Here is a 60,943-nt window from a genome sequence, read left to right as displayed (position 1 = left end):
ATGTTCAGAGGTTCCCATCACATATCTGCATGAGTTGAAGTAAATGTGGACTCCCAAAAAAGATCGAATAGCTCTGTCATGCATAATATTACAACAAACCCTAGACATCAGAAGCATAGTCACAAGACGCATGATTTATAGAGTGTGTAAGTATGGAGAATCCCAGATCACCAGATTGAGGTACTTTGTTCTAAAGATCCAAGCACTACATGCTGACTGAACTAGAACACTGACGACATCTTTAAATGTGCCTGTAAACTCTCTCCACAGATTTTTGTCAAAAATGTACTATTTGTGTTTGGTCCTGGTTTCCAGCACTATTCCACCACAATGTTCAGCATGGTCTGCTTTTTTTCATTGTCAGAAAAGAAAAACACATCATGCCCAAAATCTGATCATCAAATGTAACTGCATCAAATTACTGTGAAAACCATCCTGTTATGTATTCATTAGTGAGTGGCAAGGTACTTGATTGATATTAATGGCATAATAAAACTTCACTTTCACTTCCCTTTAAATCCAGTCATGTGTCTTTTAAATAAATGTCTTGTGGGCTAAGAGTTGACATCTCACGGTCTGTTCACCTGACTGCGCAACCCTCTGCAGGGCTAGGTAGGTGCCATTGGTGCCGTTCCACAACAAGGCAGAGGTACTGCATGTCAGGATGTTCTCCATGGTGCAGGTATGGAAAGTCCTTCTTGCTCCTGAAGTCAGAATTAGAGACAGGCTTTCTTCATCAAAGCATCAACATGAGAATACCATTATAAATCCTCTGTGATGCAGGTATCTCAAGCTGTCTGCCTTTTCCACCAGGTAAGGAAATAAAAAAAGATTGAATTGAACAGAATTCAGTCAATGTGGATTGTGATGTGAACTGTGATTTTTTTGGAATTAGGTCTCCCGCAGTCATTTGTTTTAAAAAACAAGCTGTGCAAAGCTGTGCAACAGGGTATGGTGCTTGAAAAATTCCCGATGACCTTTTGGGGTTAACAGTGATTTGACCTTGGCGTTGACCAGGTGGTCCAGCAGGTTCCTGTTTTATTTTAAAGCTACAATGACCATAGGGTCTCAGTTCCTCCTATAACATTCAGAAAATTGTTTTTGGTCACTCCGACTAGTTTTACAGCTGAGGGAGACGGCCTATGTAGTGACAAAGGATAATATGACTGATAATAGTTAAGGGCCAGATGTTGCAATGTTTTGAAGGACTTACTAAGGAAGAACCTAGAGTACCCTCTAGTGGTTGAGGGCAAAAACATAATCTTACTGGCCTGTTTGAAGTCTTCTTTTCGACTACATATTTTGTGAAATCTTAGTATCTGCGCTTCACCTTTCCCTTTCAGATGCAAAGAAGAAACTCCAGTGGCCACAAGACGCGTATAATATATGCTATATTTGGAGCCAGTGTTTGGTTTATCTGTATATAAAAATGTCTCATTCTAAGGTAACAAAAACACAACAATTCTTATTTTCAGGTGATTATACACTAATGAAAACATACGTATGAATATTATATTCTATTTCTGACAATAGATCCTCAACAATGTTATACAGTTGACCTTGTCCTCCTTTGTCATAACATAAGGCTTCACATGACAAATCTGAAAGTTTATGTCAAAGTAATTGTCTACAGGGCACTGATATCAGATTATCACATGAAATCAGATAAAGTAATTATTGTGGGTGATTTTAATATTCATGTGGATGTTAACAATGACAGCCTTAGTAATGCATTTATATCATTAATAGACTCAATTGGCTTCTGTCAGAGTGTAAATAAACCAACTCATTGTTTTAATCACACTCTTGACCTTGTTCTATCATATGGCATTGATATTGAACATTTAATAGTCTTCCCACATAATCCTTTCCTATCTGACCATTATTTAATAACTTTTGAATTCATACTATTAGATTATAAGCCTTTGTTGTATATTAGGTAGCGATGATGTGAAGATGTGTTGAAGAGAAGTCCGCTGACACCATCTTGATTGTATATAAAGGTTTATTACAAAAAGGTACAGCATCATTTCAAGCCCCGGGAGCTTGGAGAGCATCCTGCCAAATGAACAACTCTGTCTATATGGGTCAAACATAGGCTTTATATAGGTCTATTGTTTATTCAAGAAAATAGTAAAGAAGCATCTGGTTCTAATACAGATATGTGAGGTAAAACGGGGAGATGGGGGATTTATTAAGATAAAGGTCAGAGGCCATTGAGAGGCCCCTAGCCTAAACATTTCATAGTAAGAATTACGACATTGAACCTCATGTCTTACTAACACTGCATATGTTGACAAAAATATCACTTGAACTTATAACAAACTGTAACTTAAATTTATAGGCCTTCGGATACCACATATTTCCCCCCTTCGAGACTACGCAGAGTCTCAAAAAACAAAAGAGTAAAACATACATGTTTAAAATTATGACAAAAAATAACAATTCCTCCTATACATGCTTCTTGCAGCATAACCTTAACAATACAGCAACTTTATGGAGTGCGAGAGTGAAAAACCTATCCGGCAGCTTTCTTTCCAAAGTATCCATCAAACAATCTAGACAGGAAAATTCTCTCACGGCCCCTCTGCCTCAGGCGACCACACATAGTACTCCAGATCAATTAAAAAGAACAATCTTAACAATTTATTTAGATATATGGTTTAAGCAAATACATGTGAAAACCTCAGGAAATAAAATCAAAACAATGTCCAAAGTCAGGCTGGTCGACCCATCGTACCTTCCAATGGAACTGTCCCTGCCTAGACCCCAATATCCCTAAGCATCAACACAAAAAGAAAAACATCTGAGGTCCCCATATATTTACCTGATAACAGAAAACATCATTCTCCAAACAGTTAATACAAAAATAATATGATACAAATTAAGTTTTACTCATGGAAATATGTATATATCAGAGAAGACATAAGAATGTATCACACTGCAGCTCCTCAGCAGTGTCGACTTTCAGTGTAGTGTCGATGATGTGTCGAATCTGAACATTTTATCACCATATCCTTGTTCAGAATTCGCCAGTCCATTCTTATTGTCCATATTTGAGTATCTGAATCCCTTCTGCACATTCCCCCATATGCTCTGGAAGAAAAGAAAACACCAACCAGTATCTTTTGCAAAAACAAAACATCAAAATTAAAACATCAAATACAAATTAATATGAATCACAAATTAATATTCCATTATGAATCACATTCCATTTGTGATTCATATTCTATTCTTTGGTGAATAAGAAACCACTAAATACCAAAACAATAGCAAAATAAATGTGAAGATTATAACACAATTAGATATTCAAAATGGATATTTCTCCATCAATTCACCTTCTAGCATTACTTCTTCATTTCCGTCTACATCAGTCATATTTAACAAAGGCATCTGAGTGTGATCTCCAGGCATCACAACTCCAACCTATCTCAATATCATAGCCTTCGCAAAAGTCAACAGCAGTGTACAGAAACAAAACATCACACACAGTGATAAAAGAACCGCTAATAAAATCTGAACCAATACTGCTCCAAATGGTCCTAATTTATGCTGCAACCAAGCATTTGCAGACCATCCAGCTCCTTCTGACCGACCAAACGCATCCCTTTTATTCCTCAATGCATCTATAACACTAGTGATATTATCAGAACTATCAGGAATCAAAGTATAACAAGCATCCCCGGTCAAGTTCAAAGCCACACATAGGCCACCTTGTTTGGCTAAAATATAGTCAAGAGCCATGTCATGTTTCAACAACGTCAGTCTGTGACTCCTCTGATTATTTGACAAATATTCAAACCCTCGTATAGTTTCATTCGCAAAACCCTGCAAAGTGTAGGTAATGTTATCAATGTGATCTGCCAAAAATGTCACACCAAACCATGGGAATAATCCTATACCCCACGTCTCTCCTAGTCTTATCCTCCAATGGTAGGACTCCAAGTTGTGAAATTGTGCCATTTCCCTTTTCACCCTATTTCCAGACAAAAGCAAGCTTCTGCTCGTACAGTTTTCACTTCCACTGAACCAGGGACTGCCATAATCTTTTCTCTTTGATCAGTTAAGTCTATATTTGGCAGATCCATTATCCAAGCGCACTCTCTCTTAGGTTTATACAAATGCACTGATACAGCCATCCAAGTGTCCAGCACTGATTCTTGCTGATACATGATACCATAATAAAGCAGTACATTGGCATTTGGCAAATAATTGTTCAGGTATTGTCTCTAGAATTGACGGCCCTGTGCTAGGTGATGGAATCCTAACCATACACGGGCACCTCCCATGATTAGCCGATCTCACAGAATGAGTTAACTGTTGGAACCACATATTTCTGCTTGTCCATCGGCCTGTAATCTGTAGCACTGAAGCATCAAATCCATATGCCTTCCATCTAGCATCTCTCTTTCGTAATGCATGCAAGTTTCCAGTCCTCTCAGTTTGTGTCCAACTGTCATCAAAAGTATCATGGTCAGTGGTCATGCTATCAGTCTGAGTCTTAATAAATGAATCCTTGGTAGTCCTCACACTTAGTGGTTCTTCAGTAGATGAGATCATAGTATTCTCAAATGTCTTACTGCTATGTTCTCTATTTCTATAATGGATTTCAATTACATTTGCAAATTCTATGGGCTTCAGAGATATTGTAGCTAAATTCTGGATTATATCTATAGTTTCTCTAAATATCTCAGATGTTATCATTGTTCTATCAGTGACCCTTTCCATGTTATCTCGCACTGTCCATCTTTCCTCCACAGCCTCATTTATAGGATTCCTAGCAGTTGTAAATTTAGAAATTATCCATATGGTCATTATAGATTTTAAACCAACTGAAGTCATAGCAGAAGTTGATGCACTCATGCTATCAGTCACTCACAAAACTAGAAGAGTGGATGCTATCTTTTCAATCTCCACTCGAGGGGTTGTTGCTATGGCGATTCGCTCTTGAGCAGCCGCCTGTATTTGCACATCATTCAAATCTGTCTCCACAAATGTTATTTTGCGTGTTACATGCCCTTCCATACAGTAATTGTGCTCTGGCATGTACTGAAAAGATGAATCAAAATAACTACATATATATTCCCCTAAATCTTCTTGGCTAACATTATGCATAAAAAGTGAACAGTCTTCTAGAACATTTATCCACTTTCTTTCATTAAATAAAAAATACTTCCTCTGATCGAAAGACACATCATCTACCTCAAGTCCTTTTGTGGCTATTTTCTACCCTGACTGTCTTTCCACACAGGACGACTACTATCCCCATTATTCCACCCAGTACTTTGACATGGAAGCAGAACCCACACTCCTAACTTTGCTTTAACTATAGTCTCCAAATCGCTTGAATCTGTTCTTCTTTCGGACTGGTCTTGGACTTCTTGGTCTACGTGAACCTCTAGGTTCTCTTGGAAGAACATCACATTTCTTTTAGAACCTCTGACAGAACAATTTCCAGAAGTGTCATTACACTCCTCCTGACATTATTCTACAGATTGTACATCTTACTATGACATAATCAATTTGCTCAAGCAAATAGGATGCCCAAAGCCATACTCTTTTGTGATTTTCCTTTTAAAACTCCCCCCTTGCAACATGAACTAACCCATGTGCTTCCTGAATCATCAGACCTAACAGATCTGGGGGTGCTATTTTTTAATCTCTCATGGTTTCTCCACAAGCCTATGGAATGCTGACTAGCACCTCTGTCCACCCACAGCTATGTATCTATGGCATGCTGTTAGGTCTTCCTTCTTAGTCTTATAAATCCTTCACTAAACCTCCACTATCTGGAAGTTGAATTTCCTTTATTTAAATCTAAGATCTAAGAATCCTAACCAAAGGAAGCTAAATTCTCAACTCTCTCACTCTTTTTATTTATTTATTTATTTATTTTCTTTCGTTCTACAAGTCATTAAAGGCTGTTGTTGCCTCAGGAGTCAAAGTCAAAAAGTCAGTCTTGCCAAAAGTCATCTCCATGAATGATGTCATACAGGGTTGGGAGATTTCCACAAATTCACGATATTATTAAGTTTCAATACGCATTTTCTAGATTATCTAAAATTGTCTGGATATGGTCTTGACCTAATTTTAAAACCTCCAGATTATATGGCCCTAGTGCACTAATTGCAAAATGAGTTGCTTCTTCATCATTTTCTATCTAAAACAAAACAAAGACAGTGTCGGTTTGACAATTCCTTTTCATAAGAGAGCAGACTAAAAATTATCAACCTACTGAACAAATGTACCATACCATGGTGGCTACCAATGTACAAGGCCTTCAGCTACAGTCACAGCTGCAGAATGAAACCGGAGAGAAACCCTGTGCCATCCGTGTCCACTTATACCCCTTACAAGTAAAACAAACAAGAACTGTGAGTTAGGATTCACTAAATCAATTCCCTACAACACCACCAGGATCTTACTGAAACCTATGACATTAATGTTGTAACATTTAGTCCAGTTTCTTACTTTATCCCCCTAAAGTCTTCAAATATCTCCACTCCGTATGTGATCTCTTTACAAGCATCATTGGGTAATTACATAGTGAATGATTACCTTCAACAATGACTCTTTCATCTATAAGAGGTAAAAACAATATCTTCAACTGCTGCAAGACTGAGGTGATATATTCTTTTACAAAGTCTAATGTAGAGTTGCACTCTATATTCTCCCCAAATCAGAACTCCACAAGAAGTCCTCAAACAACAATCAAAAACTATTAAAAGCAATGCATTGACTATGGAGATATCTACTCCTAAGTCTACAAAGAATCTCACTATATCACTTACTATATTTAGGATTAACCTAAAATTGTCTTTGCATCTAGTGTTAACTGTAAATATCATTTATCTGTAACTACTGGCTCATCATTGTCATCATTTATCTTCTCCTTGTGTGTCTGTATCTATGTCAATGTACTATTCAGTACTCTGATCTGCACCCCACTGTCTCCTATGGTTGTTCCTGTGGTCCTTTGTTGGTGCCTCTGACCAAAACTCATTTGGATCTTCTCCTTCTCACCAGATCGGACAAGGGATGAAGGTCAAGAAATCTTTCAGCCATCTCTCTCTCTTGTTCTCTTTGTTTCTTTAAACGTACAAGATGTGTATCTAAACAGTCACCAATCCCCAGCCTGTGATTGTAGGTATTTACTAGTGACAAAAAAGACTTCCTGGGAGAAGCAAAGTTAGTTTTCTCTGCCCTTTTCCAGTCACTGTTGTAGGATTCAGAGAGCGAGACCGAACAGGTCAGGCACAGTTGGTCTTCCTGAAGTTGTTTATCTTAGAGGGGTCCTTGTAGCAGGAGACAGCATATGGGGAGGTTCAGCCCCTGCTCTGGCTCTATACACTCCTCTCCATCTTTCTGTTTTCTACTGTCTCACTCTTTTCTATAATTCACCCTCTCTCCTTCCCCCCCCAAATTGAAAGGCCCCCCCTTTTTATTTTCTCCCCCCCCTCTTTTCCCCTTTATTCTTTAAACAATCTGTTCTATATGTACCTATGATAGACAACACTAATTATATGATGCCATATTTCAATATCCTCATTCAACATTGTTTCTCCCTTTTTCTGAAATTTCAGTAAGGCCTTTAAGAGAGTAAAGTAAGGAATTTAATTTCCCCAATTTTATCCCCATTTCTACCATAAACTCACTTGAACTGGTTTGCTTTTAACTTTAATGGGCTTATCATTCACACATCATTCTCAATCCCACTGATCTTACATACCATGTATGGTCTGATCTTATCATACACACAAACCTCTAGACAATTCAGATCAGCCAGGTGGCTTTAATGACACCTATGCTCCCAGCAGCACACCCTTGAAGTACACACAGACACTGGCTGAGTAAACACAAAGTTTATAGTTTTTTACTTTCTTCACTCATATGCCCTCATAGTCATTAGTGGGAATTTTATTTCTCTTTCCCCAAATTCTCACCAAAAGAAACTTTCTCTATCATGGTGTATTATCCACTAGGCATCACAGTAATTTCCATTCTTGTCTTAGTTACTTCTCTTATATTTAGTCCCCATTTCTGGTTATCCTCTTTATTTGTATTTTTCCTATTTTAATCGTTTAGTTGTTTTTCTATTTTATTCTTCTTCTTATCTCTTCTTTTGCTTTAATGGTTTCAGCAAAACCTGAAACCACGTTTCATCACCTCATTTGGCTTTACATCAACATAGTTTTGGAAACTCCCATCACCTCTTATAGGATTCATTATGCGACTACACCAGTTCCTACTCAGGAACTACACAGACCCAGTAGTGGTTATGACTGGTCTTTTTCACTCTTGATTTGATTCAAAACACTGTACTCACTTTTCCAATGGATGGAGTGGACACTGTCCACCACCTAAGTCTGACATCAGGCGGGATCCTGCCCTCCGTTTGTCGGAGCGGAACTTTCCCTGCCGGCATTTACCTTCAGTCTTGACCCAGGCGCTGATCAGCCGCACTTCCATCCCCCCTCGTCACCAAACATAGGGGTAATTCTTCCTTCTAGTTCTTTAAAGAATTACAAACCCAGTGTGATAAATCAAATTCCTTTACTCATACAGCATAGAGGGAAGACCACAGCCTCAGAATGCATTCCCTTATTAACTATACAGGTGTTAACTTTGAGTAATCACAATGTATATTTTCCTATCTTTTTAGACATACCTGTGTTTACATTCAAGCTAAGGATAACTCAGTAACACTTTTAATCGCCGAAATAACATTTTCTTTTCTTTTTTTTTTAATCTGTCAACATAATTTTCATTTATAAATGTAATGGATCTCAATCAAATAGTTTTGTAATCAAGCAACAGCCACTAACAAACAGAATATTTTATTGGGCTTCTATCTACCCCTCCTCCTTGAAGCTCAGGGTCTGCAAGCTACAACACCTCTGTGCAGGCAGGGGAGTGACTATATGTCTGTGTAATCCTAAATTCCTAAAATTCCACACATGCGCAGTTCATTTGTCAGTGTGATTTCAAGGTAAACAGAGCTGCAGTTAGCAGCACCCAAGCGGAGCGGTTACAGCACCCCCCTTTCACTCCTCACAAATCTCTCCACTTCTCTACAAAATCATAACGTCCTTCCAGACGCTCATGAGTTTTAACAAGTTTCAAAACGTTCTCTCAATGGAGACTCATAGATTTAACAAATTGAAAAGTTCTCTCGAAATAGACACGATTTTAAACAACCACAAAAAAATGTCCTCCCAAAGCTCATAAATCTTTAACAATAATGAACAGAATATCTTTCCTTAAAAATGACTAAATCTCCTGTTCTCTACCAAAGCATATATATATATCTAATATAAAATCTTATCATGACATGAGTCACGTATATCAACCTCTGCACAGCCTTTCACACACAGCTGGAACACAGCAGAGACAGCGCTCTCTCCACACACACACACACACACACACACACACAAGCTCTGTCTCTCATACACACACAAAAACTAGTTATCCAGCAGCAAACATGCATAGCAAAGTCACAAAACACACAGCAAATTCAACACCATCCCAAAAACACAAACAGCATTCAACTCTAAATCCTCTAAATCAATTCATTCATACTATTCCTAAAGCATGCTTCCGCCGCTCCTTTTTTCCTTTATATTTTTCCTTTCTAAATATTTGCTACCTTGAGGTGTAGATATTCAATGAGAGGCTGCTTCAGACACCGTTCGTCAACAAATGTATTGAGTGGGAACTTACAATTTAATTTTTATTCTACACCTTCCAGTTCCTTGAACTGACCTGAAATTCACCTAGTGACTTTCCAGGATTTGCGGCCCATCTAAAATCGCCTCCTTGAGGGCTTTTGTCCAAATCAGCGGCGTCCTAATCCTTTTCCTTATTCCTTATTTTATTCAAGCCAAATTTCCCTGGGCCCAGGGTTGTCACTCTCTTTTTCCTTTAATCCAATTCGACTATTCCTTAAAGCCTACTTTCACGCAGTGTCTAATTTACACGTCTTACCGTTAAGGAGTTAAGGGCCCAGTCTCCATTAATCTTGCATAGTTCTTTAGCTCACCTTCTCGTTACTAATTAGGCTATTCTACATCTATTCCTTATCCTTTACCTTATTTTCCTATTTTCTATCTTCGTTTATTATTACACTCACACTCCCCCCTGTTGCGTTGTCTACAACGCAACACAATTTATTAATTTATTCACAATTCTCTCCTGTACTAGCTTCTCTGCACTGGCTCCCTGTAAAATGTAGAATAGAAAAAGCTCTTCATGGTCAGGCCCCTTCATATCTTAAAGAGCTCATAGTACCCTATTACCCCTCTAGAACACTACGTTCTCTGAATGCTGGGCTACTTGTGGTTCCTATAGTCTCTAAAAGTAGAACAGGAGCCAGAGCCTTCAGTTACCAAGCTCCTCTCCTGTGGAACCAGCTTCCAGTTGTGGTTCGGGAGGCAGACACCCTCACCACATTCAAGAGTAGGCTTAAGACATTCCTCTTTGATAAAGCTTATAGTTAGGGCTGGATCAGGTGAGTCCTGAACCATCCCTTAGTTATGCTGCTATAGGCCTAGACTATCGGGGGATTTCCCATGGTGCACTGAGCTACTCTCTTCCTCTCTCTTTCTGCACTCATTCATGTCCCATTAATGCATGTTACTAACTTCACTTCTTCCCCGGAGTTCTTGTGCTTTCTCATCTTGCAGGTTCTTATCGATCCTGGTGGAGCCTCCTGCCATGGTCCTGCTAGATTGCCATTGCCAATACTGTTGTTGCGTTGCACCTGTCTGTCTGTCTGTCGGTCTGTCTCTCTCTCTCTCTCTGTGTGTCTCTCTCTGTCTCTGTCTCTCTCTTTCACCCCAACTGGTCGAGGCAGACGACCACCCACCTAGAGCCGAAGGATCTGTCCTAGGTTTCTGCCTTTTAACAGGCAGTTTTTCCTTGCCCTTGTCGCCAAGTGCTTGCTCATGGTGGTACTGTTGGGTCTCTGTAAATAATGTTATAAAGAGTTCGGTCTAGACCTGCTCTATTTGAAAAGTGTCCTGAGATAACTTCTGTTATGAATTGGCGCTATACAAATAAAATTGAATTGTATTTAACTAATTCAGTTCAATATGTAGCCCATTTCATAATGAAAATCCCCTGTTTGAGTAATTGTTTGGTATGCATTGTCAAAACCTTCTAAGTGCAGCACGGTCCAGCCACATAGTATAATTTTTCAATTCAATTCAATTTTATTTGTATAGCGCCAATTCATAACAGAAGTTATCTTAGGACACTTTTCAAATAGAGCAGGTCTAGACCGAACTCGTTATAACATTTACAGAGACCCAACAGTACCACCATGAGCAAGCACTTGGCGACGGGGGCAAGGAAAAACTGCCTGTTAAAAGGCAGAAACCTAGGACAGACCCTTCAGCTCTAGGTGGGAGGTCGTCTGCCTCGACCAGTTGGGGTGAGAGAGAGAGAGAGAGAGAGAGAGAGAGACAGACAGACAGACAGATAGGTGCACAGCAACAACAGTAGCAACAACTACACTAATAGTAATGGTAAATGGTAAATAGACCTGTACTTGTATAGCGCCTTTCTAGTCTTCCGACCACTCAAAGCGCTTTTACACTACGTGCCACATTCACCCTTTCACACACATTCACTCAGTGATGGCAAAGCCCATCGAACAGAAACTAACATTCATACACATTCACACACCGATGCACGGCATCAGTATCTTGCTCAACTTCGACATGTGGCACCAGGAGCCGGGGATCAAACCCACAGCCTTCCGATTAAGGAATGACCCGCTCTGCCTCTGAGCCACAGCCCCCTAGTAGTGACTGATGATGATGAACATGAAGAAGAAGATGATGACGACCACGGGGGATGATGGGGGACAATAAGCAGTGACAATAGTAATAATAGTAACTGTAGTAATAACAATATTATTAATAATAATAACAACAATATCAGTGATATTATATGGTCAAGCAGGACCATGGCAGGAGACTCCACCAGGATCCATGAGAACCTGCAAGACGAGAAAGCACAAGAAGAAGTGAAGTTAGTAACATGCATTAATGGAACATGAATGAGTGCAGAAAGAGAGAGGAAGACAGGAGCTCAGTGCACCATGGGAAATCCCCCTATAGTCTAGGCCTATAACAGCATAACTAAGGGATGGTTCAGGACTCACCTGATCCAGCCCTAACTATAAGCTTTATCAAAGAGGAATGTCTTAAGCCTACTCTTGAATGTGGAGAGGGTGTCTGCCTCCTGAACCACAACTGGAAGCTGGTTCCACAGGAGAGGAGCTTGGTAACTGAAGGCTCTGGCTCCTGTTCTACTTTTAGAGACTATAGGAACCACAAGTAGCCCAGCATTCAGAGAACGCATTGTTCTAGAGGGGTAATAGGGTGCTATGAGCTCTTTAAGATATGTACTTATTTAAACTACTTTTGATTTTAATTTTAGAGTGAATTTCAATTGCTATGCTAGGACCTGAAGATAAGTTGTTACACCAGATAAGGAGAAATGAAATAATAAGAATAAGAAAAACTGGGAGAGTGCAGGGTCTTCACACCCAAATATTAATGTTATGACCAACTTGTTTCAGTCAGCTGAAACTATAGGCCTCACACACACGTCCCCGGAACAGAGGCAACAAACAAACCAGGTTGACTTTTTTTCTCTCAGTTTTATTAAACGAGTTACAATGTACTTTTACATGTCAAGAGGAAAAATCATTAGAATAAAAGCACAAGTGACACAATCAAACAAATGTATAGCCACAATATTTCTGCCAATTAAGTAAACTACATGCTAATGCTAAACACTACCAAATAACTTATCTAGAGGTTTTCAAACAATCAATTTTACATTTGAAGTCAAAAATCAACACAAATCAGAAGCAACAAAAACAGGAATGCCTTTGTTGTGTATGTGCTCGGGAGTGTAAACACACAACTGCTAGAGCTCTATCACATGACAGCAGTTAATACCACACACACAGAGACACACACTCACTGCTATGCAGCACTGCTCATGCCTGGTGATGGTACTAGTTAGTCAACAACAATGAGTTGCTCTACTGCTCTCAGTGCCACAGCTGGAGTCCTGCTCACACACAACCCAACAGCACCATCACAGCAGCTTCTCCTTTATTCTACATGTAACAGAATTACCATATGTAATACTACAGTCAACTGATGTTGCCCACAGGGGGCAAGATCAAAAAAATCATCATCCTCACAAAAGCTTCAGATACAGCTACTGTTAATGTCACATCAAGTTTTAAAAGAAAAGCATGCAGCTCTGTCTTTATAGGAAGAAAAGAAAAACATCCACTAAGAATACACAGGATATTTACTATGGCAACAGCATGGGGAACCACTACAACAGGCTGCTGAGGATTCACAATGACAGTACACCAGAGGAGACGAGGCTGCAGTCAGAGCTGGGACAGGACACATTTTAACAGCCATGTTGGCTCTCTATTCATGGATTACACAGACAAGCCAAAGTCACCAAACAAAACAGTCCTGAAACATTCCAGTCAGTCTGAGCACAGCCTTAGCCCCTCCAGGATGGACATCTACCTACTGCTTTACCGACTTTGCTGAAACAGAACACAGGTGAGGCAGAGCATGAATGTGTGTATGAGCTGAGGGATGACATGCATTTTCAGTCAAAGTCTCTGTTGACCAGGACCAGCGGAGCCACCAGTGTCCACACATAGAGGGCGATACAGATCCAGCTGGAGGAGATCTTCACCCACACAGATGGCCACTTGCTGGTCATGGCCTCATAGTTGGAGTCAGGGCTGCAGAGAAAGCATATAGCGGAGAAACGCATCAGCTGACAGATTTATACTCTGCTGCTATCAGTCTGGACAAGTGCAATACTGTAAAAATGTATTAAAAACAGAAAGATAAAAGCTCACTAAAGTAGAAATATGAATGACAGTAGATTATATAAACATGAGTCTCAAGCCCATCTGCATATAAGTGGCCATATATTTTAATTTCAGTTCATGTCAGGCTTTCAGCCAGAAATTGAACTAAAATCTTTGGCAATCATTAATAAGTGTGTTCAGCCACCAGATAGCATTAAAGCCATTCTCTGAACTCTTTGTACAATTTTAATAATTGTCCAGAGGAAAGGTTGATTGAAAATGCCCTTCGACAGTGTAATTTACCCCAAATGACTTAATATATATATATTTTTTTCTCTTGGTAAGATATCCATCTCCACCATGGAGTAAAATGGAATTTAATTTGTTCCACTTACAACATTGAAAAAATACATGGAAAAAGATCAACAGGAAAACACACACATACATACCCTGAATAATTTACACTGGAAATACTTTCTACTACATAAATGCTCATTACTGTTCTGTGCAGTCTCCAATAATCAGTATACAGCTTTTCTTTTAGTCCAGACGATATTTTAAAATAATAAAACTCACTGTATACGCTGCAAATGTATTTTGCATCATATCTCCTAATCTAAATATGATAACACAGAACAGGTGATGTCTACCACTATGCGGTCAAGTGATTAGACTTCTGATTTATTTCAGAAAAAATGTAAATCTAAAATGTGCACATTGTGGCATTTGTTGTGGCTCAAAAACATCCATATCATCCATAGAAAAGAGTTTATCTTGCACCAGAGCATCTACAGATTAATGTCACACCCATATGTTATTAAGTGAATGAATCCTGTTTGTGTTATCTTCAGCGCCACCTTGACTGTTCTTGGTTGTTCTGAGTCCCACATTTACAAATGACGCAACAAATTATGATTGGCTGTACGCTGCGTATATGTGTATAGATTACCTCCACATACCAGGCAGAAATCTGCACTCTGCTGAGTACACTCTTCTGGTTTGCATTTGCAATACTGCCACAACTTAGGGCCAATTCAGACCAAATAAGGCAGTGCATTTAGGGGTGTCCATATATCACAAGTCCAAAGGGACAGACATCCAAAGCAACCAACAAACCCTTATATGAGGACCTCACATCCCTACTGGTATCACTCGATAAAGTGTGGCAGTACTGTGATGGAACCACTCTCTGCAGTGTGATGCCTACCTGTACCAGTTGGTGAGTGTCATCATGATATAGAGTGACGCCAAGAACAGCATGAAGTGGAAGAAAGAGTAGGAGTAGGTGACGCCATCCTTCTCATTGTCCACAGCTCTGTTGTGACCGCTGCCCTCCTCAAAGCCATCGCTCTGAGGCCCGTCCTCAATCAAAGCTGACTCATCGCTGGTTAGAGTCAGCTTGTTCACCTGGGCGTTGGACGAATTACGAATACTGGTGGACAGAAAGGAAGAGAGAGAACACAGAACAAGGTTTCTTATCAGACTCAGAAGAGTCACTTCAGGCTTCGGGTTGGTCATTCAATGATTTACAATTGTGAGTTTCTAACTGCACAGATCATTACAGGGTTTCCTCACCTGGAGTAGAGAACACACATGAGGAAAAGGACCAATCCCACAATCCCCTGGGCATCCCACCACTGAACCACATGGTCCTGACCAGCAGGACTGGTGCTGTTCAGCCCGATGATACCCAGAAGGCTTGGGTTACATTTCCTGTCTGGGGGACATGGGAAAAGAGAGCTGGTTTCAGTTCATGATTCAATTTTCAATTAAATTTTATTTGTATAGCGCCAATTCATAACAGAAGTTATCTCAGGACACTTTTCAAATAGAGCAGGTCTAGACCGAACTCCTTATAACATTTACAGAGACCCAACAGTACCACCATGAGCAAGACCTTGGCGCAAGGAAAGGAAAAACTGCCTGTTAAAAGGCAGAAACCTAGGACAGATCCTTCGGCTCTAGGTGGGTGGTCGTCTGTCTCGACCAGTTGGGGTGAGAGAGAGAGAGAGAGAGAGAGAGAGAGAGAGAGAGAGAGAGAGAGAGAGAGAGAGAGGGAGAGAGAGAGAGACACAGACAGACAGACAGACAGACAGTTGCACAGTATATATAATATAAAACAATAACAATAATATCAGTGATATTAGCAATGGCAGTCAAGCAGGACCATGGCAGGAGGCTCAACCAGGATCCATGAGAACCTGCGAGACGAGAAAGCAAAAGAACTCCGGGGAGGAAGTGAAGTTAGTAACATGCATTAATGGAACATGAATGAGTGCAGAAAGAGAGAGAGCGGAAGAGAGGAGCTCAGAGCACCATGGAAAATCCCCCGATAGTCTAGGCCTATAGCAGCATAACTAAGGGATGGTTCAGGACTCACCTGATCCAGCCCTAACTATAAGCTTTATCAAAGAGGAACGTCTTAAGCCTACTCTTGAATGTGGTCTGCCTCCCGAACCACAAATGGAAGCTGGTTCCACAGGAGAGGAGCTTGGTAACTGAAGGCTCTGGCTCCTGTTCTACTTTTAGAGACTATAGGAACCACAAGTAGCCCAGCATTCAGAGAACGTAGTGTTCTAGTGGGGTAATAGGGTACTATGAGCTCTTTAAGATATGAAGGGGTCCCACCATGAAGAGCTTTATAGGTGAGGAGGAGGATTTTAAATTCTATTCTACATTTTACAGGGAGCCAATGCAGAGAAGCTAGTACAGGAGAGATGTGATCTCTTTTTCTAGTTCCTGTCAGTACTCGTGCTGCAGCGTTCTGAATTAATTGGAGCGTTTTAATGGACTTATTGGGGCAACCTGATAATAAAGAGTTGCAGTAATCCAGCCTTGAAGTAACAAATGCATGGATTAGTTTTTCTGCATCTGTCTGTGATAGGATGTGTCTAATTTTTGTAATATTACGTAAATGAAAGAAGGCAGTCCTAGAGGTCTGCTTCATGTGGGAATTAAATGACAAATCCTGATCACTGATCACACTGATGTGTGTGCTGTATCCAACACAGAAGATTTGATCTTCTCCTGTGGCACAAAGAGCTCATGAGGAATAGGTGGGTATGAGCATCTAATATCATTTCCAGTTGAGTGCTTCGTTTTATGTTTGCTGCTCTAGCTCAACCCAGTTAAATATGTTTATATATTCAATACAGCGGATAATTACACACTACATATTTAAACATACACTAAATGGACTATACTTGTATAGCACCTTCCTAGTCTTTCGACCACTCAAAGCGGTGTACACTACATGCCACATTCACCCATTTAAACCCATCAAAACAATGAAGGCAAACACTCATCACAAACAAAAACTAACTCACTCGTCTGCATTCATACGAGCAATTTTGGGCTCAGGACACTTTTGACATATGGCACGAGGAGCCGGGGATCAAACCTCCAACCTTTGTGGACGACCGCTTAACCTTCTGAGCTATAGCCACCCCCCGAGTTCTGCTCAAGCACTCATAGCCCTCTCCTTTTAGTAACATTGTCCTTAATCCCAGAGTTGTTCCCAGAGCAGGTCGTCCACTAATCGGAAGGTTGTTGGTTCGATCCCCGGCTCCTGGTGCCACATGTCGAAGTATTCTTGAGCAAAATACTGAACCCCGAATTGCTCCCGATGCTGTGCATCAGTGTGTGAATGTGTATGAATGTTAGTTTCTGTTCGATGGACTTTGCCATCACTGAGTGAATGTGTGTGAAAGGGTGAATGTGGCATGTAGTGTAAAAGAGCTTTGAGTGGTCGGAAGACTAGAAAGGCGCTATACAAGTACAGGTCCATTTAGCATTTACGTTATTGAGTTCTGCTAGCTACAGTACTTAAGCTTAGCAGTTAGCCTGACCTGCAATTTTCTGATGTTAAACTCAGAAAAAACCGAAATTCTTGTTCTTGGCCCCAAAAACCTTAGAGACTCATTGTCTAAAGATATAGTCACTCTAGATGGCATTAACTTGGCCTCTAGCACCACTGTCAGGAATCTTGGAGTTATCTTTGATCAGGATTTGTCATTTAACTCCCACATAAAGCAGACCTCTAGGACTGCCTTCTTTCATTTACGTAATATTAGAAAAATTAGACACATCCTATCACAGACAGATGCAGAAAAACTAATCCATGCATTTGTTACTTCAAGGCTGGATTACTGCAACTCTTTATTATCAGGTTGCCCCAATAAGTCCATTAAAATGCTCCAATTAATTCAGAACGCTGCAGCACGAGTACTGACAGGAACTAGAAAAAGAGATCACATCTCTCCTGTACTAGCTTCTCTGCACTGGCTCCCTGTAAAATGTAGAATAGAATTTAAAATCCTCCTCCTCACCTATAAAGCTCTTCATGGTCAGGCCCCTTCATATCTTAAAGAGCTCATAGTACCCTATTACCCCACTAGAACACTACGTTCTCTGAATGCTGGGCTACTTGTGGTTCCTATAGTCTCTAAAAGTAGAACAGGAGCCAGAGCCTTCAGTTACCAAGCTCCTCTCCTGTGGAACCAGCTTCCAGTTGTGGTTCGGGAGGCAGACACCCTCACCACATTCAAGAGTAGGCTTAAGACATTCCTCTTTGATAAAGCTTATAGTTAGGGCTGGATCAGGTGAGTCCTGAACCATCCCTTAGTTATGCTGCTATAGGCCTAGACTATCGGGGGATTTCCCATGGTGCACTGAGCTACTCTCTTCCTCTCTCTTTCTGCACTCATTCATGTCCCTTTCATGCATGTTACTAACTCCACTTCTTCCCCGGAGTTCTTGTGCTTTCTCGTCTCGCAGGTTCTCATGGATCCTGGTGGAGCCTCCTGCCATGGTCCTGCTTGACTGCCATTGCCAATACTGTCTGTCTGTCTGTCTGTCTGTCTGTCTGTCTGTCTGTCTGTCTGTCTGTCTGTCTGTCTCTCTCTCTCTCTCTCTCTCTCTCTCTCTCTCTCTCTCTCTCTCTCTCTCTCTCTCTCTCTCTCTCTCTCTCTCTCACCCCAACTGGTCGAGACAGACGACCACCCACCTAGAGCCGGAGGATCTGTCCTAGGTTTCTGCCTTTTAACAGGCAGTTTTTCCTTGCCCTTGTCGCCAAGGTCTTGCTCATGGTGGTACTGTTGGGTCTCTGTAATTAATGTTAAAGAGTTCGGTCTAGACCTGCTCTATTTGAAAAGTGTCCTGAGATAACTTCTGTTATGAATTGGCGCTATACAAATAAAATTGAATTGAATTGAATTGAATTAGCCATGACTTTTCTCCCTCCCTCTGTTGCTTACCTCGGTGTCCAGTGTTTAGCTATTCCTCTGCCTCCTTTAGTGATAATGGTACATGTAATAAATAGAGTTTTTTTTCTCTGTACTGGATGCAGGCTTTTTTGATTGTTCGGTGTGCATATCCCTCTCTTTACAGCCAACTTGTGAACTTTCTGTCATCATCACCACCACGTGGTTGTAGTTAAAAGCTTGTTCCAACTCGCCCTACATTTATTTTTCAATCAATGAAAGTTACGTTGTGTCATTCCTGTCAGTCATGCAGTGACCCAGGCCCATGCGAGAACTCGCAAGACAGACTCAGTCTTTTTCCACAACCAATTAATAATTTTCCTTATCAACTTTAGAATATCCGTTGACAGCCCTAGTTGGCAGCAATTCAGTTCAATTCAATTTTATTTGTATAGCGCCAATTCATAACAGAAGTTATCTCAGGACACTTTACAAATAGAGCAGGTCTAGACCGAACTCCTTGTAACAGCATCAGGGCTCCGTTCATTCCTATGAAAGCTGCTCAGGGGAGCACTAAACCAAAAAATGGTTCAAAGACTACCACAATCTTCTGCATATGCTTTTGCATTGTGCAGCCCATACAGCAAGTGCATTAGCGAGATTTCCGCTGGCCAAGCCACAAACTTCTGGTTTAGCCCTCTGCTAACTTGAAGGAGGATAAAATTATGTAATCATGCTGACAATTCTGGACTTTCTCAATGATATTGGACTGAATGGATCAAATTCTGCCATTTCGTGAGGGTTCTGACACTGTATGTATCCACTGTTTTACAACAATGTAAGCTTATTGGAAAAAGTATTCTTGGGCCTCTGTGAGCCACACTCATTACACAGTTCGGCCTGTATGTGACATTGGCTTCCAAGACCGGCGTGCTTCCTGGGTGCTAGCGTCAGCCCTCCCACACACACCCACACACACCCACACACACCCACACACACACACACACACACACACACACACACACACACACACACACACACACACACACACACACACACACTTTCTTTACAGTAAGCAGGTTACTAAAGTGCATGTGCAACACCTTGTTTGATTCCCTGAGTAACCTGGTTTCTTGAGTGCATGTAACCTTAAACTTAATGTTTCAGAAGAAATAACAACTCACAGTACCAACAGAGTAACCAATAAACTGAACAGACTGCTGATGTAAAAGTTCTATTTATAGTATGAATGTTATCTTACCAGGCTCATTGGTCATGGCAGACCAGGTCAGGTACATGGTGTACAGGGTAACCAGTGAGGACTGCAATAGGCCAGACCTGGGCTGGGACTCCTTCACACAGAGAACAGCAGGTATTAGCAGGAGAATAAATCTAAGAACAAATCTTTCCCCAGCACTCCTCAATGACGATCCCATATTTTTTCCTCACACCTTTGTCATACACTCTATACACTCTTATCAGCAGACGAGTTTGCGTTCTGTCAATCTTGCAACAGCAGTACTGCACAACATAATTTCTAAAGTACCTTGTTGGGCCATGAAAGTACTAGACTAACACTGCAAGCTCAATGTGTACAAAAGTAACAGTCTACACCTTCAGGCCTTAAGACTGAAATATAAAAAAGTGGAAAGTCTCTTGGGTTTCTGTTAAGTACAATCCATAAATCAACATCAACTGAAAATCAGGAGAAATCCGGTGAGGAAATGCCTTGGCTTATTTCTCAAGCTCAGTCAGAGACAGCCCTGCTCAAACATGAATGTAAAAGGAGAACTGGTGTGAACCTGGATCTGAGGAAGAATGGATATGACGGAGGCCCCAATGCAGAGGAGCATGTTGATGCTGATGAAGACCTTGTTCTCAGTGCAACCATCAGAGTGGGTGTAGTAGACGTAGAACATAACCAGAGACACCAGAGACAACAAGTAGTTGAGCGTGGTGACTGACAGCAGAGCTGTGAACACACAACACAGCTTCATTACATATATAGTATCTTACAAAAGTGAGTACCCCCCCTCACATTTCTGCAAATATTTCATTATATCTTATCATGGGGCAACACTGAAGAAATGACACTTTGATACAATGTAAAGTAGTCAGTGTACAGCTTGTATAATAGTGTAAATTTACTGTCCCCTCAAAATAATTCAACACACAGCCATTAATGTCTAAACTGCTGGCAACAAAAGTGAGTACACCCCTAAGTGAAAATGTCCAAATTGTGCCCAATTAGCCATTTTCCCTCCCCGGTGTCATGTGACTCATTAGTGTTTCAAGGTCTCAGGTGTGAATGGGGAGAAGGTGTGTTAAATTTGGCGTTATCGCTCTCACTCTCTCTCATACTGTTCACTGGAAGTTCAACATGGCACCTCATGGCAAAGAACTCTCTGAGGATCTGAAAAAAAGAATTGTTGCTCTACATAAACATGGCCTAGGCTATAAGAAGATTGCCAACACCCTGAAACTGAGCTGCAGCACGGTGGCCAAGACCACACAGCGGTTTAACAGGACAGGTTCCACTCAGAACATCCCTTGGCATGGTCGACCAAAGAAGTTGAGTGCTTGTGCTCAGCGTCATATCCAGAGGTTGGCTTTGGAAAATAGACGTATGAGTGCTGCCAGCATTGCTGCAGAGGCTGAAGGGGTGTCAGTGCTCAGACCATACGCCACACACTGCATCAAATTGGTCTGCATGGCTGTCGTCCCAGAAGGAAACCTCTTCTAAAGATGATGCACAAGAAAGCCCGCAAACAGTCTGCTGAAGACAGTTAGTCTAAGGACATGGATTACTGGAACCATGTCCTTGGGTCTGATGAGACCAAGATAAACTTATTTGGTTCAGATGGTGTCAAGCAACCAGGTGAGGAGTACAAAGACAAGTGTGTCTTGCCTACAGTCAAGCATGGTGGTGGGAGTATTATTATATTATACATATTATATTTGCAGAAATGTGAGGGGGGTACTCACTTTTGTGAGATACTGTATATACAGGTTTATAGTATTTTTTTTACATTTTTTTATACTGGCTTACTAACTAAACACTATTAAACAGGCTGTGTATGGGTAGCATTTTACCTGAAAGCAGACATTCTGATTAGATATTTTATGTGTATGCATGAATGTATTATAGTGTTTTTAATTTCATTATCATCTTATCTACACACACACACACACACATACACACACACACACACAAAATAGCCTGTGATTCTTCATTACACATTTTCATTTACAGTGCTGATCAAAGTTAAAGAATTGTTTTATTGTTAATGGAATGGCCTCAAAACACACGTTGTAAATAACAGTGCTTTTAAAGTTGTTATTAATCAAGTTTTCATCCAATAACACTGTCACATACCTGCATACCAGCAGCGAGAATTTCCCTCTTCCATCTTCTCCACCCAGGATTCATTCCAGGAGTGGGCAAAGTCAATGAGTAACACGAGCTGGATGAGGATGAAGCAGAAGGCTCCAGCCATGCCAACATAGAACCACACTGTGGAACACATGGAGAGAGGTTCCTTTACTACATTATCTGCAGGTTTTTCTACAACTAGAAGAAATGGTAAACTGAATTAACTAAAGGACCAAATACAATTAGCTAATAAATATAAATTTATTAAAATTTAATTATAAATTATACATTTATAATAAAGCTAATAAAACCCTTTAAGAAGCCCTCTTTTAAAATGTCTCAAAACTCAAGGCTGTTTTTCTTTGTTGATGACATTTTGAGCAGCAATGATATATACATTCCATATGTTGTTTCCTTTTTAAAATGTAAACTTATAATTTCATTATAAAATCAGTGATAGTTTTTTTTTTTAATACAGACTAATCCCTGTAAGTATCCACAGTCTCAATCTACTGTCAGAGAGATACAGACACTTGCCAGCTAAGTTTTAGAGGAAAAAGACAACAATGGCCAAGAATAGTTACCAGTGGTGAAGGGACCGTCGGAGATGAAAAATGATCCAATAGTGATGGCAGCAGCTGCAGCAAACTTAAAGAACCAAAACCTGCAAGAGACAAAGAATGTAAAAACAGGGCTCCAGAGGGCTTTTAGAGAGAGACTGCCAAGATGGCAACAGCCATAGCCAACCACACTGGCTCTTTGGAAACTTATGGGTGATGTCATAGAGAGTAGGCCATTTTTAATTAGGCAGACTGAACCAACCCTAGTGATAAGTCCAGTAAAGTGTCAATAAAGCTTGAATTTATGTCTTGGCAGACAGAAGGTTGTGGATTGGCGGATGGACGCTAACTCACCCGTTGTGCAGTGCAGCTCGAGGGTCCTGGCTGCTTTTGACTTTGATCATGAGCAGAGAGAAAAGCAGGAAGAACATGGCCATGCCAAAGCAAACGCGGTAAACAGCCTTGTAGCCGACCAGAACGTCACAGTTCACGTGACCCTCCACACCAGGAAGAGACGTACCCATCCCTCCTTCACAGAAACCAGGAATCTACAGCAGCACACACAACAGAAGTTATGATGCTAGTTAACTAGCTAAATTCTTTCAAAACCCCAGAGTAAGTGTCTTGCTGATGATGAGTTTCGAATGCTTCAATGATAGACTACATCATTTCTAAAAACAAAAATAAATAAATACTGATACACAAATTTACGTGTAACATCTGCACCACCTCACACATTCTTCACAGCAAAAATGATTACCACCACATTTAGCAATAAAATAGTTAATAATTAAACCTACAGGATTCCAGCACTAAGGGTTCTTGGACACAACAGCAGTCACAATAATAATTCAGTAATTTGTTATACTGCATGTATACCAAATGGTGGTATACATTATGTGGTGCAGAGGTAGAGCAGGTCGTCCCCTCGTCGAAAGGTTGTTGGTTCGATCTCCCACCACATGTCAAAATATCCTTGAACAAGATACTGAATCCCGAATTGCTCCTGATGCTGTGCATTGGTGTGAGAATGTGTATGAATGAGTTAGTTTCTGTTCGATGGACTTTGCCATCACTGAGTGAATGTGTATGAAAAGGTGAATTTGGCACGTAGTGTAAAAGCACTTTGAGTGGTCGGAAGACTAGAAAGGTGCTATATAAGTACAGGTCCATTTACCATGTAAATGGACCTGTACTTATATAGCGATCACTCAATGCGCTGTACACTACATGCCACACTCAACCCATAAACACACATTCATACACTGATGCCAGTGGCTGCCATGCAAGCTGCCAACTGCTCACCAAAACTAAGCATTCATTAAACACACACAGTCATAGAGCAAATCGGGGATCGAACCACCAACCTCACTATTAGTAGATAACCCACTCTACCTCTGAGCCACAGCCGCCACTGCACCAATGTACAGTATGTTATGTGAGGTACCCAGCATACCTTCTTAAGCTGCCCCTCCATGCCAGGCATCAGCATAATACAGGCAACACCCACTCCCAGCAGCAGGAAGAAGGCATAGATGAGTCGGGTCACTGTGGAGTTGTTTCCACTAGGGCAGCATCGACACAGCAGACAGGGGGCGCTGCCGCACAGGCATGGGATCTGCATACACAAATGACTTAGTCATCACTCTTATTAGACAGATACTATGGGTAAATAGATGTGGTAAAAATACTAGTGCCGATAATTAATTGAAATATGATCAAAATCGCAATATGGCCAAGTGCAATATCCAAATTGCAGAAGCTGCATTATTTGAGGTAAAATGTGTGACATACAGCATTATAATGAAGTACTGCAGTGCTGTAGAGATGCCCCGACATACATGACTTGTTCTCCAAACCTGTTTGGTACAGATCCCAACAAATTTCATATCATGATTTTTTTTCTGTGAAAATTAAATGCAAAAATTACTATTCCCACTAACATCTGTCCAAATAATCACAATATGTTTCATCATATTGTGCAGCCCTAGTTACAATAAAAAGTCCTGCATTCAGAATGTTACGTAACAGAACCTAAATCGAATCAGAAAAATTTGGCTTAAAGCATTAAAAGTAAAAGTACTCAAAGCCGTAAAATGTCCCATGTGACTGTTATATGACTCATGCATTAATGTAACAGCAGGATCTTATTTATTTATGTTTTCCACATTAATAGATTAATCATCAAGTAACAAAAAATGTGTACTAACGTGCAGTACTTCAGTTGTTGTTGTTGTTGTTGTTGTTTTTAGCTGTATGTCTATTTCTATCTCGCTGTTAATTGTTCAAGGAACTGCAGGCTAATTCCTCGAATGTGATCATTAAAGCTGATTCTATTTATGAGCTCCGGAAGGAACCTGTGTCTGTCTGTCTGTCTGCACATGTCGCAATAGAACGCTGCCTGCTGACTGTCGCTCGTCTCTGTTTACATTTCTGCGGTGTCGCAACAGCAAACCTTACACCGGCCTGCTCTGATGACATCATCCACAACTGTGTGTTTATAATGTCTACAAACATATTAGCTCGTTGAAATGCTCTATCAGTTCCCGTTAATGCACCGTTAACGCTGATCTGCGCCATCAACAACAGGACCGAGCCTCTCGACATGTTAGCTCGCTAGCTAGTTATTTGGGTCAGCTAGCAGCTTCAAAACTAAGGCAGATATCACATTATAGTTCTACACTTTCCACAAGAGAATTCCAATTTTAACTACGATATTTTAATTGAGATTATAATAAGATAAACAGTGAATGTTAACTAGCAAGCTAACGTTATATTGTGTTTACACCACCGTGGCCTGCGGCTTTGTGTTATTGCGCAGTCATGAGCAATTGTGAAGTGGAAGCAGCTAATAACACAAACAACGCACACAATGTGTTCACTGTCCATATATAGTGTGTTACTTACCCAGCTCGCCATGGAGCACAACCCCAGAACAGCTCCCATGATGGCTGATGTTTATTCGTCTCTATTGTACCCTTTGATCAGATGGCTGTCGGTCTTCCAGAAGATGGATGATGCACTGTACTGACTTCTTCCTCTAATACAAGATCGGGGAGGGTAGATGAAGATACGCGTTATGCTGCCCTCCAGAGGATTGCTGCAGTATGCTCCTCCCACTCGCTCTTTCGCAAAGCTGCAGCTGGTAACTCCTATAAAAATTACTTTTTGTCATAATTGCTGAAGATGACATGAGACGGATCTTCTGTGGTCGCTCATCAGTGTTGGGCAGTTAGACATTACTCTTAATAATATTACAGTAATATTACTTTCCCCAGTAAGTAGTAATTACCATTAATTTTCAGTAATAATACTACAGTTATCCCCCCAAAAAGAACAGCCTTACCTTTGTTGTCACCCCCTACTGATTTTAAATCCAAAAATCAAATCACATCCTTGAATTCATTTCTGTAATAGTGGATGCAACTAGTTTGGAAGATGGAAACGCTTGCATTCAGCAGCTAGAAATGTTCCATTACTTTGATTTTACCTGTATTCGAAAACTGGATTCAAATGGTTCTAAATCAGATTTTTGGGGATAAGGGACACAATAACCAATTGTGTGGGGAGTAGCAAAAAGTAAGATTATTAATTGTGTGACAAATTACTGTTGATCCACTCCACCCTGTCTTCCTGTTCCTGTTTGTGTGGCTGTTTCTTTGTGCAAGTACTTTAAGTGGGCGTGGCAGAGGGTCTTCAGTCAATTGGCCACACCTGGAGGGGTAGCGTGAAGTATGTGTCTTAGCTTTCCAGTCATTCCCAGTTGATGCAATTCCAGTACTGTTTACCGACCCCAGTATGCAGAAATATTTAAATAATGTAGGTGAAAATAACACTTTTATACCACATGCAAAAAACAGGCCCAAAACTGCATGGAACATTTTAATTCAACACTGGTCACAGACCAGGGTCTTGTGACAAAGACACTTTATTTTACGATAGGTAACATCATTGTAAGTACATTGTTGACAGCAACTCCAATGCACTACATCAAACAGGATACAAAAGCCAAGGAAAAGAGGAGAATAATGAAAGTCCTATAATATAGGACTTACGTAAATATATCAGGCAGGTAATTATATACAGTCGTAAAGTGAACAAAGAACCACACCAAACCAACTATACAACTTTATCTTCAGTCCACTCTGGGTTTTTTTTTCTCTTGTAAATCAAAGTGCAACAGGAAAATATTGCTTGCAACATTATGTTTTAACAGTGTTTCAATTAGGACTAAAATAGTAAGCCAAATAATGCTCTCTGCCTGGAGCGCACTAAATGACACACAGCCTTTCTCATCTTATTAGTGCACTTGTGTGCACACTGAGCAGGAAAAACCAGACACACACTTATTCAGCACTCTCATCTCATGAAAACAAACACTAAGGCAATGTAATGTAAATGCATCTAAAAACAATTAACATGGAAACATGGTTCATGGTTCAGATTGTGTTGGAATTTGAATTTTCACTGTGAAATGCAAAACAATTACAAAATGACTTCTCTCCTGTTCCTTTTGTGTCTTACATACAGCAAGTTATTACACCTCCACTCTGTCACTTCCTAATCACTGACTGCATTTCTTTATAGCCAGGGTAAGGGTTACATCCTCTTAAATGTTACACACTAGACCTTTTGACAGCATGGGACTCTCCCAGATAATGTAACAATAGTAAGTTTATGTTATGTCCACTAGAAGTATTTAAATTTTGTTTCTGAGAAATCCAGGTCATTTGAGCATAGCAACTGGGTTTAAATACCCATGAGCCCTGTTCATTTTCACAGGGAGGGGAGGCAGACAGAGGTGTGAAACAGAGTGGCAGGGAATTATAAACACTATCTCTACTGCTGAGAACAAAAAACAGTGCCATAGTGAACCAGAAAGTGAATTGATTTTAACTGTTGTCAGTTTTATCAAGTCTTTATCTTTTACCTCCTGTTAGTGGGGAATATAACAGAATTTTAGGTTCAGTGATTAGATGTTTTTGACGAAAGGCACCTTGGGAATTATTCTACCTGTTGTACACAAGCTTTTACTTTCAACCTTTTATCAAAGTTGCAGATATTTTCTAATGCGGTTATGAATCTTTTTAGCTGATGATTTCCACATACAGTAAGTTTGCACTCTGCTGTAGAGTAAAACCTAATAAAATGAGTGTACAATGTTGTTAATGACTATTAAATATAATTCATCCTGACCATTGAAATAAATGCAAAACCCATGAATGTATGAGTATTTATTGTTCTATTAGACCGTTTAGTTTACTTTCTTCACAGAAGTGAACAAAATGCTGAGTTTTATGTCAACGGTGTATATTTTTTCAATTATCTTACATACCTTAATATCAAGAAGGCCTTGGGACCCCCCATGAAGCTTTGGCACCCTATTGGGGGTCCTCACCCCCAGTTTGGGAGCCACTGCTATAAGACAACAGAACAATGTAACCAAAAGAAAATGGAAGCGGACAAAATGGAAAAATTTTAGCATCAACAATGTGTCTCTGCTCTTGTATTTTTAAATAAGTGAACTGATGTATTTTAAAATTGTAATCATGCTAAATAATCCCCATTTTTATTAAATGTAACTGTAATCTGATTGTCTTTTTTTGCAACTGTAATGGATTACCGTTATCTTTATTTTTTGTTGGGCAAAATTGCAATTGCAAAATTGTTGCAAAATTCTGAAAGATCTGAAGAAGTGGGGAATTTTTGATTCGGAGCAATTAGACAAGGGACTTAAAAGTAATGTGAACATGATGTGATTATAGCAAGTATAACATTTTCTTAGCCTGGGAAGGATCAAATCTAAAACTAAACTTGGGTGTAAGTCTTGTCTCACAACATACAGTGTGCCCCCGGACTTGATTCTATTTTCACCAATATTCCTTTACAGAAGAACTAATACAAGATTGTAGCAAAAAGTCCAAGTCCTCCAAATGTAAATTCTATTTCTCAAGACAAAGGACTAAATGCTGTTTTTAAAGCTGCAGTAGGAAACTTTTATAAACTTTTGTGACGTATTTGATGAAACTTTCACTATATCCTGACAGTAGTACACAAGACAATCTGTGAAAAAAATCTGGTTCCTCTGGCTTCTCCCAGTGCTTCTGATGGCAATTGCAAGAATCCACCGGCCTGAACGAAAACATCCAATCAGAGCCTCAACAATCAGCTATCTTCAAGCCCCCCTTCAAGCGTTTTTACATCTTTCTTGGATCTGATTGGTTGTTTTTGTTCGGGATTTTTCAGATTATTTGTCTCATGTACTACTGCCAGGATTTACTGAAAGTTTCAGTAAATATGAACAAAGAGTTTATTAAAGTTACTGACTGCAGCTTTCAGCTTTATTCACACTGTCAGAATGACATTCTGGAGGGTAAATACTATAAACTTTTTTATGTCAAAATGAAAAATATCAAGTTAAATATATTTGTACCAGCCTATAAAATACCTACCATGTGAAAAAGGACAAACCTTCAGTAGCTTCAATTGGCAGCTGGCCCTGATGCAATATTTACATACCAGCGTAGTATTAATTCAATAAATTGAGGGTAGACTTATATTCCCCACTTCTCCCACTACAATGTCAGTACTATCTGATTCCAGTCTGTGTAATACTTAATAAGCCTTCCACTGAATTTAGGCAGGTGGATTTAGAAACATTGTTCATTTCATTCAGATAATAAGTAATGAAATAAATACAACTTTAGCAGATACACAGATTATGCACAAACATTCTTGACACATAAAAAGAAAGCAGATTAATTCAAATTACAATACTATCTTTTTACATGAATGATAATTGTCTGTCACTACTGTCTACTCACGGTCTTTGATCACAGTGAATTCAACATTTTTAATCACTTTGCTATTTGATTTAATTACATTCTGCTCATAGCATTCGTTTTTCAGGTACATATTTAGGTACATGAATTTGGTCACTGGAGACTCTGTCCCTCAATACAGGCCATAAAATGAAAACCTAGACCTACCTGGGTGATCACCCAGCTGAACTGCTCAGCAGACTGAGTATAGCCAGCACTATTTCTCTGTATACAACTGTGGACAGGCCTAACGGCTGCAGTGGACTCACTGGTCCACCAGGCTGACAGACTTAACTACCTTTCAAATCATCTTAGGCTACACGTACAGGAAGCTCATCCCCTGCCTCAGGGCTTAGGCTGGTGTAGGTGACGGAGGGCTCCAGGACTCCAGGACTGAGCGGGGGCTGGTCGGTGACTGGCTGGCTGCCTGTGTTCCTGAACTGCTTGTAGACTCGTGGGTCCTGGGCCACATAGGTAGATGAGGAGGAGTAGAGGACTAGGCCCAAGATAATAATGAAGAATGACAACAGATAGAGGCCCGAGAACTGCAACAAAGAGATAGACAGACTTAAGCTTTATTTCTACACTGCTTCTTTATGCTGGTTCAAATCTTATCTTGTAAATATATATAATATATAATATCCGTGTAAGCCATGTCCCAGGCTTAATGGTAATGTCAGTGTTGCCATCACGGCACCAGGTTGACCTCCATCATCAGGGCAGGTGCAAGGCTAACAGACCGGTAGCCCTTCTAAGCTACCTTGTCTCCTCAATGCACTGTTGGTTCCTGCTGCTGTAATGCTGTGGACTACTCTTGGGGTGCATGTCTGTTCTTCTTCCCCATGACACCTTGTGCTTTTGGTCACAAGTCAACGCAACCTCTGTGCTAGCACTCTCCAAACAAGCTAACGCTAACCTGCCCACTCCACCTCCCCACCTCCCCACCTAACTCCCCTCCCCTTACCACTCACCCCCTTTGTCAGTTTCCCCCTGTTTCCCCCATGGAGCTGTCAAATTTCATGTCGGGTGGCCATTTCCTTCACATCAAAAAGGAGGACACTTTGCATACACAGGGTTGTTTGGTATGATCCGGTTTTAAATTGTAATGTTTTTCCACCAGATTACATAAAGGTGCATACACATACCACATAGCTAATAATAAATATACAAGATACAGCTCATGACAACGTGCCCTTCCAATTCAGATTACACAGGTCTAATAAACATCATACAGAAACTGTTCTTAATGTTTTTATCTGGATAGATAAAGGGTAAAAAATACAGCACCTTCTGTTTCAGATGTATAGGCTTTACCTATCTATATATGAGTATGAGCATTTTCAGAATTTCAGTCCAACAACCGATGTTACCTTATGTTCTCTGTCACTGAGAGCTTGATTGACAGCCTGGTGGTAACCTAGCAACTGCTGTGATAGCATGGGGAATCAACACATGGCTCATTTGAATATTAAAATGAGCCATGTGTTGATAGGTCACAACACGAAAATGTAACCATTGAAATTACTTATTTTGACACACATTTTTAGCCAATAAGTATTAAACTAACGAGGTAATGTGTCAAAAGGCGACCTTTTTAGTTATTTTCTCAAAAGGAGGAAAAATGAGTGTCCGGCTGCAGGCGCAGCCTTCAGCCTTCAGCCCGGACAGGGCATTTACAAGCCGGACTGTCCGGCCTAAAGCCGGACGAATGGCCACCCTAATGTCATGGTAAGAATGAAGAGCTCCACTTGCACTCTGGATCCCATCCCATCCAATCTGTTCTGTCCCCCAAACTCAAAAACCTGGTCTTAACCCCAACACCATGAGCAATTTCCGGGCCATCTCCAATCTTCCTTTTCTGTCAAAAATACTAGAACGTCACGAAAGTCACAAACAACCTCCTCCTCTCCTCAGACCCTGGTCACCTCAACATTCTCATCCTCCTGGACCTCACTGCAGCTTTTGACACCATCAACCACACCATTCTTCTCTCCCGCCTTGAATCCTCCCTCAACATCACTGGCGCTGCCCTCTCCTGGCTAAGGTCATATCTCACAAACAGACAACAGTTCATCAATATCAATAACTGCACTCCAAGTCTCCTTCTAATGCCAACCTCCTGTCTCCACTGACCAAGCATCGTACCTGGGGCAACAGAGCCTTCTCCGTTGCTGCCCCTCCCTCTGGAACTCTCTCCCCAAACAAATCAGAGACTGTATTGATCCATCCAACTTCAAATCACTGATGAAAACCCACCTTTTCAGAACTGCTTTTAATGTTTGATTCATTGTTGAGTGTTGTAGATATATATCTATATATTTAAGTGTGTTGTTTTTATTACCTTTTTTTTCTTTTTTAACTTATGTGAAGTGTCTTTGAGCTCCTAGAAAAGCGCTCTATAAATAAAATGTATTATTGTTTTCCATTTTAGGTCCAGTGCTCTTCAGTCTATGCATCAGTGATCTGCCTTAAACATGTATTGCAGCAAATGTACACTTACAATTTTTACAGAAGCTACAAGTGACTTTAAACATTCCTTAGTGTGATCTTAGCTTTGTCTCTCTGCTTTAAAAAAACAAGGTATTCCTTTTGTTCCAAAACCAAACTCAACCCAACGTCCTGCATGTACCAGTGGAACTCCACAGATGATAAAGATAACCTTGAATCTTGAATTCATTCATTGTGTGGCTTCAACTGAACTTTTATTATGAAACGTAAGCCATTAAGAAAACAGTCACACCCCTACTACAATCACTTCCTGAAACTATAACCCAAATATCGCTGCATCACTGCATTCAATATCAGAACAGCAATATGCAGATGACCACCACAAATCATCGGCTGGATTTTAAACAGTGGTAAGAGAAAATCAACAATCTTACAGAGTGGAGTGCAGAAAACAACTAACTGCTCAACATCAGCAAAACCAAGGTCCTGATTGTTGATTTTAGGGGCAATAGGCAAAGAGACACTACCCTGTTTACATCAGTGGAGCTGAAGTGCAGCTGGTGAACAGTTTTTTCATCTCCATCCTGTTTAATAAAGGACAGAAACAATTGTATTTCTTGAGGAAAGTTAAGAAAATTAATAGTATTTTTCAAATGTTTTTATTTAAGAATCATTAATCAATGTTAATGTATTTATTTTTTTAAGAAGCATAAATTGAGCTACATCTGAATATCATTCTACAACCTTGCATTGTAAATGACAATATAATAGCCTTGAATCCTTGAAAAAAAGGACCTCTCCTCCTTTAAACTATTTAACCTTGCTTCGTTTGCCCTCTGTCTTGAAGTAATGTTCCTCTACTTACAAGCTGAATTGGAGTTCTGAGGGGTTAGTTTTCTTAAAGAACTAAGCATTAATGGATGCCTAGATGGTAGGAAAAAAAACTGAACAAAGCCAGGATAGACCAAAGTGATGAACAAATAAAAAATGCTGGAAAGCTTTGAAGACCACCTAATAGAAGTCTAAATCCTAAAACAACAAAAGCGGATGCAATGAAAGCATTGACAAATTCATCACGTTTTCATATTTCACACAGCTCTTCAGATTTAATGTGTTGGCGCATGTAAACACCAGACTGTATTACATCTCATCCCATCCCCAAATCTTCAACTGGAATGATTTCAATCAGAATAAAAAAAAATTGCATGTAACCACAACTACTGAGGTTTATTGTTGTGATGTCTTTCATAGTTCTGCATGCGAACTAACCATCCTTTTTTCTAACCGGGCATCATTATCCTACATAGATCATAGACATATACCTTGAACATTCCTCACATTCCTATTTGTTCTTTAGTTTTTTTAGTTAAGATTACATATTGTGTGTTTTTATTCTTATTACCTTTTAATTAAATGCTTTTGAATATACATGCTGTTCTATTTAATGTTGCACAAGAGTGAATGCTGCCAATTTCTACTATAAAAGAACTCCAAAACCCTTCAACCCTTACAAGCTACTGATCTGATATGTAGTTATTAATTTAATTATGACTTCCAAATTGACAGTGTATTTAATGAGACTAAATTAAGTTATCCTTTCTAAAGGTTGGTACCCTGAGATCAATTTAATTCTATAAATATTGATATATATATATTTCTCATTGCCTGCTGCACACACACTACCAGCTTCAGACTATCTGACGTAACTTTTGGGACATGTATAAACCAGTCTCTTCTGTAAATGAGTGGGAGTAATAAGAAAGACATGATGCCATTTCGGAATCTGAAATTCAAACAGGATGGTATTGGTCACACATAAATCAACTTCAGGCTAGGCTGCAAACTTGTCTTTGTTGACTAGAAAGTTGGCACAGACTCTCTGATGACTTTTCATGACTTTGCTACATTGTAGCAACTCAGTGAGTTTATGATATTTTCCAACAATGTTGGACATTATTTTGACTGTCTCTAGTTAACAAGGAACAGATTTGTTTGTCAGTTGTCTGTTACTGCAACGGTTAAAGCTGAACAATGTAGAAAAGATTTATCACTGATCTCCTATAACATTGTCAGAGTCGTGATGGACAGCTAAAAATTCATAAATGATGCAGCAGAGATAAATTTTTTATTCCACAAAATCTTCTTCCTTGTCCAACCAATCACCTACATTACCCACTATGCATTTCACTTGCAGTTCAGTCATAGATTCAAGTGTATTATGCTAGATGTCTAGACATCTATTGACATGCACATCACCAAATGAATGCTTCCTGGCAGTTTAATATTACCTTGTAGTGAAAGAGGAAGAAGCCACAGAAGAGGCTGTACAGGTCAGCTGTGAGCAAAGAGAGATTGACTGAGGTGGCACTCGTTCTCTTCATCACCACTGGCATGAAGCTGTACAGGCCGAACATGAAGGCACTGAAACCAACATAGAAAAGGCCTGCAAACACACAGAGGAAGCAAATGATATTACATTTACACTGCTTTTTAAAAATACCTGTGGATTATATTTTGTGGTAATATAAGGCTACTTCTGTGTGTTTGTGTGCATGCTTACCTATCTGCCAGTCCCAGGGTACTTTCAGCAACTCCTTGTGTTCCATGATGGCCCTGCAACAGGCACATGCACACTAAGAGCACTAAAGCAGTTGTATTCCACATTCCTTGCACACATACAGTATCAATGTATTGGTATCTACAAGGAAAGTAGTTCCACTATGAGATAAAAATCATTCTCCTGGTTTGAAGAGAACAACAACACAACAATCTACTTGTTCATGGCATTAACACAGTTCAGTCATTATACGGTATTTACTGGCAGTTACAACAATGAAAGTTCCCAATGAGGTATTGGTGCTGCTTTTACAGATTTGTTGGGAATACAGTGTTTAACACACAGAATGCCAGTTAATCTCCGTTATTAAATTAATTAACTACTTATCTTCTCTACCATCCTACTATTATATCTATCAACCATCAGCCAACTCTTCTGTGTTGTGTCCCAAAGACTTGCAGCATTTTTGCAGAGCAACAACTTCAGTGCAGAAAGCAGGAATATGTGCTTTCTCAGGCTGTCTAGAACACGCCATCTGGCATCAGATACAGACTGCAAAGAGGGACAAGAGGGACTTGCATGTGATTTTCATAGATCTTGCCAATGTTGTTGGGTGGTGCCTCACAAGACTCTGTGGACAGCTTTCAACTTCTTCCAGGTCCCAGAGGGCATATATAGCAAACCTTATTTCCAGGATCTCCGGTTCTGTGTCCTAACACAGGACAACACCACCTCTTGGCAGCACCTTGACACAGGCATAATAGCAGGCTGTACCATTTCTCGCTTGACATTCACAAAGGCAATCAAGCTCATCATCCAAGCATCATGATGTGTGGTTAGAGGGGAACGATTCAAGAATGGGCTGCGTCTTCCTCCAGTCATGGATGACAACAAAAACAAGCATCAAATGCCTGCAATATCAAGTGGGCATTAATGGAGATCAAACCTAACAAATCCCACGTTATTTCCATTGTCAAAGGCCAAGTGTCAGACACTCTGAGTCATTGTCATTAAACTAGCCATTGAAATGTTACCCTGGTTAATGTGAAACACTCTGGACAATGTGCAATTCTGGTTTATTCAGTCACAAATACTGCATTTTTTAAGGATTCTGCTATTAACAATAACATTTCAGTACTCATTACTATTTAATCATTACGTTTCTGTCTGTCACATTCTGTAGCATAAATATATTTATATATTCTATATATTGTCATATATTATTATAATGTACATATTTCAGACCCTTTTTTAATATATATATTGTGTTAGATATTGTAAGATAATACATATTTTTAACGTTTTATATTATTATTATTTCTATTTCTTTATTGTCTTGTGAGCAGCTTGAGCAACTGTAACAAAACAAATTTCCCAGTGGGGATCAATGAACTAGTTCTGATTCTGATTCTGATTCTGATATCATGTCATGCCCTCTTTGGGTAGGAGAGGATCCAGCCTGTCCCCAGCGTGCAGTTCTGGCAACACATCTTGATTGGTTGTAAGACCATCCTAACACAAGGCAGATAGGCGACACAACCACGTGCTGAGGTGTTTGGCAGCTGAACTTGAGTGGGAGCACACAACAAGCCTTTCAATGCCAAGACAATGTTCCAAGAACTACCATCCTTCATATTGGAAGACGAGAGTCACCTCCCGACTCATGTCCACTGAACACTGCCAGGGACCAGAAAATGCGTGTTGACCTAGGAGAGACTCACCTTCCAGTCAGAAACTGCAACAACCAACCTGCAACCAGATCAAGACCAAACACCCAATAGCTAGTACCACAGCAAGGCTCCTGAGGAAAGGATGAATCAACTCAGCAGCGATCAAGGCAATCAAAGCGCTTGTCAATGCCACTAATATGAGCAGTCAAAGAAGAGATGCTGTCTGGGGTGCCATCATATATTTGAATAGTAACTAAAGCTGTTGAACAAACATAGTAGAGTAAAAAGCCCAATATTTCCCTTTGAAATGCAGTGTAGTAGACCTACTGAATACTTAAATAAAGTACCTCAACATTGTACAGTACTTGAGCATTGTTAGTTACCACTGCCTAGCTCCCACCACACAAACTCACAGCTGGATGCCACTGAAGAAGGATCCGAAGAGTCCCATCATTCCGAGGAACTCCACACGGCTCAGGTTCTTCACTATGAACTCCTCACAGACGTTGGAGATGCCGTACAGTGTTGCTCCTCCCAGAACCAAAAGATCCCCAAACAGCTTCTGCTCTCCTAGACAGATGAGCGAGAACAAGAGACAAAGAGAGAAGGAAAGAAGCATGAGCAAGGCTTCTTTTAGCAATGAACAAGAGATTTACTGCAATCCCAACTCACCAAGGCCTTGCTGCCGACCAAGTAGGATATCAGCTCCCACCATGCAGCCAATACCTAAGAGACACAGTCCTGCCCCGACAAAATGGACAGCCTTGTACCTCACCAAGAGGAAGAACCAGGACAGCAGCAGTACCACTGGGATGACAAAACAGTCTAACAGCTGAGAGGAAGAACAGAGACACAGGGGGGAAAAAAACATACAGACATGATGATTATTTAGGGTTCAGCTATTTCGAGCTCTGGAATTGTTTCTTCCCCCTGAGTGGTTTTATCACTTTGTGCAGAACATACAACAAACTAGTGACCAGAGACAAAATTGCTGACAGTCAATGTATGAAAAGCATGTCAACATGATTAAATGGCTTTCTTTCTGTTATGGTTTGGTTTATGAGGTCTTTGTTGTTGTGCTTTTCTTTTTGTTCTCTCTGTTCCCCCTCCCCTTTCCGTTCTCTTGCAGAGCTTGTGTGGGGCCAGGGGTGTGGCTGGCTTCCTCCTGTTGGTTCCTGTGCAAGTCTGCTGAAGACATCCTCCTGCCAGCCAGCTCCCTGCCTCACCTGCCCGCTTCAGTTCCGGTTTTGTTTTTGGATTTCTATTAAAATATCTTCAGTTCCCACTCACCAGAGAGTGTGTCTTTGCTTTGGGATCCAAGTCTCAAGTGAACTTAACACTTTCAGAATCAAGCAATTATGTTGGGCCAAATTAATTAACTTGTTTTGTAACATTTGTTAAACTAGCCCTATTAAATTAAGTTGACCCAACCCTAGTAAATTAAGTTGGTTAATGCTCAAAGAAAGCTATTTAATCATGTGGAAATACTTTCCTTGATTTAATTAAGTTCAGACAATGTTATTTTTTTGACTGTACACTCTTGGAAGCAACCATGCAATGCATTCTGGTAGGATCTCAGTATGTTTTGAGAGATGGGGCGTCCAGTTGGCTGCTCCTCTTTTACAAAAAGTTGAGGTCCAGGGTCTGCATGCCGACGGGGGGGTCCAGCAACATGATTCACTGCCACTGGAAACTCCCCAAAAACTTTTAGATTAAAATGAAGACAGATTCAGCAACTGCATGGTTTATTCCTCGCCTATAATGTTTTTAGAAAAAAAACACATTTAAGTGAACTATTCTCTTAAGAAGACACGCCGACATGTTGGTTTTGGGTTTTAGGTGATGTATTTTCTTTTAAGTTACTAGTGTTTGGTGATCATCATTTGGACTGTCTCAAATTGCAACGGGTCAGTTGATTTGGTGTTATGAATTCTCTAGTATTTTGATAATGTGATAAGTACAGTAATACACTGTGGCATAATCTAGGTATCTTGGAAAATGTTGGACTGTGTATGTGTCCGTAGATACACAAACTGTGTGCAACAATATCATCTTCCTGTATTTCCGAGCTGGATGGTGATTGCCTGCCTGTCCTGCAGGGACACTACCAGATCAATTCTAGGACCTTTTTTTTTTTTTTTTTACTGCTATTGATTTTTTGCAATTTTGATCCAAAAATCTTGTAAGCTAATTGCTTCATTGCAAACAGAAAAGTACCTCACTGCCTACGTACAATGTAATGTCAAATATTGGATTTGTAATAAGGATTTATTACCTACAGGAAATAAATCACATTCTGGGAAAAGAAGTCAATCTGATGTGAGTTTACGGGTACTATGTAACATGATGAGATAAAAGGGTATTTCAGTGTTTTAGTATTACAATCCATTTGGTAAATGGAGTCTCAAGAGACAGATTAAAAAGACCTCTAGAGTTACAATTGATGAACGTATTATTCAGATAAACTGCCAATGCAGGTTTTGTTGGTTTAACTGAGGTATAAGGGTCTGCACCACTTACCTGTACACTGGAGAGTGTAGTATACTGATACGCTTTAAGGACCAAATAGTTGGCCTCGATGTCTATCAAACCCAGAATCATGTATTTCCACCAGCGCTGCTTCAGAATAGCCAGCAAATTCCCTTCCCCTGATAACAGAAAGAGAGAGAGAGAGAGAGAGAGAGAGAGAGAGAGAGAGAGAGAGAGAGAGAGAGAGAAGATAATGACAGTACTAAAGCATCAGAAATACACATCGACAGAACAGAGTGGACACGCACCGCATATAGGCCTATAGCTATTTTCCTTGGAATGCTGTGCAATAGTGTATGAATGTGTGTGCATGGGTATTAGTTTCTGTTTGTGATGGGCTTTGCCATCACTGTATGAATGTGTGTGAATGTGGATTTGGAATCTAGCGTTAAGTACTTTGAGTGGTCGGAAGACTAGAAAAGCACTATACAAGTACAGTCTGTTTACCATTTACGACATGACAGCTCTCTAAAAGAAAAACATCTGGATCGCCCTCTGGTGGCTAAATGCAGTACATTGATCATCTTGTCAATAGTGCTGCAGGCTCACTGTCAACAACACTGTACCTCAAAGCACAGAGACAGCACTGGTGAAACAACCTTTTAATTGCATGAGACAATGGACTTGTCTCTGTAGTTGTCTTGTTAGATCTTAGTGCTGCATTTGATGCCATTGACCATCATATTATATTACAGAGACTTGAGCTTCTAATTGCCATTAAAGGAATTGCATTAAGCTGGTTTAGGTCATACTTATCAGATCGGTCTAAGTTTGTAAATGTTAACGATGAATCCTCCATAAACACTAAAGTAAGTCATGGAGTTCCACAAGGTTCTGTGCTTGGACCAATCCTATTCACTGTATATTTGCTTCCCTTAGGCAACATTATTAGGATTATAATTTTTTATAGTATATATACCACTTATATCTATCAATCAAGCCTGATGAAATTAATCAATTAGCTAAATTACAACCATGCCTTAAGGACATAAAAACCTGGATGAGCTGCAATTTTCTGATGAAAACTCACTGTCTAAAGATGTAGGTAGTCTAGATGGCATTACCTTGGCCTCCAGCACCACCACCAGGAATCTTGGAGTTATCTTTGATCAGGATATGTCCTTTAACTCCCACATCAAGCAAACCTCTAGGACAGCTAACTTATGTAACATTGCAAAAATCCAACACATCCTGTCACATACAGAAAAACTAGTCCATGCATTTGTTACTTCTAGGCTGGATTATTGCAATTCCTTATCATCAGGCTGCCCCAATAAGTCCACTAAGATGCTACAATTGATTCAGAATGCTGTGGCACGAGTACTGACAGGAACTAGGAAAACATATCATGTTTCTCCTGCACTGGCTCCTTCTAAAATTCAGAATAAAATACCCTCTTCAACTGTAGTGAATTTTACAATACATATCTTTAAAGTAAAAACCTTCCAGTTTTAATCCTATCTATATTCTTAAGGTTTTTACATGGGGCTTTGTTCAGATATCATTCATATCTTGATTTCTTCAACATTTGATTTCTTAATACATGGCCAACGTGGATTTTCTAAGGCTGTTGACAGTATTTTCTGATTTAGTGAGGGATAAGAGATATCCAAAATTCCTTCTGTAAAACCCTTTGATTCTAATATGTCAACAAAATGAAACAAGAATATTGAACCTGACTATATCCAATGTTTAGATTTATGTTCTAGAAATGCATGCAAATTAGCAAATTTTTAATTAGATAATGCATCATCTGATATTTAAACAGAGAATTTCAGAAAACTTGAATAATTAATAATTATCTCAATGTAAGTAATCAGTTGGGGAAGTTTCATGCTGATATCTATTAGTTAAATGTTTTTTTTTGTTCTTCTATTTTAACATGCTGATGAAAATGTGGTGTATTAATGATGCATATTATGTTTGTATGTATGTATCGGATAGTGGCAATGCATCAAGATGCGTATCACATCTGCCTCAGTGATGGAGATGCACATCCCTACTATGTACAGTAGTGCGCGCAAACACACACACAAACAGACACACACACACACACACACACACACACACACACACACACACACACACACACACACCTGTACCTTGTCTAACAGCCAGTGTGGTGGTGTAGACCAGAAACAGCAGGATGTAGTTGAGAAAGCTCTGGAACACTGGCGTGTTAGCGTGGAAGTCATCAGCCAGGTACTTGCTGGTCAGACCAATAGCACAGATTAACAAGGACAGGACCTGACCCAAGGCCAGGGTCACCAACAGGTCCCTTCAGAGGACAGGAGACATGGACAAAGGGTCATCAGAGTTTCATTAAGGAGGACTTTAGATCATAATCATATAATCAGATTATAATGTTGTCAGTCATGTGGGAAATGTTTTTTCAAACATATATAACACACACACATATATATATATATATATATATATGTGTGTGTGTGTTATATATGTTATATATATAGGGGTGGCTGTGGCTCAGAGGAAGAGCAGGTCAACCTCTAATCGAAAGGTTTGCTGGTTCGATCCCCGGCTCCTGCCGCCACTTGTCAAAGTATCCTTGAGCAAGATACTGAACCCCAAATTGCTCCCGATGCTGTGCATCGGTGTGTGAATGAGTAAATGCGTCAGTTTCTGTTCGATGGACTTCGCTGTGTGAATGTGGCCCATAGCGTAAAAGCAATTTTAGGGGTTGGAAGACTAGAAAGGTGCTATACAAGTACAGATCCATTTACCATATATTGTTTGTGTCAATAACTTATTTTAGGTTGGGGCAGCATAAACAGCATAAACTAGTTTTGAACATTGATATACCACTTTATCACATACCTTTTTCAGTGTGTAGGATCTAATGGTGAAGTTGCTAATTGCAACCATTTGAATACAGCTCAGCCTTCCAAGTGTGTAGGAGGAAATACAAGACCCTATCTAGAGCCAGTGTTTGGTTTGTCCGTTCTGGGCTACTGTAGAAACATGGCAGTTCAACATGGTGGACTGCTATCTATGAAGAAAAGAACTTAAATATTATATTCCATTTCTGCTAATCGTCCTAAAAGTTACACACTGGACCTTTAAGTTGATATGAACCGTAAAGTATGAATGGTAACGTTGTGGCCGTGTGTGTTTAGATATGTCCCTCTGCATACCACTGTTGTAATGTCCTATTTATCTGATTTACTGCTGCCTTCCTATCAGCTGGAGCCAGTCCGGCTGTTCTCTGTAAGCTCTGGAGAATGCTAAGCCAGAAAATCCCAGGAGATCAGTCAGAGCTCCAGACTAACTTTTTACATTACATTGGAGCACCTAACTTTGAATAATTTAGGTGCACCTATTAATACATTTTACCTGTTTTGTCAGTTACTATACACTAGTAATTTCTTAACACATTATGTAAATGGTTGTAAACTGGAATAAAGGTGCAGATAAATGCTATTTTTAAATAACAGACACTCAACAAGAAATTATTACAACCAGGGGCGGAGCCAGAAGTTCTAAACATTCAGGGCTAGGCCCAAACCTAGGGGCGAGATTTTTTTCCAATTCATGACAGTTTTCAAGACCCTTGAGATAATAGAACACGTGTACATAATTTGGGATAAACATGATAGTTGCTGAGGAAAGATATCATCCTATAGCACCTGCACTGTCTTCTTCATTCTAAAACCAGAGCACAACTAATTTTAACTCTTGCTGCCACCTAAAAAGAGGCAAACATTCATATTCTTAATAACTATTTTTAAATTAAATAACATATGTTGGATAGAAATTTGGCATAAACAACATTACTAATCTTAAAACCTGTTTTTGTTAACCTATGTTGTAGTACAGCTGTCTATCAAAGCACACTGTAAAATCTGTTTTTAAAAGGTGCTATATAAAAAGTTATTATCATTGTTAATCTGCTACATGTGAATCCATACTATAATCATTTAATAGATGGCAATATTTCCCCAGTAATATAATTTAGCTCTGGTTTAGTCGGAGAGACTGAAGGGAAATGCCCTGTCATTCTATTGATCTGCTAAATTACTACGGTGTCTTCAATAGTCTAATTGAATATTATGCCAACAGCAAAACATTTACTCAAATTATATTAGATTTCTTTAGGAAATAGAATAGTAGGATAATATATTTCCTCAACTGAAAGAAGATGTGTAAAAATCTACCTGGCAATAAATCTGATTCTGATTCTGAAGAAAATATGAAACAAAAATGTATTAAGATTTCTGATCGTAAACTTATGATGAAAAAAATGCACATCTTATCCTCTACTCCTGATTCTTCACTTCTTCTCAACACATTTTCATCTCTTGTCCCTCTTCTTCTTTTCACACCTCTTTTCCTAATCTCTCCTTTAATCTGTTCCTCATGTTCTCTTCCTCTCCTCCCTTTCTTCCACACTCCTCAAATCCAGACATCCTCCTGTTTTCTCCTCTCCTCTTCTCATCACGCATTTTTCTCTCCTCCTCTTAACTTCTGTCTTCCTGTTTTCACTCCCCTCATTTTATCTTGCTTCCTCTCCTGCTCTACAGGTTTTCTCTGTCATTCTATTGATCTGTTAAATTACTACGGTGCAAACAATGAAAATGTTTAGCCGTACTTCGCACCCTGGAGCCCTGCACAAAACCCCCAGTCTGATATTCCACAGTCAGAGTCAGTTAGATCCCATTTCTGCCCCACTGTGATGCTTAGCCTGAGCAAGAACTGAACCTATTCACTAAGTCTGCATGCGTTTATGTATCGACTTGCTGCCACGATTAGCTGAACATTTCCATAACATCACAACATAGTGACTGACAGAAAACACATACAGTACAATCACATAAAAAACAGATAAAAGAAGAACTAAATAAAAGAATAAAGTATGTTTGTATATATATATATATATATGTGTGTGTGTGTATATACAATAGTATATACATATATATATATATATATATATATATATATATATATATATATATATACACACATACAAATACACACACGCAGTAGACAGTGTTTAGTTGCTGTTTACTGACTTAAATGGCAGCCTCAAACTACTAGAGCCTACATCACCACCGCAATGGGGATTAGTACTTTCTATGCCCGAAATTCCACGGCTGCCTTTTGGAGCATCATGGGCCTGTAAATGTGTTATTATATTATATAATATATATATTTCCCCAATTTAACATGGTACAGGTCTAACCGGTTTACCATCCTGTAATGTCAACTCTTCAATGGCTGCCACTACGCTCAATTTAGTCAACTATAAGCTGGATAGAGGAAGATCTGCTGATTTCCATTCCCTAATAAGGAGCTTTCGGCAGAGCATGATGGCTGTGGACCCACTTTATCTGAAGGTCAGGGATCCCTTTCACCCCAATACCTGGAAATGGAATGTCATGACCCATGATCAGTTTAATATTCTCATGAATTGCTATCCACCATAATGCATTAACAAGCAAGTTGAACCTAATAAAGTGGTTTGTCAAACTCTAAAATGTCATGCTTAGTACATATCTTTTTAAATGTATGGGGGCTTCACTGAGAGAACCCTGATTACATTCACACATTTACATCTGGAAACTGCCCAGTACAACTACAGTCTGCCTTTCACTTTCCCCACCCAGATTTATCCTGCCAGCCCTGGGGATTGAGCTGATGACCTTCCAGTCACAAGATTGCTTCAATCATATATTGATCACAACTTTTTAATAACCAAAACTAGTATTAGCCTTACAAAGGGCAGCACACTGCCAACAAAAATTTCAATCTTTTGGGTTTGACTACTGAAATGAAGAACCCCAAGGTCTCACAGGGTGTGTGAGTGTGTGTGTCTGAATCCATGAGAAATGCAAAGGCATAGTGCAAGGACTGGAGTGAGGCAGGTATCTGGAGACCAGTGAGGTATCAGCCATTGTGCAGCTCAGTACAGGCTGATGAACCCTCCATGGCAGCCTCCTCCTGTGCCAGCAGGCACCAAAACAGCACACCGTGTCCAGCCTCTGCTTCAGTACCATCGGGTGCAGGAAAGCCCCCCACTCAAACGCAAGACCGCACACATTATGTGCAATAGGAGGATGCTGTGTGGTTGTAATGTTACCATCTGTTGCACAACCTGCCTCCTGCAGCAGCAGCAGCAGCTGCAGCAGCTGCAGACTGGATGTGACGGCTCTGCTGTTACAGGTTGAAACAGGAGAACGAAGACGAGCCCCCTGGCCGCAGTGACTGAGCGTGGAGTGAATGTAAAGGGATCCTCGCCTCGGATCACCGCCCTCATCATCATCTTACCTGGTTAGGACCTTCCTGATCCGTCGGTAAAGGCTCGGCGCCGGGGTGCCCGTGCCTCTGGGAACGCTTTCCACAGTGGAGACGACAGAAATCATCCTTCCACAGAATGAACGGAGATCAGCGCATTCTGCTTCGAGGAGGACCGGAGGAAGAGGAGGAGGGGGGGACGGGGAACAGGCTCACCTCACCGGCGGCGGAGAGGCAGCGGAGCCTCCCGGTCTGGGCTCTCGGTTGCGGGCAGTAGCAGTTCGGAGGGAACACACGCCAGGAACGATGTTGTTAGGGTGGAACAGACCTACTGCTGGGGTGTCCGTCCTTCCCCAAACTACGGTATTCAGAACCCGGTCCTGCATTTAACATGGAGAGCCTCATTTTACCACAAGATGGCGTCCTTTCACCCAGACAACCTTATGGGATGAAGACGTAATACATAAGCATATTTTACGGAGGAGTTACTTCCTGTGAACAAAGTCTTTTTCTTATTTTATTTATTTATTTAACATTGGAATCATTTAATGGTTAAGGCGGTATGAAACAGGGCCACAGCCTGAATTTTATAATTACATGGGCCCAAAGTCTTCCCACACCCCACCCATACAGTGGGAACCACTGATCTAGGACAGTGGTCTCCAGCCTGATGGGAGTAACTGCTACCTTAAGGGAGAAAATTGTTGGGAGGGCTACCTGTTAAAGCTATAACCTATAAAATTTCCACATTACAATGTCTATAAACTCTAGAGCTATGTCCTATATGTAGTTGAGTTTTGTACTTACATTATCCCAAATGCATCCAACAATGTTCAAACTCTGAGAAATTGAAATAGAAACGTAATGTTTTGTAACTGTGGGCACCTCATAGGCTACTAGCAGGCTGTCAGGAGCCCTCAGGCACCACGTTGGACACCTCTGCTGGGTACACTGCTGTCAACTACTGATAAAGTACAAAAATAATGACAATGAACTCATCTCAAAACATAATGACACAATTAGCCTACTGAAAAAAGCCAAATAAAAGACAAACAAAAACAAATAAAAGAGAAATAAAATCTCTTTAGGTGCTATTAGGAAAACTTTTATCATTATAATAACGGTCATGTTTATTAGTGTATTTTCTCTTTTGTCTTTTATTGTGTAAAGTGTTGTCTTCAATAGTCGAATTGAATATTACATTTACTCAAATTGTATTAGATTTCTTTAGGAATAGAATAGTAGGATAATAGTCTTTTAAAAAGTGATAATATTGATTTACTTAGTACTCCCTGACAACAGTAGCCTAATTAGTTACACTACTTGTTAGATTACTTTTCTGCTACTCCCCACAAAATTGCTAATTGTGTCCCTTCTCTCCAAAATTCAGACTTATGACTATTCAAATCCAGTTTTTTTTAATAATCAGTAATGGAATATTTCCAGCTGCTGAATGTAAGAGTCCCCATCTTCCAACCTAGTTTCCTATGATTACAAAAATTTATTTAAGGATGTGATTGATTGAATTGTTGGATTTCAAATCACTAGGGGGTGACAACAAAGGTAAGGTTGTAACTAATTATATTATTATTATTATTATTATTATAATATTATTACTGAAATGTAGTTACACTACAAGTTACTGGGGAAGGTGATATTATTACTGTAATATTATTACTAGTAATGTCTCACTGCAACTTTTTCAAAATTAAACAAAATAAACAAAAAAAAGAAAATAAATACATAAATAAAAAGAAATAAAAACATGCCAGGGGTCACGAGCAAAGAAAAAATTAATTGAATTAAAGCTGCAAGCAGCGTTGAACGGGACCTCGCAGCCGGCGTGTGTCGGGGTGTGTTGCGGCCGCGTCATGTGCGATCGTAACATATGTGGACCACAACATGAAAATTTCACGTAAATCAGATCAAAATAGCCACGCAGCGCTTACTTCCTGTTGTCAGTAGGTGGCACTCTCACTATAACTGAATATTGTCACATAGACAAATTCAGGGCGGGACTCATAAAATATGTGAAGTTTCATTGAGATAGGACCATGTACACTGAAGTTATGAGTATTATATTTTTAAAAACATCTTCTTACCAATTAAAGCTGATCTAATCATCCTGCAACAAGGAGCAGTATAAAACAATTCTTCCTGTTGCCAGTAGGGGGCGCTATGACCATGAGTTAATGTTGGCATTTTCAGTGCAAAACTAATCACACACCAAGCCAGAATTTATTTTTGCGTTAAAATTTGAGGTAAAGAACATTTTTAAAATCATTATGTTGTAATCAGTATTATCAAAATTATTAGTTCATAATGTTATGATAATCTTATAACCTTAATACCTACAAATATTTGCAGTCTGTGCATGTCAGGGTGTGCTGTGTGATGCGACAGCTTATCATATGTGGACCACAACATTAAAATATCATGTAAGATCAAAATTGCCATGCAGCGCTTACTTCCTGTTGCCAATAGGTGGCGCTCTCATTATATCTGAATATTGTCGAATAGACGTGTTCAGGGCAGGACTCTTATCAAATATGTGAAGTTTCATTGAGATCAGATAATGTATACTGAAGTTGTGAGGATGTGTTCAGGCTAGGACTGTTACAGAATATGTTAAGTTTAGATCCGATAAATTTCCTGGGAGGAGTTCGTTCAAATACAACACGAAAATTCACCAAAAATCAAAATGGCTGACTTTGATGCCACGCCATGGACATGCCCTTTAATGTACATGCACAAATAGCACAACTTTTAATCAGCACCATTTTTTGACTGTATTGACCAATTTTGAAGTAGATCCGATAAATTCCCTAGGGGGAGTTCGTTCAAATACAACACGAAAAGTTCACCGAAAGTGAAAATCAAAATCAAAATGGCTGACTTCCTGTGGGGTTTCGGGTATGGGTCCAAGAGGCTTTTTTTGTACGTCCCGACATATTACATGTGCATACCGAGTTTCGTACATATTGGTGAAAGGTGGCGCCGGGGCTGCTGTTTTTTTATCCTGTAGGGGGCGCTACAAACATGACAAACACGATTTTTGGTATGTGAGCTGCAGGCACCAGTCTACACGTGCCCTGTGAATTTCATATTCATAACTATTATGGTCTCCGCACAGTAATTTACCATGTCACCAGACCACCAACTAGTGGCGGATTGTTGACAGATTTTTTAGTGAGCCTCAGGGAGCCATGGGGAAGCATCGTACCAAGTTTCATCTTAATCACACATACCGTTGTAGGGATATAAACTTCTTCATTTTAAAGAGCGCCACCTTGTGGGGATGACCTGAAATTGTGCACGATGCCTAAGGAAGACATGTGGAACTATGGACCCAAGTTTGGTGTCAATCGGACATACCAATGTGGAGAAATGGTCCACTTCCTTTTTTGACGAAAAATCCATAGGAAGTGCTAATTTTATAACGTGCTGTTTTTTTTATCAAATATATCAAAATTCTTTTAATCACTTTTTTATTATGAGGGTCCTCAGATGCTATATGAAAGATTTTGTGCGAATTGGACAAAGCGCATGGGAGGAACACGGAAAAGTAGTTTATCGACATTTATATTATGTCACATTATAGGCGGAAGTGGGCGTGGCGCGACAAACTATGTAGAAGTTGTTAGCCTAAACGCATTTTTTATGATAGTAGCGCCACCTAGTGGCCAACCCGAAAGCGACGCATAGAATATCCCCATTTTCACCAGGCCTGACAACTTTGCCAAATAAAATTGAGTTTTCGTATATGTTCAGGGGGGCAAAAATGCAGTCAAAGGGGGCTAAAAATAATAGGTGAGAAGAGGAAATCGAGCAAAAACAATAGGGACCTCCAGCGGTCGCTGGCTCGGTCCCTAATAATAAGAAACATAGCAAATAATAAAAGCTTATAGTTAGGGCTGGATCAGGTGAGTCCTGAACCATCCCTTAGTTATGCTGTTATAGGCCTAGACTACCGGGGGATTTCTCATGGTGCACTGAGCTCCTCCCTTCCTCTCTCTTTCTGCACTCATTCATGTTCCATTAATACATGTTACTAACATCACTCCTTCCCCGGAGTTCTTGTGCTGTCTTGTCTCGCAGGTTCTTATCGATCCTGGTGGAGCCTCCTGCCATGGTCCTGCTAGATTGCCATTGCCAATACTGTTGTTGCTGTGCACCTGTCTGTCTGTCTGTCTCTCGCTCTCTCTCTCTCTCTCTCTCTCTCTCTCTCTCTCACCCCAACTGGTCGAGACAGACGACCACCCACCTAGAGCCGGAGGATCTGTCCTAGGTTTCTGCCTTTTAACAGGCAGTTTTTCCTTGCCCTTGTCGCCAAGTGTCTTGCTCATGGTGGTACTGTTGGGTCTCTGTAATTAATGTTTTAAAGAGTTCGGTCTAGACCTGCTCTATTTGAAAAGTGTCCTGAGATAACTTCTGTTATGAATTGGCGCTATACAAATAAAATTGAATTGAATTGAATTGAATTCAAATACAATAGGGACTTCCAGCGGTCGCTGGCTCGGTCCCTAATTAAAGATATCGAAGTGGGAGCACAGTCTCACAGTTTTGATAGCTTTCTTGTTCTTAGCAGAAGATATTGACTTGAAATACAACTCCACGTTTCCTGTTTTGGCTACGGTAAGCGTACTGACTCATTTCTGGTTTACTTCCTGCTCTGTGTACACTGTTTGGTGCTGTAGCTCTGTCAGTGAACACTAAATATAAATTTGTTTTACTCGTTACAGCGGTTATTTTCCCGCTTAAAATTTAAACATTGACTAGTTCTACCTAAAACACTCGGAGCTACTCCTTCTTTTACCGACTTATCGCAAACTTTTTTAAAAAAGTTGTCACTGACGCTAGCTGCTTTAGCATTTAAACAGTTAACGATGGCTTCTCCCTCTTCCTCTGCTCCTCTGTCCTGCTCAGTGTGCCAGATGTTTACTCTGCCTCCTTTATTGATAATGGTACATGTATTAAGTGTAGTTTATTCACTGCGCTGGAGGCGAGGCTTAGTGAATTAGAAGTACGGTACCTCACCACAGAATTATCTTTAGCCGCTATAGTTATCCAGCCCCCAGTAGCCGGTGCGGGCCGACCGAAGGTAGCTTCTGTTAGCCGCCCCCCGGTAGTTCCCGCACAGCCGGGAAGCAAGGGAGAGTGGGTGACTGAACGGAGGAAGGAAAATCGGCAGAAGCCCACAGTTCACCACCAACCCATTCACGTTTCTAATACATTTTCCCCACTCAGCAACACACCCGCTGAGGAACCAACTCTGGTTATTGGCAGCTCGATAGGTTAGCGAAGCCAGTGGCCATAGTTAAATGTATCCCTGGTGCCAGAGTGGGCGACATTGAATCCTATTTAAAACTGCTGGCTAAAGGTAAACGTAAATATAACTAGAAAATTCCTAAAGAAATTTTGAGTGTGCCTGGCTCTGGCCCGTGATTCTGGCCCATACATTATTGACACTGCCGAGTAGTTTACAGTATATGACCTCTACCATTGCTTAGGTATGTGACAGATCAAGTTTTCAACATGTGTGCATGTTTTCATGAGAGAACAAATAGACTGTTCAAAATGTAGCATTGAATGTTTGTAAAAAATTCTTCCTAGCAACCAGCTTTACTTTACTGCTAGCCTAATGCTTGGTGTATGTGAACCACAACACATTGACACTACTCAGTAATTTCAGGTCATATCATTTATTTGTTTCTTTTTCATGTATTCAATTCAATTCAATTCAATTCAATTCAATGTTATTTGTATAGCGCCAATTCATAACAGAAGTTATCTCAGGACACTTTTCAAATAGAGCAGGTCTAGACCGAACTCTTTAAAACATTAATTACAGAGACCCAACAGTACCACCCTAAGCAAGCACTTGGCGACAAGGGCAAGGAAAAACTGCCTGTTAAAAGGCAGAAACCTAGGACAGATCCTCCGGCTCTAGGTGGGTGGTCGTCTGTCTCGACCAGTTGGGGGTGAGAGAGAGAGAGAGAGAGAGACAGAGAGAGAGAGAGAGCGAGAGACAGACAGACAGACAGGTGCACAGCAACAACAGTATTGGCAATGGCAATCTAGCAGGACCATGGCAGGAGGCTCCACCAGGATCGACAAGAACCTGCAAGACGAGAAAGCACAAGAACTCCGGGGAAGAAGTGAAGTTAGTAACATGCATTAATGGAACATGAATGAGTGCAGAAAGAGAGAGGAAGGGAGGAGCTCAGTGCACCATGGGAAATCCCCCGATAGTCTAGGCCTATAGCAGCATAACTAAGGGATGGTTCAGGACTCACCTGATCCAGCCCTAACTATAAGCTTTATCAAAGAGGAATGTCTTAAGCCTACTCTTGAATGTGGTGAGGGTGTCTTCCTCCCGAACCACAACTGGAAGCTGGTTCCACAGGAGAGGAGCTTGGTAACTGAAGGCTCTGGCTCCTGTTCTACTTTTAGAGACTATAGGAACCACAAGTAGCCCAGCATTCAGAGAACGTAGTGTTCTAGTGGGGTAATAGGGTACTATCAGCTCTTTAAGATATGAAGGGGCCTGATCATGAAGAGCTTTATAGGTGAGGAGGAGGATTTTAAATTCTATTCTACATTTTACAGGGAGCCAATGCAGAGAAGCTAGTACAGGAGAGATGTGATCTCTTTTTCTAGTTCCTGTCAGTACTCGTGCTGCAGCGTTCTGAATTAATTGGAGCGTTTTAATGGACTTATTGGGGCAACCTGATAATAAAGAGTTGCAGTAATCCAGCCTTGAAATGCATGGATTAGTTTTTCTGCATCTGTCTGTGATAGTATGTGTCTAATTTTTGTAATATTACGTAAATGAAAGAAGGCAGTCCTAGAGGTCTGCTTTATGTGGGAGTTAAATGACAAATCCTGATCAAAGATAACTCCAAGATTCCTGACAGTGGTGCTAGAGGCCAAGTTAATGCCATCTAGAGTAACTATATCTTTAGACAGTGAGTCTCTAAGGTTTTTGGGGCCAAGAACAAGAATTTCGTTTTTTTCTGAGTTTAACATCAGAAAATTGCAGGTCATCCAGGATTATATGTCCTTAAGACATGTTTGTAATTTAGATAATTGATTAATTTCATCGGGCTTGATTGATAGATATAACTGCTTATCATCTGCATAACAGTGTAAGATAATGGAGTGATTCCTAATAATGTTGCCTAAAGGGAGCATATATAAAGTAAATAGTATTGGTCCAAGTACAGAACCTTGTGGAACTCCATGACTAACTGTAGTATTTATTGAAGATTCATCGTTAACATGTACAAACTGCGAGCGATCTGATAAATATGACTTAAACCAGCTTAGTGCGGTTCCTTTAATGCCAATTTGATGCTCATGTGTCTGTAAAAGAATATTATGGTCAATGGTGTCAAATGCAGCACTAAGATCTAATAATACAAGTACAGAGACAAGTCCATTGTCAGAAGCAATCAGAAGGTCATTATTAACTTTAACCAGAGCTGTCTCTGTGCTGTGATGAACTCTAAATCCTGACTGAAAATCCTCAAATAAACTGTTATGTAGAAAGTCACACAACTCTTTGGCGACTACTTTCTCCAGAATCTTAGAGAGGAAGGGGAGGTTAGAAATCGGTCTATAGTTGGCTAAAACCCCTGGGTCAAGAGTGGACTTTTTAAGAAGGGGTTTAATTACAGCTACTTTAAAGGACTGTGGTACATATCCTGATAATAAAGAAAGATTAATCATATCCAGTAAAGAAGTGCCAATTAAGGGAACAACTTCTTTAAGCAGCCTAGTTGGGATCGGGTCTAATAGAGAGGTTGATGGCTTCGATGAAGAAATGACTGAAGTTAACTGATGAAGATCGATAGCAGTCTATATATATATAAGTTTACATTGGCAGAAGTCCCTGAACTTGGAGAGCCACTGATAACTGTTGATGGCAGTTGGTGATTAATTTTCTCTCTAATAGTAATAATTTTATTATAGAAGAAGCTCATGAAGTCATTGCTACTTTATTCATTCATTTACAACTCCAGGATTCCAGGCCGTCCTTCTTTTGCTCATCGCCAGTCTTAATACTGTGTCCGTGTCATCTGGTGTTGATGTTCTGATCAGCTGCCGTCTTCGCTGTAGTCCTCTCTGATGATCCTACTTTTGTCTTTGGGGTTGCTGCCATCTTTCTTTGCATGGTGTTCATCAGGTGTCAGATTTATGAACAATCAAAAAACAACCAAAAAGAAAATCATTAATTAGATGCTAGAATAAGTATACAGCTAACAAAACATCAATAATGTAATATGTAATATTTGTGAGAAATGAAATATAAAAAATGAAAATGAAAAAGAAAAAAGAGCACTTAGCTTAATGTTGTTGATTCCATCTTGTTCCCCTTCAGGACAATTTTCATAAGATGAAACACTTAACAAGCTGAATCTAAAATATTCCCACATTTATGATTAAAGGGAACATCATAATTAACATAATTAATATAGCTAACATTATAAGCCACAATTATAAAGGTAGGATGCTAGCTAAACATACAGTTAAAAAAATACATCCTCTTACCTCAGACAAAGAGCCGGAGAAAAAACGATTAGATTCATCCCACTGTCCTCCAATCAAAGTTATTAAATGTCAAATTACCCGCGGAAGCAGCTTGTTGTTACGGTGATGACGTATGAAGGGCAGAGTTGAGAGGGCAGAGAGGCAGGTCAGAGAGCAGACAGGGGTCATCTTTATCTTCCTATATTTTCTGTTTATCGTAACCTCTCTCCTCTGTCCTTCACCATGACACACATAATACACGGTTAATCAGCATTCTTACCTGTGTTTAATTCGGCATACACGTTATCCACCAACCACCACGTATTTTAATGATGAATCGCGTTTTTCCATCTATTCCCACGATCTTCTCCCACTGAAATAGTGAGGCTGGTAATGAGTTGATGCGACAAAGTCGGCCAAAAGGTTTGTATTTTTGTATTATATTGTTGCCGAATTGACAAGGAGACTGTTGAGATATGTTGAGTTTTTTCTTGTGTTTCTACAGTTATGTGCTTTTATGTAAACCCAAATAATTGTTAATATATGGTATTTCTTAAATGGAGCTTGGCATAATATTGTCCTGGGATTATGCAGGAAGCATCATGGTTTAATTGAAATTGCTAAAGTAACTAAATAAGTAATAACCACAATGATGGGAATAATAAATATTTAGTAATAATAATAATAATAATTATAACAATAATAAGTCATGGTATCAATAACACATAATTAATTACTCATTAATATAAGTTATATTATTAGTGTCTTTTGTGACGTTTAATAAGCACAGTAATGCTTTGTCCTCTCTAGCTAGCTCTAATTCTCTTTAGCTTGCTAGCTAGCTAGCGCTAGCTTATTAATACCTTAAATCAGGGGTCCCCAAACTTTTTTCGGTGGGGGCCACATCAACTTTCCTTTCTGTGATGGGGGGCCAGGGTCAGTCTATAACAGGAAATAATATGGGCCAAAGTGACAACCAGTATTATTGTGGAGATTATAATGATAATCTTTTAGCTGCCCTTCGCTGGGCCTTGGCACCACCTGTTGGTCTGCAAAAAAAGTAATAGAAAGTCTTCTTGTGTTTATTTGAAGTACCACAGATACTCCTTTTATTTTATAGAAAATAAAAACACAAGCTGATGCCAGGTAACAATGAGGTGATGTGATTTTGTAACAGGTGCAGGTGAGTTAACAATTGGTAGGTTTTTTGTCTTTACAGGTAGTGAAATAATATTTATACAGAATAATAGTAAATCAGGTGAAGTAGTCTTCTAGGTGAGCTGAATTTGTATGTACGGAGTAAAGTAAAGGTGAGTTAACAACAGTTAAGTATTTTGTCTTGACAGGTTAGTTTGTTTCTTAAGGCCACACAGTGAAATAATATTAAAACAGAATAATGGTAAGAATCAGGTAGTCTTATCTTGTTGAGCTGATTTTGTATTCTCAGATAAAGGTGAGTTAACAATAGTCAAGTATTTTAACAGGTATGTTTACTAAGGCTACAGTGAAATAACATACAGAATAATTGTAATAAACAGGTATATAAGGTGATCTGGTTTGGTATTTACATGACTCTTAGATTAGGTTTTTGTGCTGTGATGATGAGGATCCTGGCTCCAGGGTGGGAGCGGTCAACCACAATCTCTCCTCCTGACTTTAGGGTGGTCCTGGAAGCATGCAGGCCCTTCAGGAATGGCAGATAAAAAACACAAGCAGCCCATCAGCAGATGACATGCTGCAGTCTCATTTTGACTGTGACATCACTGTTCAAGAAACATGTTGCCTATAAAAAGAGCATTACTATACTGACATTTTTCATATTCATAGTTATTGAAATCAGCAGGCTTACCATATCAGTGTGAGCTGTGGGCTTGCTTCTGACTGGTGAGGAGATTTATGTCAGGTTCCATTCCAGTTACAGCCAGTCTCAGAGACTGATGCAGGTGTTGATCTGAGTCTTGATCTCGTCGGATTTTTTATGAGCTTCATGTGTGAAAAAGTTTGCTCACAGATATATGTGCTCCCAAAAACTGTGGACATCTTCATTGCATGCTTTCTGATGTTGGGGTAGGTCTCGTTTGGGAGGGAAGCATAGTACTCTATGAGACAGTTGGGGTTGAATGCGTCTCAGCCAGTTCAAATTGAAGAGAAGGCAGGGTGTCATTAATGTCGGCAGCAAAAGGGTTCTGGAATATGGGAATTTCTTTAACGTGGGCATGAAGCTCACGGAACCGCACACTAAACTCCGCTCACAGCGTTTCCAGTGCGTCCTTGCACTCCTTGGTTGGAAATGGGACTGCTGGTTTCTCAGCTGAGAGGCCTCGAGTAGTAGGGAGATGGGTGAAGTCTTGTTTTTGCACTTGTCCAACAAGCAGCGCCAGTTTAACCTCAAATGCTTTGACGTGGGAATACATGCCACAGATTAATTTCCCCTTGCCTTGGAGCTGTAAATTGAGGCTGTTTAAAATTTCTGTCACATCTGTTAAAAAGGCAAGGTCCCATTTCCATTCTGTGTCGATCAGCTCTGGGACAGTTTTTCCCTTTGTCAGGAGAAAGGCGTTGATTTTGGGTAGCAGCTCGTAAAAGCGCTTCAAAACTTTGCCCTGGCTTAACTATCTGACTCCAGCGTGGTAAAGCACGTCTCCATGGGCTGACTCCAGCTCGGATAGAAAAGCTTGGAACTGCCTGTGTTTTAGTCCCGTTTGCTCTGATGAAGTTTAAGCAAGACACAACCACCTTCATGACAGATTCCCACCTCAGAACTTTGCAGCACAGTGCTTGCTGGTGAATCAGGCAGTGGACTTGTAGTGGGGGGGTGAGACCTCGTTCCTCCATTTCTCTTTTTATGCGCCCCACTAGCCCCCGCGACGCACCAACCATACTCGGAGCACCGTCCGTTGTGATGCTAGCCAGCTTAGACCAGTCCAAATCCAACTCGATATTAGTGTTATTATTATTATGCGTATTATTATGGCTGCAGTTACTATTGTTGCTGTTGTCGCTGCTCGTTGTCCCCCATCGTTGCTGTTGTCGTGTTCATCATCATCGGTCACTACTATTGGTGTAGTTGTTGCTAGTGATGGGCAAATGAAGCTTTTGTGAAGCACTGAACCACTTGAGCCAATTGTTTCGAAAATGGGTTCATTACTCGAGGCTTCAGTTACAGTGACCTCTCCTGGCAAAGTGCAAGGCTGCAGTCAAATTAGGCAGGCTGGTTGATGGACATGAGGCTTTTAATTACATACTCGCATGCATGCACGCGCACACATCTAGCGAGCAGTGTTAGAGAACTTTGTAGAAAACACCTTTTGTTCTGAAGCATCTTTGCTCTGATCACCCTTGGATTTAAAGTGTATTTCCTCTGAAAATTCTTATCTATATCATGTTCTATTTACAAATAAAGATTGATGAATGTGTGTATTATGTTATTGAGGAGAGAATGCTGGGAAAATATTGTATAGGTTGGGGTGTGCTTGTGTAACTATGACAGGAGGGGACTGGGAACAGTCAAAGATTTTTATTAAAGGGACATTGTGTAGTGTTTTAAGTATTTTATTAGCTAAAATCAATGTCTTCATTCATAAATGTGTCCTCATTGGTGTAAAATGACCTCTGCCAATGATCTGACTTATCCTCATAAGCAAAGAATTTCTTATCTGTATATACATTGGATGGGCAAGTCCATGGAGGCTTTCATGTCGTTCCGCCATTTTGAAAAACTATAATCGCCAAGAGGGACATAAAGGACTAGCCTACCTGTCTAGCTAATCCACAACACGTTTTCGTTCAGAGCCAGCATCACGTGACTGAAAACAGTTTTTGGATTGAGCCAGTTCCTTTTTTTGCTCACTATTTCTCCACATTTGGAGAATACATGGAACACTTGATGCTGGCATGCATAAAAATTGTTTCGCCAATATATACAAAGGAGGGTAAACATTTCGGTGTTTGGACCAGTAATCCAGTGGATCTTCCGATCTTTCCAGCGATGGGTCAACCATGTACCGCTGCACCTCTACTGTGGCATCTGCTGTGGCATTCCTTGCCCTCCTGGCTTCAGACACATCTCTATCCAGAGTTGCCCAAAGGTTAATATCTGAAAGACAAACATGACAGCAATCATCAGTACTGAAAGGTTTCAATTTGTATCATGTTTTACTACTTATTTACTTTATACTTATTTATAACATTACCTGTGGATGGAGGATTTCCAACATTTGCTGGTGCTGGTTGATCTGATGTCGAAGGCTGTTCTTCAGTAGGGGTGTTTCTTATTACTTGGGAACACTGTGCAGTCAGGCTACTGATGATTGTGCTTGTACCTGGTTGTAAAAGCCTAGGGTTTTAAATCTTGGATCCAGCAGTGTTTGACAGGTTCAGTGCAGTTTGGTTCTCTGTTGTGTCAAATTTGTTAAGCATCACCGACACCAAGTTCTGTCCCAGTTGTTTTGCAGTGTTGTGGCTTATGTTTCTCACTGTGTCATATAAGTACAGCATCAACATCTTTATCATAGAGATGACCTTTGACCCTGAGACCCTTTTCTCCTCTGACAGCTCTACTGTTGCCTGGTAAAAGGGGCCCAGCAATTGCAGGCATGCAGCGGCTGTCTCATAGTCCTCGGAGGACAGAGGTCTCACATCTGTTTTTCAGCGTTGCAAGAGCTGCCCCCACTGACTGTCTCTCTTTAAAAAGACATTGCAGCATTAGGAAGGTGCTGTGTCCACCTCCTGAATCAGCTTCATTACAGGACGGTTCATCTGCTCCTGCACTTCTTTGAGCTTTTCTCTTGCTGTTGTGCTGGTTTTAAAAAAATGTGACCACCTTGCTTGCCCTTGTGCGAAGGTCTTCTAGGCCAGGAGTCGCATCTAGAGACTTCTTCACCACTAAATTAAGTGAATGAGCAAAGCAAAGTGCATGTCTCAAATTTAAGCTTCTGACAGAGGCAACCATATTAGCTCCTGCATCTGTAACAATTGATGTTACTTTGCCTTCAATGCTCCATTCTTCCATGAGAGACCTCGTTGCAGCAGTAATGTTGGCAGCTGTATGGGCTTCAGGGATAGGCAGCACTCCCAAAAACACTGTGGCCAGCTTCAAAGACTCATCCAGATAATGGCACGTCACTGCTAGATATGCGTCCATATTAATGGAGGTCCACATATCCGCAGTCAGGCTCACAGCCTCTACCCTCTGAAGTACAGCCTTGGCCTTGGTTTTCTCCACCTCATACCTCTGAACCACCATGTTCTTCAGAGCCCGTCGGGATGGAAGACTATATGTGGGATCAAGCAATGCCACAAACTTCTCGAAGCCACAGTCATCCACGATGGAAAAAGGCTGCGAGTCTTTCACCATCATATTGACAAGAGCTTCATCTAGCTCTCACTTTCGGTCTACTAAGAAAGAAAGAAAGAAAGAAAGAAAGAAAGAAAATTAATAAAATAAAATAAGGAGTTATGTGAAATTGCATTTCTATGAAGCAGGTCTATGAGTCATGGAATACAGTCATATCATATTGTGTTAGTGTGTCTAGTTAATAATGATATAATACATACCTTGATTTGTGTTGCCCTGGTTGGCAGTGCCTAATCATGGAGGAAGTATTGCCATGATACTTCAGTTCAGCCGAACACACCAAGCACTGGACCTGTAGAGAAAGCCATTTGTAAATAAAAATGTCTATACAGCTATAGCCTAATTCAATTTCAATTCAATTCAGTTGTATTTGTACCGCGCCAATTCATAACAGAAGTTATCTCAGGACACTTTCCAAACAGAGCAGGTGTAGACCGAACTCCTTATAACATTATAATGGCTATACTAATCATATACATTATTTTAGTGTGTTGCTACTTAATATAAACTTGAGATGGACCATAGCTATAGTACCGTACTGGTAGTTACTGTTGTAAATGTAACTTTACTTTTCCTACTTTACATATTAAACAGCACACCTACCTTACCAGGAGCGACCAAATTGAAGTATTCCCTCATGTTAGAACGACCTCTCTTCCTGGCTGGCTCCATAATGAATCAATACAAACGCAATGAATCAATACAAACGCAATGAATCAATACAAACGCAATGAATCAATACAAACGCAATGAATCAATACAAACGTAATGAATCAATACAAACGTAATGAATCAATACAAACGTAATGAATCAATACAAACGTAATGAATCAATACAAACGTAATGAATCAATACAAACGCAATAACTCAAAAGTAACAACTCTCCAACTACGATAACAACCCACAAATTGTGCATTGTTTAGAGCGGTTATAAAGTGTTCATGGCATTCAAATTCAAAACTGTCTCAACCTGTCACCTGTCGGAATCGGGCCAGTGAATCACCTGATTGGACCGCGAACCAGTCAGCTGATTCATTCAGGCAATGAAACTGTTGCTGCTTCGGATTTTTTTCGCACCAAAGCAAGCTTTGAAGCAGTGGTTCTATGGAATTGTAGTTCAGGGTTCGAAGCACGTATTGAAGCTTCAGTGTAGCACTGCCATCACTAGTTGTTGCTACTGTTGTTGCTGTGCGTCTGACTATCTGTCTGTCTGTCTGTCTGTCTCTCTCTCTCTCTCTCTCTCTCTCTCTCTCACCCCAACTGGTCGAGACAGACGACCACCCACCTAGAGCCGAAGGATCTGTCCTAGGTTTCTGCCTTTTAACAGGCAGTTTTTCCTTGCCCTTGTCGCCAAGTGTCTTGCTCATGGTGGTACTGTTGGGTCTCTGTAATTAATGTTTTAAAGAGTTCGGTCTAGACCTGCTCTATTTGAAAAGTGTCCTGAGATAACTTCTGTTATGAATTGGCCTTATACAAATAAAATTGAATTGAAAATTAAATTGAATCTTTCTTTTAATCCAATCATTTTCCAGGACCTTTCCAGAACATTTTGAAAGAGTTTTTCTTGACAATACAGGACAGCACATGCTTAGATCATATAAGATGCACTTTCAGGCAAATCGACTACATTAATTTGGCCAGAGCCCATAATAAACAGCAAGTTCAAATAAAGTTTAATTTATATTATTTTACAGAAATCATCTTCTAGTTAGTGTTCACTGCATCTACAATTAACATCACTGTGAATGCTTTAATCAACAATAGCAACAAGAAATCTGATCA

The 60,943-nt window shown here is 40.1% G+C and overlaps 2 protein-coding genes and 2 long non-coding RNA genes across 5 annotated transcripts; 1 reads left to right on the top strand and 3 right to left on the bottom strand.

Moving 5' to 3' along the window:
* Positions 1-10,246: 10,246 nt before the first annotated feature.
* LOC127351270 (uncharacterized) lies at positions 10,247-19,165 on the top strand. Its single transcript, XR_007880826.1, has 2 exons — positions 10,247-10,682; positions 18,641-19,165. It is a non-coding gene; the product is annotated as an uncharacterized LOC127351270 (long non-coding RNA).
* Positions 12,648-26,067, bottom strand: serinc1 (serine incorporator 1). The gene is made up of 10 exons (XM_051378582.1): positions 25,906-26,067; positions 24,455-24,616; positions 23,353-23,546; positions 23,023-23,102; positions 22,442-22,579; positions 20,868-21,037; positions 20,327-20,417; positions 15,440-15,581; positions 15,072-15,296; positions 12,648-13,792 (listed from the first exon to the last, which is right to left on the bottom strand). The coding sequence occupies exons 1-10, from the start codon at positions 25,942-25,944 to the stop codon at positions 13,654-13,656; spliced, it is 1,380 nt and encodes a 459-aa protein (XP_051234542.1). The 5' UTR covers positions 25,945-26,067; the 3' UTR covers positions 12,648-13,653.
* Positions 26,068-26,867: 800 nt separating this feature from the next.
* slc35f1 (solute carrier family 35 member F1) lies at positions 26,868-46,172 on the bottom strand. 2 transcript variants are annotated; one of them, XM_051378588.1, is made up of 8 exons: positions 45,306-46,172; positions 41,120-41,301; positions 39,015-39,142; positions 37,167-37,326; positions 36,908-37,064; positions 34,828-34,880; positions 34,556-34,710; positions 26,868-30,364 (listed from the first exon to the last, which is right to left on the bottom strand). In XM_051378588.1, exons 1-8 carry the CDS (start codon positions 45,398-45,400, stop codon positions 30,131-30,133), a joined length of 1,164 nt encoding a protein of 387 aa, XP_051234548.1. In that variant the 5' UTR covers positions 45,401-46,172; the 3' UTR covers positions 26,868-30,130. The 2 variants fall into 2 exon arrangements, with proteins under 2 accessions (XP_051234548.1, XP_051234549.1); XM_051378589.1 differs by having other exon boundaries at positions 41,126-41,301; positions 45,306-46,166.
* Positions 46,173-57,790: 11,618 nt separating this feature from the next.
* Positions 57,791-60,549, bottom strand: LOC127351277 (uncharacterized). Its single transcript, XR_007880833.1, has 4 exons — positions 59,764-60,549; positions 59,361-59,452; positions 57,998-59,201; positions 57,791-57,900 (listed from the first exon to the last, which is right to left on the bottom strand). It is a non-coding gene; the product is annotated as an uncharacterized LOC127351277 (long non-coding RNA).
* Positions 60,550-60,943: the final 394 nt, after the last annotated feature.

The sequence above is a fragment of the Dicentrarchus labrax genome, unplaced genomic scaffold (assembly GCF_905237075.1).
Source record: "Dicentrarchus labrax unplaced genomic scaffold, dlabrax2021, whole genome shotgun sequence".
Lineage (NCBI taxonomy): Eukaryota > Metazoa > Chordata > Actinopteri > Moronidae > Dicentrarchus > Dicentrarchus labrax.
Note: the sequence above shows the minus strand (reverse complement) of the source record. Positions and strands in the feature narration are given on the sequence as shown.

Bases quoted from the DNA above. Each gene is read 5' to 3' on its own strand.
- slc35f1 (XM_051378588.1), bottom strand. From the start codon at position 45,400: ATGATTTCTGTCGTCTCCACTGTGGAAAGCGTTCCCAGAGGCACGGGC. The intron at 34,711-34,827 runs GTAAGCATGCAC...GTGTGTTTGCAG, and splicing joins ACCCTGGGACTGGCAGATAG to GCCTTTTCTATGTTGGTTTC. The intron at 30,365-34,555 runs GTAATATTAAAC...TCTTTGTTGCAG, and splicing joins TCTTCCTCTTTCACTACAAG to TTCTCGGGCCTCTATCTGTT.
- serinc1 (XM_051378582.1), bottom strand. From the start codon at position 25,944: ATGGGAGCTGTTCTGGGGTTGTGCTCCATGGCGAGCTGG. The intron at 23,547-24,454 runs GTATGCTGGGTA...GTGCTGCTGTAG, and splicing joins TGGAGGGGCAGCTTAAGAAG to ATTCCTGGTTTCTGTGAAGG. The intron at 21,038-22,441 runs GTATGTGACAGT...GTGTGTTCACAG, and splicing joins TTCTCGCTGCTGGTATGCAG to CTCTGCTGTCAGTCACCACG.